This window comes from Pleurodeles waltl, chromosome 1_1 (genome assembly GCF_031143425.1).
Source record: "Pleurodeles waltl isolate 20211129_DDA chromosome 1_1, aPleWal1.hap1.20221129, whole genome shotgun sequence".
Lineage (NCBI taxonomy): Eukaryota > Metazoa > Chordata > Amphibia > Caudata > Salamandridae > Pleurodeles > Pleurodeles waltl.
Window position 1 is genome coordinate 865,765,548 of NC_090436.1, and position 72,089 is coordinate 865,837,636.

Below are 72,089 nucleotides of genomic sequence, written 5' to 3' on the forward strand. Positions count from 1 at the left end.
TTTGTGCCCAGAGTGCTTCATCCTGCCAAGGACTGAGGTAGTGGATGCCTTACTCCACTGGTTCTGGAGGGGGCTTTGTGCCCAGAGTGCTTCATCCTGCCAAGGACTGAGGTAGTGGATGTGATTCTCCACTGGTTCTGGAGGGGGCTTTGTGCCCAGAGTGCTTCATCCTGGCAAGGACTGAGGTAGTGGATGTGACACTCCACTGACAGTGGGGCAACATGGAAGCTGTCCAGGCCCCTGGAACTGATCACCACCCTCGTACGAATGACCACTGGGGATAGCAGCCATGTCTGCAGTGGTGCCACTGGCACAGGATGTGGTGTGGCCGCTGGCGGTGCTGGTGGCGGGCTCAGTAGCGGCGGTGCTAGTGGCGGTCATTAGGCAGCGGTGCAGGTGGCGGTCATTAGGCAGCGGTGCAGGTGGCGGCCTCACTGAGCTTGCTGCTGGCGGTGTGGTCCTGAGCGGCGGTGCTGGTGGGGGACTCACTGAGCTTGCTGCTGGCGGCGGTGTCCTGAGCGGCAGTGCTGGTGGCGGCCTCACCGAGCTTGCTGCTGGCGGCGGTGTCCTGAACGGCAGTGCTGGTGGCGGCCTGACTGAGCTTGCTGCTGGCGGCGGTGTCCTGAGCAGCGGTGCTGGTGGGGGGCTCACAGAGCTTGCTGCTGGTGGCGGTGTCCTGAGCGGCAGTGCTGGTGGCGGCCTCACTGAGCCTGCTGCTGCTGAAGGGCACAGTGTCTGCGGTGCAGGTGAAGGGCACAGTATCCTGGGTGCTGGCGGCGGTGCCAGAGGCGGCGGTGCATGTGGCGGTGCCGGTGGCGGTCTTGTCCGCCGTGCAGGTTGGTGGCGACTTGCCTTTCTTTCTCTGGCCCTTCCCCACCTTGGATAGTGGTGCAGCTGTCTTGTCACTCCCAACTGTTGTCCTGGCTGAGCCCTTGGTGGCAGGTGTTTTGGCCTTCTCCCTCCAGGATGTGGGAAACTTCTTTTGTTTTGGAGGTGGGGGAATGTCCTTGGCCTCGCTCCTTGGGACACTGGCTGCCCTGCTGCTTGGCGCACTCCAGAAGCCGGTTACTGCTGGCACCACTGTTCCCGGTGATGTGGTGGCTGAGGTGCTGGGTTGGGACCTGGAAAGGCGGGCCCTAGGGGATGGAAGGGGTGGGGGGGGTGAAGGGAAGAGGTCAAGGTTTGACAGGAAAAGTTTTTTAGACACACTGGGACGGGTAGATGGAGGGGGTTTGGGAGTGGAGGAAGAGGTAGTGGTTGTAGGAGGTGTTCATTTACTGACTTTGGGTGAAGGTGCATGGGCTGGAGGCTGTCGTGGGGTGGATGGCTGTTGGGTGGGTGTGTGACTGCGTTTGTGTAGTTTGGGAGAAGGGCTCACAGACACACTGGGAGAGGACACAGGGGATGTGTGAATGGTAGTGGGGGTGGTGAGTGCACATGAGCGGTGTGTGGTGATGGGCATGCTGGTGATGGAGGTAGTGGCTGAAGATGTAGTGCATGCAGGTGTGAGTGGAGACGTGACAGGGAGGGAGGAGGGAGACATGGAGGAGGCGGACACAGTGGAGGCAGTGGATGTTGGTATGTGTTCATGGGTATGATGCTTGTGTGAGTGCCTGTGGGATGTGTGGTGCTTATGTTTGCCAGAGCTACTCTTGTGTGTTGAGGTGTGTGCATGCTGGTCTGATGGTGTGCTTGGGATAGGCTGAGGTACTGGGGATTGGGTCTGGGTGGAGGAAGTTGGAGGGGGGAGGTTGGACACAGGGACAATGGCTGCCATCAGTGCTGAGGCCAGAGTCTGAAATGTTCACTGTTGGGCTGCCTGGCCAGAATGAATGCCCTCCAGGTATGCATTTGTCTGTTGCAACTGCCTCTCTACACCCTGGATGGCATTCAGAATGGTAGACTGCCCAACAGTGAGGGATCTGAGGAGGTCAATGGCCTCCTCACTGAGGGCAGCAGGGCTGACTGGGGCAGGGCCTGAGGTGCCTGGTGCAAAGGAGATGCCCACCCTGCTGGGTGAGCGGCCACGGGGCACACGCTGAGGGGCTGCTGGGAGGGTGGTGCTGGTAGGGGGGTGGCGGCTGTACCTGTAGATGCGGTGGGCACAGAGGGGCCCACCACCACAAGTGAGCTCCCATCAGAGGAGGAGTCGGTGTCGCTGGTCTCGGCTCCTGTCCCCGCCGTGGAGCTCCCCTTGCCCTCCGTCCCACTGGTGAATTCTGAGTCCGTAGTCTCGCCCTCCGTGGCCACGTGGGATGCAGCTCCCTCCTGCTCCGGTGGCACAGCTCCTCCGCCTGATGATGCTAATGCACACAAGAACAGGGAGAGAACAAAGAGGGGGGGAAAGAAAGTAGAAAGACATGTTCAGTGCATGCAATACCGCTACCGTTGGCGGACACTACAGACACAGCAGCCCTCTGCCTTACGCCATGCACTTTGAGTTCCCTAATTGATCACAGGGACATGGGGTACAAGTCCTATGCCCGATTGCTACACACATGGAAGTCACAGGAGCCTGACTACGCATAGATGGCTCTTACCACTGGTGGCGATGGGGTGCCACTGAGCCTGCCTCACAAAGGGTCCTTGCCTACAAGGCTCGCTCCAGCCCAGGGGAACCCACAGCCCACCTCCCCCACTCAGACACCTCCAATGCGCGCTGAATCAGATGGATGTGAGTGTACTCACCCCCTTGTGGATGCTGTGATGCCCTCAAGCGCCCATCCAACTCCAGATACGCCACCACCAGGATCCGGAACATCAGGGGGGTCATGGTGCGACGGGCACCCCTCCCACGTTGGGAGGCCATCCCCAGCTGGGCCTCCGCCGTTTTCTTGCTCCAGCGGCGAATGTCCTCCCATCTTTTACGGCAGTGGGTGCGCCGTCTGTGGTGGACCGCCAGGGCCCGGACGTCCTTGGCAATGGCACGCCAAATATCCTTCTTCTGGTGGGTGCTGACCTACAGGAATAGTACAGGGGAAAAGGTACAACATTAACCGTCTGGGCCGTCACAGTCATTGGCCCACGTTCCCACCCTTGCCCTCACGGACATACACTCACCGTCATATCATGCACGCTTCATTCCCCCCCCATCTCCCATCCACACCACTCCAAACAGGCATTGCCCATGCAGCATGCTCACGGTGTACTCACCTGTTTGTCTGGAGGACCGTAGAGTAGCGTGTACTGGGGGAGGACCCCATCCACTAGTTTCTCCAACTCCTCTGATGTGAAGGCAGGGGCCCTTTCCCCAGACACTTGAGCCATTGTCGCTTCCAGACCGAGGTCACAGCAGCACTTGCAGTGTAGGTCCTCTCCTATCGAAGATCAGGTATCAAGTGAGTGAACAGACAGAAAATGGCAGTCACGTCTGCGGCGGTGCATATAGTCACCGCCGGCGTACATCGTCATTGGCTCTTCAGACCCATAGGGTCCAATGTTAACCAATGCAGGATTGCGCCGCAGTCTTCGACCGCCTACCGCGATGGTGTACAACGCCAGCGCAGTTACCTCATATCCCCTTGTCCCACATTACAGGTTAGGCAGCTGCCATTTCATGGGGCCACGTGGCATTAATTTTACATGCGTCACACATATCTAGGCCTTGCATACACACTAAGACAGGCACATAGCGGATTGACAAATGTGTGCAATTAAGATGTTTATTTCGTACCTCAGTGTTGGCTGACCCTCTGCTCGCTGTTCTCATCCATAGAGCATGTCCGCTGGGGCAGGTGAGGAGATGGCGGCATCCTCCGTTGTACAGACCGCTGGTGGACATGTCGACAATGGAAGAGCGTCATGTAATTGTCACCTACAGACTTGATCGTGCCACAAACCAGGAACTGTGTGCCCAGTTGGAGCCAGACCTGATGTCAGCTATCCGCCATCCCACAGGAATACCCCCTCTAGTGCAGGTCCTGTCAGTACTCCATTTCCTGGCAAGTGGGTCTTTTCAAACAACAGTGTCTGTTGCATCAGGGATGTCCCAGCCAATGTTCTCTAACGTGTTGTCCAGAGTGTTGTCTGCCCTGCTGAAACACATGCGCAGCTACATCGTGTTCCCTCAGGTGGAGGATTTGCCTACAGTGAAAGGTGACTTCTGTGCCCTGGGACATATGCCCAACATCATAGGTGCCATTGATGGGACACATGTGGCCTTGGTCGCCCCCCCCCGCAGGAGTGAACAGGTGTACAGAAACCGGAAGACTTACCATTCTATGAATGTGCAGATAGTGTGTTTGGTCGACCAGTACATCTCCCATGTGAACACCAAGTTTCCTGGCTCAGTGCATGACGCTTACATTCTGAGGAATAGCAGCATCCCTTATGTGATGGGGAAACTCCAGAGGCACCGTGTGTGGCTATTAGGTGAGTACACGGACCCTATACAGTGTGAATAGTTGTCTGGGTCTGGGGTTGTCCCTAAGGCAGAGGTCTTCAAACTGGGGGGTGGGCCCCCTTAGGGGGGCCTCAAGTGATCCCAGGGGGGGCCCCAAACTCTGGCCAAAATAAATATTATACAGATAACAGGCCTTTGTTTTAAGCAGAAACATGTTATTGCAGTTTTAAAAGGGTAACAGTATTTGACTGCAATGTTTAAATAGGTTTAGACATATTTAAACATTGCCATGTTTATAAAATAATTGTGAAAAATTCTGAGGGGGGCCCAATGATTTTTATTTTTCAACTGGGGGGGCGCGGCATTAAAAAGTTTGGAGACCTCTGCCCTAAGGGTTAGTGTGTGTCTAACAGGTGTCCCTCGATATTTGCAGGTGACTCTGGTTACCCCAACCTCTCATGGCTACTGACCCCAGTGAGGAATGCCAGGGCAAGGGCAGAGAAACGTTACAATGAGGAACATGGGCGGACAAGAAGGATTATCGAGAGGACCTTTGGCCTCCTGAAGGCCAGGTTTCGGACAACAGAACAGCAATAATACAACAATACTTCCAGTGACACACAGGTAAGACACTATAACTTCACTTTACACTTTGACAGTTTTGTGTTTGACATTGTTCATGGCAGGCAGATTCTCCCAATTCTATGGCCACTTATTGTACTCTTTGGCATCTCTATTTTCAGATATCTGTGCCCCACTCTGGCTTCTAGTGTGTTGACTGCAGCCTACTACAGGTCATTCCTATGTATACATTCATGTACAGTTGTATTGCAGTGTTTAAAGCTTGCTAAACAAATACATAGTTCAATCATTTGCCAGACTCCATACTTGTATGTTTTTAACTGGTGTTTATTTAAGTGCCAATAAGTTGAGGGGTATGTGCAGTGGGCTGGAATGATGGTGGAGGAAAGTCCAGGATGGAGTCCAGTTTATTTGTATCACAGATGCATTGTCCAAGGGGGCATAGTAAGTGGAGCAATGGCAGTTCAAGGTGGACATGGTGACAGAGTGGGAGACAAAGGTGACAATCAGGAGAGTCCTATTTCCTGGTGGGGGTCTTGGTAATGTTCTCTGGCTTCTGCCTGGATCGCAGGGACCATTTGCGGGGTGGTTCTCCTTCTGCAGGGGGAGGGGTGCTGGTGGCCTGTGGGTCCTGTGGTGGGGCCTCCTGTCCACTAGCGACAGCGGAGGTGGAGGGCTGTTCATCAGTGTGGCTAGTGCCAGGGACTCGGGTGGTGTGCCACTGCCTCCCTCATGGTGTTGGCCATGTCTGCCAGCACCCCTGCAGTGCTGGCAAGGGTGGTGTTGATGTCCTACAGGTCCCCCCTGATCCTCCGGTGCTGTCCCTCCTGCAGCCGCTGGGTCTCCTGCAACTTCTCCAGTATCTGGCCCATCGTCTCCTGGGAATGGTGGTATGCTCCCAGGATCCCTGCAAGTGCCTCTTGGAGAGTCGGTTTCCTGGGCCTGTCCTCCCCCTGTTGCACAGCAGTCCTCCCAGCTTCCCTGTTGTTCTGTGCCTCTATCCCCTGAACCGTGTGCCCACTGCCACTGACCCCAGGTCCCTGATTGTCCTGTGTTTGTGGGGTGTCCTGGGGTCCCTGTATTGGTGGACACAGTGCTGATTGATGTGTCCTGGAGACAGAGGTATTGGCCCGCAGGGTGGGTGCTGTGCTGGTGTTTCCTGAGGGGTGGGGGCTCTGTGGTGGTAAGGGACTGTGGCTAGGTAACCGACTGTCCAGAGGTCCCTGATGGGCCAGGTTGGTCATCCAGATCCAGGCATCCAGAGCTGCTGTCATCACTGTGGGCCTCTTCTGTGGGGGGCTGGATGTTGCTGGCACCTCCTCTCCAGTGACGCTGGGTGGTGGACCTGTGGGGGTGTAAATGCAGTGTTAGTGTTTCTGTGTGTGACATCTTGTGCATGAGTGTGTTGCCATCTATGGTTGTGATTGCCCTGGCAGCTTTGACTTCTGTGAGTAGTCATTTGGTGGGCTAGGTGATTGTCTCTAGTGTGCATGCTTTAGTGATGGGTGTCCATGCAGGTCTGTGATGGGGGTTCGTGCATTGGTGTTACGTGCAGAGCTTGGTATTGGGATGGGTCGGTTGTGATGGTGGGGTGTATGTGAGGTGGTGGAGTGATGGGGGTGAGGGTAGGGTTGGAGATATGTGAATGCAGGCAGGTAGGGGGGGGGGGTTAGTAATAAAGATTTGACTTAACAGAGTCCAGGCCTCCTGCTACTCCTGCCAGGCCCTCAGGATGCATTATTGCCAAGACTTACTCCTCCCATTTTGTTAGTTGTGGGGGAGGAGGTGGGGGTCCACTACCAGTCCTCTGTTCAGCTATTTGGTGTCTTGCTACCACGGAATGCACCTTCCCCCGTAGGTCGTTCCACCTCTTCCTGATGTCATCCCTTGTTCTTGGGTGCTGTCCCACGGCGTTGTCAACGATTCTCCGCCATAGCTCCATCTTCCTAGCGATGGATGTCTGCTGCACCTGTGATCCGAATAGCTGTGGCTCTACCCGGATGATTTCCTCCACCATGACCCTTAGCTCCTCCTCTGAGAACCTGGGGTGTCTCTCTGGTGCCATGGATGTAGTGTGAGTGGTGTGTGTGAGGGTGTGTGGGGTGATGTGTTGGGGTGTGTGCTGTAAGGTGTGTGGATGGTGTATGGGTGATGGTGTTATGTGGCTCTGGTTCTGTGGGTGCTCTTGGTCTAGCTCTCACAGTAGGCAATTTCTTTAGTCATAAAGGGTTGTAGGTAGTGTGTGTTTTATAGTGGTGTGGGTGTGGTGTGTATGTGTGTCAGGTGTGTGTAGTTTGAATTGTCCAATGTAGTGTTGTTTTGTTTGAGTAAGTGTATTTTTAGCGCAGCGTATGTACCGCCAATGGTTTAGCGCCACTGAATGTCCACTGCGGTGATTCGTGGGTCATAATGCTGTGGGTGTAGTTCTGTTGGCGTAACGGTGTGGGTTTTGGTATCGCCAGTTTATCACTGACCTTTTGGGCTGGCGGACCTTTGTGTGTGGCTGCATAGTGACAGATTGCTATGTGTGTGTCATACTATGGGTAGCAGTAATCTGCCGCGCCAGCAGTATGTTGCCAGCAGTCAGCATGGCGGTAAGCGGGACTTACCGCCAATGTCATAATGAGGGCCTAAGTTCCATGGGTGAGCACTGAGGAACTGCTCTTGTCACAAATGGGGGAAAACCGAGTCCCCAGCCAGTCTGTTAAAGCAGTACCCCGAAAGTTCACCTCTGCATTCAAGGGTGCAACTCCACCAGTCACATGTGATGATGTAGTCCATCCACCAATTGTGGGGGAAATCTTAGGGAGGCCATGGCCCTCATCGTCTGAGCTTTGAAAGGGGTCTCTCTGCATTTGCTGCCGATGCTCGCCTCTGATGCCAGTAAGGGAGGGGGGAGGTCCTGGAGCACTGTCATGACCCTCAATGCCGCAATCTTGTCAGTGTCCATCTGGGACTGGTCAGGGGTTGCTACCGCTCGTTCCCAGGGTCTCCCTTGTCTTCTGCTCTGGTGGCCGCACTGGCCCCTAGACTGTTCCGACCCCTCACAGGAACCACTGGTTTGCAAGAGTCCCTCCATGTCTTGTCTCTACCCAGTCTCATGCCTCTTTCAGGTTCCATGGAGAAGACTGATGTGCTGGGAAGAGCAGAATATACTTCAGGCCCATCTCTGAGAGTTTCCTTTTCACACCCTGGATTGACTCCTGGTGCCTTTGCTGGTCTGGTAATATGAACACTCTGCAGTTGTCCGCTGCGTAATGACCTCACGGCGGGTGATGTCCCTGCCCTGGAAGTACAGATGCCTAGCCACCACCGGATGTGGCGGGGACCCTGGTGGTGAAGTCCTTGATGGTACTGGATTTGCTTTCTCTAGAGACATAAAGGAAGATAGGTCGTGAGGGACGACCTCGTTCTGCAGCCTGCTCTCCAGGTAAGCAACCATGTCCCAGCACTCTCTGGGAGGCCCACCACTCAGATGTTGTTGCAGTGAGCCCTGCCTACCATATCCTCTGCTGTGTCCTCCAGAACGTTTGGGCTTGTTGCTGTAGGTCCTCCATCTGAGGTTGTAAGTGCCAGAGGGAAGTTTCTGCCTGTGTTATTCTCTCTTTGCCTCTATAGGTGTTCACAGAGCAGGCCCACCTCTTTTGCTAGCACTTTGATTTTTGCCTCCATAGACGCATATAAGGAGTACACAGCTGCCAGTATTTGAACTAATCTGTCTCAGTTGAGTGGTATTACGTGTGCCATTGACCTGCCATCATTGCCTCACTCCTGTTATGCCCCTCTGCAGTCCCCAAACAGGGCCCCACCACTATGGAGGCCTCCAAGTGTTTGAGTCTCCCCATCTTGCGTTGCCAGGGGTGGCAATGTGAAGGTGAGGGGGCCCGGTAGTGCAACATCTCCTCTCCTGGTCTCCCATTCGCAGTGTTGCAGCATGAACAGTGGGACGTCCCCTGCAAGACCACTCATCGTCCCTGTACCATAGGCGCACGGGCAGCCCACGTACCCTTGTTGATTAGGCAGCATGAGCAGCCGCCTGCTGTTCACAGGGGAAATGGGGGTGCGGTATCCTCACAGCACAGTCCCCTCCTACAGCACCTGAATCTCTGAATGCCCTGAGGTTTGCAGGCACGGTAAAGATCCAGGCCGCAGTCCGTGGCCCCCAGTCCTCTTCCTGCTTAGTCGAAAATCACCATCCTCACGCTGCTCCAGTGGGTGGGGGGTGCATATCCAACTCTCCATGGTTCAATAAGAAGAGGGATGGAGGGGGGTGAGGATGGCTGGCACAGGCCCTTTCTGCATGTCCAATGAAAGCCACCAAGTCCTGTGGACACAGCTCACCCTGACATTATCCCCCAGCCTAGTGGACAGGGAGGTAATTCCCAATACTTCTTGGCAGGCCGTGCTCCTCAAGCCCAGGCCCGCTCTTCAGCCTGCGGCAATGGGCCCCACAGTCTGCTCCTCTTCGAAGCAGTCCCCAGCAGCCCAAAGGGCCAATTGACCCATCCCTCACCGCGGCAGAGTGGCCAGTCTTTGGCTGTGGCACTCCACTGGTCCTTCAGCATGCTTGGAGGGTGCACCCGTCCGTGACAGCCCCTTCGGTCAGAGTCAGACAACGCTGGTTTTGCCTCAGTCAGCCGGCAAACAACACAGGGCATCTTTGCCTTTGGACCTCTGTTATGGCGTGGATTGGAAACCAGCAGGGAGCAGATGAGGGAAGATTAGAGCCTCAGTTCTGCAGAGCTCAGCAAACTCCAACTGTCCTCTTCCTCGTCATGACCACACCCTGACTCTTTTGAGTTTACCGTCACTCAAATAATACGAGATGGCATGCTATCTGTAATAAAGGATGCTGGTCTAGTTGTCTCAGGGCAAGTTGTTGCAGTCAACCTGGAAGGCCTGTTTGTGTTCCGGGGTCCACGCTGAATAAATAAAAGGGGCCAAGAGCTGAGGCTCTTCGTTTTTTCCCGCCACCCGAATACGAGTGTCCACTGCGTGTATGGACTCCAGTGAGGTGTCGCACATTACACTGGCGACGAGCGGGCTCTGATCCAGTGCACAGGCAGCAGTGACGCCGGATGCATCCAGCAGGTGACCGCGTGTCCGAGGAGCCGATTGGGGCTGGAGGCAAGCCCAGTCAGCACGGCCAGGTGAACGCGGAGGCGTGCCGGCAGGAAAAGAAGGAGTGACCCAAGCTGGGAACAGCTTGAAGGACCAGCTCCCACCCAACGCGTGGGGAAAAGGCAGAAAAAAAACATATATATAAAAATAGTGCAAAGCCCCTGGAGCATGGAAAAAAAGCGACACCACCACTGACCGCCAGGAGAGACTGCTGGGCTGACACAGAAGAAGTAAGTGCATAGGTCCCTGACTATACAACATAGCCACATCCACGGCCCAAGGGATGCACCACCAGGAAGTGTGCAATGCAGACAGTCACGAGTGGAGCCCAACTCAAGGGGGAGAAAAGGAAGAGCGTGGCCATAGAAGACAGGGCAAGTGAGGTATCCGCAATAAAAGACCACAGAGCAGTTGCGTGCAGTGCCATGGCAAACCACCCGGCGCCAGCGAATCACCCACCACCACAGCATTCCATGGTCGGCGCACTCCTGCCATTAAGCGAGTTGGCAGACCCAGCCACAGCATCACCCAGATGGAAAGGATGGTTTGGTCGTCTAGAAAACTATTTAGTGGCCACCCGCGAGTGAGATGGTGCTGTCAAAAGGTCCCTACTCCTTCACTTTTTCAACACCTCCCGAACACCGGCAATTTTGATGACTACGACGCAGCAGTTTTCAACGTACTTAGGTTAGAGGAGGTATAAAAGATTGAGTTTTGCCATATCATCAGCTGCTGAGGTGTTTCAGGACGCCCTCCGTCAAACTTTATCTAGGCTGCCTGGTGTCAGGAATGTAAGCGACTACATCCTGATCTACTCTACTACTGCTGAAGAGCACCACCGCCACTTACAAGCCACCCTCAAGTTGCTATCCGAACATCGGCTCACCCTCCACCAGAAGAATGGTCTTTTTTCCCAAACTTCTTTGACTTCTTTGGGTATGTGTTCAACCAGGCCTTCCAGGTTGACCGCAACCACTTGCCCATAAACAATTAGACCAGCATCCTTTATTACATTTCTCCCCAACTGGGTTCAAACATTAACAAATGACAACGAACATACAAAATCCCTGACTGGGAGGAGGATTGGGTTGAAAGTTGTACCTGTGCGACTGGGAGTGGCATCCATCCTGGTGAGCCACAGGGCTGGCGGTCACTTGAGACTGGGGATGGGACTGGTCACTTACCACCGACAGGTCACCGGGGTCCAAAGCCCTCGCTCACGGGCCACTACAGGTAGTCGTCATCGACCAACAAGCCTTCGGCGGGTTCCTCAAACATGGCCTTACGAAACCAGGAGACATTCTGAGTCACTTTCTCACCTCCCTTCTCCACCGTCACCATGGTGCCAGCCACCCCAGTGACAGTCCACACACGTGGTTCGTAGGGCAGGCGGAACTTCCAGCCTGGTTTCCTGTCTCTGACGACCACTGGATCACCAACCCTGACAACCTGCCAGGCAGTGCGCCGTGTTCGACTAGCTCGATCATTCACCTCTGTCCTCTTGAACTGCCCCAATGCAGGTGGTAGGGCACCGGCTGCCAATCAGGGTGAGTTGGGATAGAGTCTTGCTGTGGACCAGCCAACATCAGCGACCAGGGAGCCTCGTTCATGGTACAGTGAGGGGTTCCCCTGTGCTCCCACAGGAACCAATGAAGGCTGACCTCTGGGTCTGTTGCCTCCAACTTGGCAATTCGAAACACTTTGTTAAGAGTGTGCATAAAGTGCTCCCCTTTACCATTGGCCTGCGGCTATTGTGGCATGATCCTCCAATGGCGGATGCCCAGACCCCTCAGTAGCGCTTGAAATTCAACACCATGAAACGGGGGCCTGTTGTCAGTCTTTACTTCTGCTAGACCAAACATGGCAAATACCTTGTCATGGGCAGGGCCCACTTTGGCAAAAGCTGTAGAGTCGACTACCTTGACCAGAGGATACTTCGAGTACCTGTCAACGTTGACCAGGGTTATCCTTCCGTACCTGAAACTCACAAAATCAAAGCTGACCTTAGACCAAGGGGCGAGGCAAGGTTCTTCAGTGATGACAGGTGCTGACATTTCAGAGATGGTGGTTAACTGACAGGCTGGGCTTTGTCCCACACACTCATCCACTCCAGCCTCAAGACCAGGAAACAATACCTTCTCCCTCATTCGCACCTTCATCTTTGCAGTCTCTTGATGTCCTCCATGTGCCAGCAGAATTACTTGCTGTTGCAATTGAGCAAGGATTATCAACCGGTGTTGTCGCAGAATGAGCCCTTCGGGAGTCAAACTGAGTTTGCGTGTCACCCTCCACAATTTAATAATCGGGTCATGATCTGCCCTAGTCCAGTTATTATTGACTATGAGAAACTCATGCCAGGATCCGTTCTCAAAGGCTTGTTTTACTTGCAACAGAATGCCATCTTCAACCATAACCTCCTCAATTTATTTCAGGTTCATCGTCTTGGGACAACTGCTGTGGGGCAGCGCATGTACCTGCGCTTCGGTTGTCTCCTCATCTGATTCATTGACTGGGGCCGGTTCCCCTGGGTGATGTGATAAAAACTCAGTAGGGTTCCTGGCACCGGGTCAATAGACAAGTTCCAAACAATACTGCTGAAGTTGGATGGCCCACCGCTCAATCTGGGGAGAGGGGGTAAATGGGGTGCCATTTCCTTTAACAGTGGAACGAGAGGCTGGTGATCAGTTACCACCCTGAACGGTCTGCCTTGTAGATACAGATGGAAATGGCCACACACCCATGTGATGGCCAGGGCCTCCTACTCAATTTGTGAGTAGCGTTGCTCCTTAGGGGTCAAAGCCTGGCTGGCATATGCAAGGGGAGCCCACTTGCTGGGCTTGGTTTCCTGCGTCAACACTGCGCCAATTCCCACCTGATTTTCATCCACCACCAGTTCCGTCTTCTTGGTAGGGACGAGGTAGGCCATTGTGGTCTTGAACAAAAGCGCCTCCTTGAGTGCTTTAAACGCCTGTTCTTCTAGGCTTCCCCCACCCAGGGCTCCTCGGCTTTTGTGAGGGTTCAGAGAGGCTCAGAGATGGTTGCTAGCTGTGGAATGAAACGCCCGCAGTATGTCGCCATTCCCAGAAACCTCCGTACAGCTGTTACCGTTCGAGGGGCGGGGCCTGCTTGATTGCGTTGGACTTCCGTGGGTCCAGTGGACGGAACAAGTTGTGGGGGAATATTAGCAAACCTCAAAATCCCGTCATAACTGCTAAAAGGAATACACCTTCTGTACTGAGAAAATTGGGCAAGGGTGAAAGTAGGAAATAATGGAAGAGTGTCTGCCAGAATTCAGATGGACAGAGGTGTTAAGCAGGGATGTGTTCTGGCTCCAATGCTCTTCAACCGTTATTTGGCAGATCTGTACACAACTAAACACCACTAGTTCCCATCCCCCCAAATTGAACAACCACCCTCTAACAGCATTACTATATGCAGATTACATCATCCTTCTGAATCTCTCAGGTACAGGACTCCAAACACCTTCAATCAATATTGCACAGCTAATGAGCTGGTGGTAAACATGGAGAAAACCAAGGTAATCATCTTTGGCAAACGGATAATTAAGAAAAATAAATGGTTCTGTGGGAATCAATCTATGGAAAGCAGAAGCTATAAACACCTTTGCGTCTGGCTACAGGAGCGCTTGTCGCACCACCTGCACCTAAACACCCTGAAAGCTAGGTTGGTGTGTCTACTTGCATCAGTCCTGTCTCTGGCTTCACAACTACAGTTGACAACTACAACTACAACAACAACTGTAGTTCACAACTACAAAGCCCAATCTGGTGTCCACTCCTAACAGTGATCAAAGCAAAATTTCTGCCAGCCCTAACATACGGTTCAGACATATTTCCAGGTAAACTTGACTTCATGAACATTGCTCAAAGCAAAGTCTTTCACCTTCTATTCCGCCTTCCACACAGCTCCTCGCCAGCACAGATTAGGCTGGAATTCGGATTACAAGACCAAGCATTAGCACAAGACGGGTCATTGCTCAAATGTGCCTCCATGTTAAGACAGGCCCAACCAAACACACTAAAGGCACTGATTTGGGAAGAAATCAACACAAACCAGGCGGAAGTCTCAAATCCATGGCCAAAGAGAATCGATTCAGCCATAAAGTGTCTGCAGGCACAGGAGCTATGGCTTTACCCCATAAACATTTCTAGCAAACACTAAACAAACAAATCAAGATGCTCTCCTGGAGCAAGAACAAAGATAAGTTTGGAAATCGATCACACTCTTGGATGACAATTAACACATTTAAGGCTCCAACAGCACAGCCTTACATGGCAGAAATATTAAAAACGTCACTAAAAATAAAGGTGCTACATGCCAGACTCGGACTACTACCTTCACTGGAGGCCACAGCAAAATGGGTTAGACCCACAAACAGCAGAAGATGCAGACTTTGCGCACATCACTGGTAAGACTTCATACGTGCTCTACTACCCTGGAGAAAGCTGTATCTGAAAAACATCTTCAATGACAATGGTATCAGAACATGCTGGCAGGCTATCCTGTTTAGTCTGAAATGATTCACTCCGCAACACATGTCCTGTTTTGCAAAATGTATTTTAAAACAGAACACTCCTTAAAACATGCCACAAAAAAACAAGATGATAAAACAAGCCCTCAGCTGGCATAGGAAATGAACACTGCAAGCTACGGGCTTATGAGCAATGGGCTGCTGCATTTCCACCAACTGCGCTCTGCATACCCCACCTGTGGACTGGAATACTGATATTTTATTAGTCAAAATTATTATTATTATTTTTTTTAAATAAAAACACTTTCTGATGTTTTTCACCTAGAGCCCCGTTGACTAGGTCTAATTTACCAGTCAGTAACTCAGTGTTGATCCAGTTTGCGTAACTATACATCTCAAGAAAATCAACACATGAATAGGGCTTATCTGGCCTAAGAACCACAAAGAAAGCAAGAATGTATTGTTTTATGGTGTTTAAACTTCAAAGAAAGATCAACTAGCGGGACCTTTAATGAATACAAGAGCGCAATTAGTACTGCAACATTGAATGAGGAAATTAGATTTTCCATGATCCACAAGGCATCTCACGCAGTTTGTGAACTAAGCACACAGCAGGAAGTGGAGAACCTCACAGGTTCTTAATCTTCAAAACGGCGAGCTCGCGCCAGTGAGGCATTGTAAGTGGAGCAAAGCATTTGTTGGTGTGATAGGGGCATGGCACCCTTACAGTGGTAAGCGGTCTATGAGATGTTCTACCAGAAACAAAGTAAGAGATTAGGGGTCCATTGCAATGATGAACTCTCAATGTCTACCTAATAACTTTATTACTGACTGTGACTATAGGGGCGTGTCCTCTGGCCTGTCCTTAGGAGGGGCAGCACTGTATACCAGTTGGAATAAGCATGCCTCAGTCCCCACATCATGGCATGCTGCACATTTTAAGTGTTCGCGGAGAATAACTAGCTATGCTCGCCATGTGCATCTATACTGTTGCATGTCAAATTTGAAGTTGGTATGCAGTGTTCTTGTCTGTTAATCACGTGTTAAAAGGCTTGTGCCATGTTTTGTGTGCAAATACACCAATTATTCATTGATCTAATTTCCTCTTGATAAAAAGGCATTAACATATGCTTCTACAGCAGTCGTTTTCGTGTTTTGCTATAAGTTGTTTGACCTGTATTGTCTTAAAAAAAAAACTAACTGGAATGAGAAGGGAATCAGGACAGTGATGAACAGACAGGGGGGTACTGACATTTTGATGCATCGTCAGGGGTAGTATGTGCTATATAAATACAATGACAACCAGTCCTCATGAAAGCCACGCACCCTGAGAGGCCATTAATAGTGGTATGAAACATGGCAACATAGTACAGAGTGCAAGGACATTATATCCCTTTTAGAACATCTGTCAGTGATAATATTAAAAGTGCTCCCTGGGACATGGTCGAGCATATCCTGGTTTATAGGGTCCAGGAAAAGACCAGATAACTAAGCATGTCACCAATAGTGTGTGGGAGGGTAACAAGAACCCTTTGGAGAATAAAAATTGAGGTCATTGAGAAAACCATCCAGGGGTAAGAGTACAGAATACTTATTATTTATGTATGACTTCGGAGTTACAGAGGAGGCAGGAGTGCTAGACATTGAGAGACAAGGGATTAGCATGTGGTGGCAGGTAATCGTGGGACGCGCTAATTATAAAAAAATAAATTAAGAAAAAAGAGAGGCTAAAAATGATACATGCCCCATGACCACAACAATATAACCTCATACTGTGTTCAGCAGTTTTTCATTCTTTTATAAGGTGCCCTTCCACACAATATTTGTTATTCATTTTTTACGCAACATTTTCATCCTATGCTCAACCCAAGGCTGTACACAATATTTGCTGGGCATCGCCGGTCCAAAGAGTACATTGTCTAACCTACACAGAAAAATGTGGGGTCAACCTGGAAGGCCTGTTCCTTGAAAAAGTATTTCAAGAACATTCAGGACTGCATGGGCCCACTAGAGGTAGATCTGTTTGCTTTTTGATTAATGTTAGACCTGGCATTTTTGGCGTGTTTCCTCTGGCTTTTTGCCTTCGGACCTCCTGTTTTTATGGTATGCTGGATTCGGTTTTTGCTGGTTTATTGTCTCTGCACACTTTACCACTGCTGATCATTGCTAAAGTGCAAGCGCTCCCTAGGTAAATTGTATTGGTAATTGGCTTATCCAGGATTGGCATATTTGTTTTTACTTGTAAGTCCCTAGTAAAGTGCACTGTGTGCGCCCAGGGCCTGTAAATCAAATACTACTACAGCTGCTGCCTTAGAGTTTACTTACCCAGTCAAAACGGTCTAGCGTCTTCCATACAAATTGTACCATATGCTAGATTAGACATGCACCTACTCCAACAAGTAAATACACATGGTGGGTCCACAGGAAGCTCATGTGCAGATGAGACCGGAATGCTGCAAAGCTAGAACAGCAATAGCATGTTGGTATGCAGGCTTTTCTGAAAAAACGGCTCTAGAGGGCACATTTACTAGAGATGCATCGCTCACATGAGGCTCACAGCTTAGTGACGTGACTGAGAGACAGCTACCACATGCCCCAGGAAGGCAGACCAACTATTGAGTTCATGGCAATCAGCCACAAGTCTTCAACTTCCTATTCCATGGTAAAAATAGGAATATAGGAAACCCAGACCTGCCCCGCAAAGCACCACCCCCCCCTCCCTTATTAGTATCTGTAGGACAGTAGCCTCTTTCTAGCTACCCCCACACCCCACTTTTGGCCGGTTTGTGAGTATATGTCAGAGTGTTTTTACTGTCTCACTGCTAGCCAGGACCCCAGTGCTCAGTGTGTTTGATATGGGTCACTGGGATCCTGCTAGTCAGGACCTCCATGCTCATAGTTTGTGGCCTATATTTGTTCCCTGTGTGGTGCCAAATTGTATCATTGAGGCTCTGCTAACCAGAACCTCAGTGTTTATGCTCGCTCTGCTTTTAAAATCGTCACTGCAGGCTAGTGACCATTTTGACCAATTCTGATTGGCACACTGGAACACCCTTATAATTCCCTAGTATATGATACCTAGGTAATCCCTATGGGCTGCAGCATTTTTTTTTGCCACCCATAGGGAGCTCAGACAATTCTTACACAGGACTGCCACTGCAGCCCGAGTGAAATAACGTCCACGTTATTTCACAGCCATTTTACACTGCACTTGAGTAACTTATAAGTCACCTATATCTAACCCTCACTTAGTGAAGGTTAGGTGCAAAGTTACTAAGTGTGAGGGCACCCTGGCACTAGCCAAGGTGCCCCCACATTGTTCAGGGCAATTTCCCCAGACTTTGTGAGCGCGGGGACCCCATTACACCTGTGAACCACATTTAGGTCAATACCTATATGTAGCTTCACAAGGTTAACTCTGAACATGGCGATGTAACATGTCTAAGATCATGGATCCCCCTCCGAAGCCAAACCTGGTATTGGGGTGCCAATCCCATGCATCCCCTGGGCTCCAGCATGGACACCAGGGACTGCCAAACTAGCTCTCAGGGGTTTTCTCTGCAGCTACTGCCAACCTATAGACCGGTTTCTTGAAGGCAGAACAAAGGATTTCCTCTGGAAATAGGTATTAAGGGCCTGAGAGGAGTAGCCTCTCCTGGCCTCTGGAAATGCTTTGAAGGGCACGAACATCCTCCAGCACGCTATGGGACATCTTCTGACCAAAGGAGAAGTTCGTGGCACCTTCTGTTGTTGCAGAATCTTTCAGCTTCTTCCACCTGGAGGCAGCCCTTTTGCACCTTCATACGGGGTTAAGTGGGCTCCTGCCCCCGACTGTACACTTGGACTTGGTCCCCTTCCTTTTCAGGTCCTCAAGGTCAGGAATCAGTCTTCAGTGCTTTGCAGTCAGTTGTTGCCTTTGCAGAATCCCCTCTTGACTGTCTTTCGGGGTTGTAGGGTAACTTTACATTTACTTTCCAGGGTCTTGGGGTTTGGTATCTTGGACACCCTTAGTGTTTTTACACTCCCAGCAACCCTTTACACACTACACTAGGCCTGGGGTCCATTCGTGGTTCACATTCCACTTTGAGTATATGGTTTGTGTTGCCCCTAGGCCCATTGCATTCTATTGTGTTCTACAGTATTTGCACTACTTTGCTAACTGTTTAATTACCTGATTTTGGTTTGTGTGTATAGTTTGTGTATTTTACTTACCTCATAAGAGTAGATCGTCAGATATTTTTGGCATATTGACAAAAATAAAGTACCTTTATTTTTAGTAACAGAGTATTGTTTTGATGATATAGTGCTATATGATGTAAGTGGTATAACAGGAGCTTTGCATGTCTCCTAGTTTAGCCTAAGCTGCTCTGCTATAGCTACCTCCATCAGCCTAAATCGATAGAGCACCTCAAATCTACTAATAAGGGGTAACTGGACCTGGCACAAGGTGGAAGTACCACAAGGTACCCACTATAAGCCAGGAGAGCCTCCTACTGTCTCTGGTCACTAAGCAACTTATCTTGTGGAAGAACACCATCCAGTGGTTGGCAACATTATATCAGATCTGTTAAGCAGTACACATCAAATCAAAACGTGATAACTCAACCACCAAGTCCCAAAAGAGGGTACCTAAACTCATTTGGGAATTAAGGCATCACTCTTCACCTCCAGGTGGTGAATACATGGTGCATGAACTAATCAGATATCTGCGGACGTATTTCCACTCAGTGAGAACAAAGCCTTCACAGCCCTCACCCTAACGGCATTAACTCAGGTGCCTGTATACTCCGAACACATCCCCACCACTGGGTGGTTGAAAGTGAAGTCTGTGCACATGGGCCTTGCGGACTAAGGGAGGACTAACATGGACCCAAACCTCCTGAATGACGGGGGCACGTGAATCTACGTAACTGCACACAGCAAACTGATGCTTACGTGGTACCGCTTTCCTTCCCCTCGACATGCATCAAGAACCAAGTTTTTAACTGCCTTACACTAGGTAGCTATCTTTTGCTAGCGACCTGCTGCAGCTATGCAGCAGTAACTATCAATTTGACACATAGTAGCAAAAGATTTGTAAATCCAACGGTGGATTATGCAGAAGCAAAACCCTATTCCACAGGCACAGATTGGTGGGGAAAAGCAGTGTCCACAGTTATAAACATGGTTAGGGGACCATTGTGCCACAGCTGAAGGACACCACCTCAAAAATCTGCCAGTCAGAAGCATACAGGAAACTCCACAAAGTGTGCATTCAACAACTCCATGTCAATCGAGACATTATCATTGGCCAGGTTAATTTTAGTAACTAATTTTATGATCTTAATATAGGTCATAAAGACAACACAAACCTTACATTAAAATTAATTTTATTTGTGAGAATAGCAAACAAGCGTTTTATTTTAAAATATAAACAGCCACAAGAGGAAAGCACACTAATTTCAGTGCTGCTCATTCCACAGTCCATTCTTCTTGTAGCCTCAACTGCGGCATGTACACAGTTAGCCAGTGTACCCAAAACGCAAACAATTAATGAGGAAGACGTGCACAAACTACATAAGAATATAAACACCAAGAATACATTCTCACCTCCCCCTCAGTGGCTCCTTACACACCCACTTACAAGGGTGGAACTTGCCACTAGGTAAACTAGGCTCTAGAACCATGAGATGCTTTCTACTTGCAGTGCTGACAATTGTTTCTAATCCTCACAAAACCAGCAATTTACAAGTTGCAACAAGACACAGAAGGTTCTCGAAGTTTATTTTTTTAAAAAATAATAAAATGTTTACAAAACATCACATTCTGCACATTGCTCATGGCAGGACATACTAACTTTTCAAAAAGATGCAGTGTACACCAGTCTTCACAATAGTTACATTTTAACAGGACAATTTACAACCAAAATAAAAACTCTTTCAGACACATCCCTTCCACCTCCAGGTAAGAATTAAGTGTTGGGTTAGCTGGAAAGATGCTGCTGCACCTCAAACGCAGATGACCTAATGAAGCAGAGGAATGATGGCTTTACCAGAAGCGCAGAAGAAAAAAAGGTGCAGGATTCCTTCCTTCTTCACTAGTCTTATAGAAAAGTTGCCAAAAAATACTGCTTCACACTAAAATAAATTGTACATTTTAACCCTTGAGCATGTGCCTCAATTGTTTAGAAGTCAAAACCCGTAAGAATAGTCTTCGGAATACTGCTTCACACTATAAAAAAAAAGGAAAAAGGATAAAGTTGTATCAGTAAGCAAGATATACACCAAAGTTAAAAGCAGAAGTTGAGCCACAGTAAAGCTGTGGCTTCAAGGAACTGATCTGGTTAACAGCAGAAGAAGCAAGCAAAGTTGTTAATAAAGCAGGAAAAGTGCTTGTTGTGAAATGCTGCAATTAACACCAATCAAAACCAACCCATTTGAGCTGGTCCTGTAGAGGCATGGCCTGTGCCATATGGCAGACTGCGATTTGTTGTCAATTTAGTTATCTAAAAACAACAAAATCACTAGTCTTCCACACAGAACTAGGCCAAGATCCAATGAATCTTCTATTTTTTTCTACAGGCTCAAGTAAATTTATACAAGTTGATTTTGCAGCAGTTCCAAAGAAAAGTTCCATTCCAGGGAGGTTAGCAGGTACGTTTTAGTAGGAAATGTATAGAGAAGTTAAAACGAGCAAAACAAGTGTTAGCGCAAGTACGCGGAGAATAGCTCTATGATTAACTGCGTTTACCTGTTCTGCAGCAAGTACTGTGCATTCTGAATTTGGTCCTGTGTGCCAATTATGGTAATTATCCGATCTTCTGATCCTTCCAACGGTTCGTCTATTTTGATGGAAGCTCCCGATTCATGCCTTATTTGCTTTATTCTTTGCCCGCCTTTGCCAATGATCGAGCCAGCTAACTGAAAGAGTAAAGGCAAGCGACAAACATTGTAAGATCCATATACAACGGTTCGAACACCCTCCCGTTATAGACTGTGGACAACTGGAGCAATCCATGACAATTGGTAATTCACATATCTGGAGTTGGCGGAATTAGAGTAACGCTTAGCTGCACTAATCTCGAAATGAGTTTTGTTACACGGATCCAGTTCAACCCGGAAAAAAGTTGCAGCGTTTGCGCAAAGTCGAGCAAAAGAGACTACAGCATATTAATAGCCATATTACCGGGAACGATGGACACAAACTGAAGCGTGCCTATTTGCAGAGTGCGCCTACTGCAAATAGGCACGCAAGCAGACGTTGATAGGTCCGAATAAGTGCGATGCGGTTTGCGTTTACACTGTGCCCTGTACAGATCTTGCTGAATCATGTCCACGCGTACTGCGAAAACGCATCCCGCAGACTAGTCATCAAGTCCTACTCTACCATCCCTCCAGATACACCTACCTAACCACAAAAAGCAGGTCATGCTCCAATAACCTGTACAGATCCCGTACATGAACCCATTCTGTTAAGAGTTGACTGCAAGGAGGCCAATTTGTGTGCACATTTGTATATAGACATGACGGTAAAAACGCAAAACTTAGTCATGGGAAAAATAAAAAAAAAATAAAAAAAAATAAAAAAAAATAAATAAAAAAAAAAAAACTTACGTCTTTAGGAATGGTTACTTGTGTGGTGATGACAGGCCCACCAATATCGCCATAAGAACCACGCCCTCCTACATGAGAAAATTATACAAGATGAGCCTCTAAAAGTTATTTATAACACCACATCATTCTTCCAAAATCAAACCGCAAAGTAACCTACCATATCCAGATGCTCCCTGAAGACACCAGCCACAATTTGTATTGAGGGGGAAGGGAAAAAAAAATTAGTTTGATGAAAACGAGAAAAAAAACGCTATATTTTTAACAAGCAGCAGTTATTTACTAAGAATAAAACCCTGATTTAATAGATACAATTAAGCATAACCTTCCACCGCGGCTATACAAATCACCGTTAAAGCTTATCATGTACCCCTTTACGATTAAGTCGTTAACAGGGCACACGCACAAGTCAGAAAGAGATACCTACCAAACGCTTAAATTGGCCAAATTATAAGATATAGATTACTAGAGAATCCTTGTGAACAACTATTTTAAAAGCATCCTCATATACACTCTTCTCCCGTAAGAGGGCAGATTTATTTTCAATATTTTCTTCTTCTTCATTATTTCGGGCCCAAAATAAGCCATACTTTAATAACAACGTACCTCGAAATTATCTGACCGTGTTTTGCTACTACCCACCACCTGCAGACCGAGTAGATACAATAAAAGAACCAAGAATTGAACCTCACCATTGCGTCATATTCACCAGGTCGCCCAGCGTCATAATATGTTTGGGAAGACTAGAATCAAAAGTAGAAATTTCAAAGTCAGGTCATAGAAAACCCTACGAGAAACCACAGGTTCTCACGAGGAGCATAGCAACATATGCGGGAAATATTTGCTAGTGATGACTTTCTTGTTATTCCCCATACAGACAAAACCACCCACTCCCAACCACAATTATCTAAACCCTTGCTTCTAATCTCTGGAGAACCACTACGGTATTACGCGACAGTACAACCCACATATACACCTCCCCCTCTACTCTTTACGTTCAGACGACATCACAAGTATGTAGGTCAAATTGCGTGGCGATCATCTTTGTTCGGGCTAAGTAAAGGGACATTCCGTGCTGTGCCACGACATCATGGTTACAAGCTGACATTAATTTAGAGTTGATTACACTAATTACGCATAGTGGTATGCGGTGCCTACTAATAACTATTTGTAAGTTGCTATCCCCTGAAAATTTGGGGTAACTCAGGAAGAGCTAAAAAGGGTAAGCATGCAAGGAAGACTGGCTACAACAGGTAGAAATGCCAGGGAGATATGGTAAAACAGAAATCAAAATAAGCTGTGAAAAAAGACAAGTTTGGAAAGAAAACTGGGATGGTCAAGGAATGATCCACTAGTAAGTCAAGAATTAAGGGCGAAGAAAGGAAACAATATAGGTTAGGAAGTTTAGACTATATAAGGTTTTTTGAAATGTCATGAACTGGTCAATAGTTTAATGTCAAGAGTAAAATACGCACACTTCGTGTTGGAGGTGATCATTAAGGCTATGTGGAGCTTAACTTTAGGAAAGTTCTAATGGGGAGTCAATACGGCATGGCAGATGACATCCGCACATTGTCATTCATGGGAAAAAGCGTACAAATTCTCGTTTAAAGAGTTTGTGAAAACCTGTAGAAAGTGGGGATGGGAATTGGGGGGGGGGGGGGGGGGGGGTGTTATGTGGGATGTTAAAGAGGGTCATCTTATTGGCTTAGTACTCCCACCACACCGGGAAAAATGTTTTACTTACCATTGCATCGTATTCGCCAGGGCGTCCTCTTCTGTCACTAAAGGAAAAAAATAGATATATCATGCCATCTGAACAGCCACTACCACCACATAGCCAAGTGACTATAGACTAATTGACAACTTACCCTCCTCTGGGAGGTGGTGGTGGTGGTAGAGGGAGATTGCGAGCTCTGCTACCACCCCTACCCCCACGGCCAGGAGGTAATGGAAGAGGCCCCCTGCGAGGACTCATGTCGTCATAATCTCGCCTCGACTGCTGCATGGGACGCCCACCCCGGCCAGGGGGCATGCGGTCGAACCCGCCTCTTCCTTGCATAGGAAATCCCATTGGACGCCCCCTTCGGTCATCAAACATCATTGTGAAGCCGCCGTAGTCATAGGTTTCGTCATAGAAATTTGGATCATATGGCTGAGCACGTCCTTTGATTGGAGACTGGAATCAAAGCCAGATGACAAACCAAAAAAAATAATTGAAGAGATCAACAAGACATGCACCTGAAGGAAATAAGTTTGAGATATTGCGAAGACGTTTAGAATCTAACATCGAGGCAATATTGTAAGCACTATTTTTTCAAGCCGTTTTTCTCTACCGTTATCAGAATCAACGGCATACGCCCCATGGGAGTCGAGCAAAGTTTCGCAGTGCCTGTCTCAGCAGTCGCAACACCCTCCTGCTACAGTAGATGCACACTAGTGTTCCGAACAAGGATAAAAACTACATAGCACGCTTCCGATGTGTTATTGGAACTCACCATCTAGGGATGTGCTCCCAACACCCTCATCCATTCTAAAGTTAGTATGTATAGCTACGGATTACGCACCTACATTTAGAAAGCCATTAGATGGGATAGACAATTACCTCAGATACAAGATCAAGGATAACTTTGATGCATTCAACAACTCGGTCAGGTTTTCCACCGATTAGAACGACGCGATCAGTTGAGTGAGGGCAGCACTCCTGGAAGAGCTTAATGGTAGTCTGGGTGTTCTAAAAAAGAAAACGTTCGCTCAAGTTAGTAGACTTAGCACAAAAGTTAACACGTTTCTAAAGACATTGCTAAGCTAACCAAACAGTATCTACCGTAGCAGACTGTTGCATTCGAAGTATTATAATATGCAAACAATATACAAAACACAACTGCGAACAATACACCATAGGCCTAACGTCCACGGCACTAGTGCCAAGACAATGAGAGACCAATGAAAAGGTATGGTGAAAGAAGAGCCCAGTACCTCTCTGAGCTCCTTGATTTTCGCACCCTTCACACCAATAATTCCACCTGCGAGACTCTGGTGAATCAATAGCCTTAGTTCACAATCAAAGTCGCTTCCTTTGTAGTGTTGGTACTGCAGATTAAATAGAGACTATTAGAAAGTTAGTTGGTAAACAAAAGTGAGAACTCCAGAGCAATACACAGTTCATTTCATATGTAAACACAATATAAACACTAACGAAACGCCCACCAAAGGTAAAACTGTTGTAATACACCCAGACATTATGGTCAGGTTATACAAATACGTTATTTAAAACTTACCTCTTCCAAGGTGGGGATGATTTTCTTCAGTATTTCTCCAATTGTTTCTATATCCGCGCTGATGCTCAATATGCTGAAAACGGCAAGCACCATAAGCAGAACAGAGAAAAAGTAAGTTTGCAGCAAATGGCGTTTCACTTGTCGCAACCATTAATTTATCGCCCAACCCCGAAGTCTAGAACATGCATTATTAACGCCTATACACTACAAGTACGGATTTGTGGAAGGGCTCAGATTAAGTGGGCAATACATTTGCGCGGAGAACTAAAAGCGATGATTTATTTCCACCTTTACTTAACGAGGATTCCCCACCGTAATACCAATGGCACACCTGACAAATTATAGGTAAGTGGAATATGCAAGTGGCGGAACAGAACATATCTTGAGCAAGGAAATGGAGATCAGTTAGAAAGTAGGAAACTAAATGGGCTCTTCGAGAACAGAAATAAATGCAGGACACGAGACGAACAAAACATGAGAAGTGAAAGTGAACCAGACTTAGAATTCGCCAGAAAGATGTTGGGAGGGAGCAAGGTGGGCCCACAAAGACAGAGCAAGAAAATATATAAATAATCTAATGTATGATCCAGCAAAATGCAACACTTTAAACTGTGCTCCTTCCATTGAAATTAGCGGATTTTAGCTGGGAAACTTACGTAATAAAAGTTCAGTGACAATATATAGACTTATGGGAAAAAAGACAAAATCGATAAAACAGTAACATTTTCATAAGGGGTTACTACTTAATAATAAAGGCAGGTAATAATAAAACACATTTCTCTTGCTAATCAGGCAGTGAGGCATAAACTGTGGGACATACCGCTCGGGGCCACTGCTGTCTGGGACTGAAACACTGGCATTGTACTGCATTGGTCATTGGCGGTCGAGGATGTTGGCATTGGGTATGGGTATTCAGAAGTTGTCAGGTATAGTGCCCGTTAAGCAACAAGCACATATTTGGGCAAAGCCAACCAGGGTTCACATGGGCGTTCAGGGGTGGATGGGCCAACGTCATGATGGGCAACGCAGGGACAGGTCGATCCAGTACATGGGTAACGGAGATATATGGCCAAAAAAACAAGGAGAGGGAAAAGGGGGAAAAGCAACACATTTTAATGTAATACAAACTATACTCATTAACGAAACAAGTTGTACTATAGGTAACCGTATACTGGATAATGCTTTAACATTTGTGGACCTTAGTTACAGATTCTAATTAAAATATTGGCATTCAAAGCAGGCAGGTTTACCAGGATTGGGAAAATTAAATTGACCAATATGGACGCGAACCGTCTTATAATCAATACCAAATACTGATTAATAAACCAGGATTTTATTAGTATTGAAATTGGAACACTGCCTACAATGAGTGATTTAGCTCAATTGCACCGAGAAAATACCACTATCACTTCATAAGATGTAAATGTGAGGGCAAAAGCCAGCGACAACAAAACAATTGGTCAGATGACCTCCCACATGGACAGCGCAGTGCTTACGCTCCAGCGAGGTCAGCAACCATCAGGCCTAAGTCAATTAAAGACTGGTTGCAGGTTAAGCAGCTGAGGATAATGGTAAATCCGAGACCGAGAACAGTCGAATACGCAGACTGCTGCACACGGCTGCTCGGAACAGAAAAGGCTAGTTATAAAGGCTGGTGGGTTTAAGTAACCTCACGACAGCTACCTTTACTACCGTAAAATAATAATGCTTTGTGTTACAAAAGCACGTTTACGCGAGCCGATTAGAAATAGCGATAACGGATCTTCCATGTGAGCGGTATTAAAAATACTTGATCTCACTTGTGTTAAAGGATATCTGCTATGCTGGAAAACTACATTCATGCAACTCGATTGTATACTAACTAACCACGTTTCCAATAGTAGATACGTCCTAACAACGCAATTACTAAATACTCACGTCTGTCCGTAGTGCTTTGATGTTTTTGCCACCTTTCCCAATTACTGCTCCCGCATTCTAAATAAAATAATGAAAAAGAAAATAAGTTTACCACGAAAACCCAGACTATGCGTTTAATAAAATAAGCCAAACCAAATGACATTTCTATCGGTAAAATATAGTTAAATGTACCTTGCTTTGGAGCAGAATGCGCAATTCTACCATCTCATCCGTGTTTCGGGATCTTTTGAATGCCTGTTCTTCCTCCATGTCTTCTGCTGGGCGCTTTCCTATAATATATTGAAGTGTTCTCGTTAATGGTAGCTACTTTTTATTAATCGTCTACTAGTTAAAAATAAGGACCAGCAGTAATATTATATTGTAACGTAAACTGCATTACCGTTGGTCTCTGTGTTGGAAAATTCAACCTCTTGTTCAGTCTCCATTTTCTTGAGCACGTTCAGAATATAAACGTTGCCTGTTGGGAGAAAAACGTACGTTATTGGGATTGGCAGGCCTAAAGAAAACGCACATGCTCTTTACCAAAATCAACGCCACTGCCCGGGCAGAAATGCAACGTCGTGACAAAGGACGCATATCGCAGCAATACAGAGTCGGTCTCTTATAAGAGACCTCGGACTTACTAAACAGAAGACCCTACTACAATCTTTTACGCCCGTTTTATCTGTCACATGGCGCCATTTTGTCTGCGTGCAGGCGGCAATAATGGCGGCTTCAGTAACCCCGGCAATCAATAAGCATCAATACGAGCCGCGTGTTAAGACCTTACGCAGCGATATTTGGTGTACCCAGCACGGGCATCGTCACAAATGCCAATTACGCGAGCAAGTTAATTAAATCAATAAACTCAGGTTCAAGGTTGGTATCGGCTGCGGTCAGCTTCCCTCTCACTGCAGTCTTCACACTAAAGTAACATGGCCCCCGACGCCATCTTGTGTTACACGCACAACACTCGCGCAATCTGCCCGGCAACACAGGCCTCGAACCGAACAGCAAAAACACTATACGATTAACGCCTGAAACTCGCGAACGCTATACCCCTGCCATTATTCAAGTCTCCAGAAAAATAGTAAACATGAACAGCTTTATCCACACCATCTAAATAGATGAGAATCAATCAAGATTACATAAAACAAAGCGAAACCCATATCTGCCTCACCCTGCAAAGTATCAATGATATAGTATCTCGCCCATTCTCCTAGACATGGACGAAGTCTGCCACAAACACCATTAAAGAAAAGAGCCAAATAAGCTCTTCGTGCTCTCGCGAAGTCGATTTAGAACAATTGAAACTAAAACTACTTCCTCTCTTTCCTCGCCGATTTACAATGTAAAGTACAACTACTTTCTCTCTTTCCTCGTCGAAATAATTCCAAAGAAAACGTTATCGTCCTCTTACCTCACGCACTAGCTTCGGCCCACACGCTCTCAATACGGACTGAAGTAGAGAGGAAATGCTGCTGCACTCTACTGTAATATCTACTCAGAGAGCAACCGACGCTGCCGCCGCTGCGAGCTGATTGGCTGCTGAATCACCCCCTTACTCAGTGTGCGCCGGTCTATTGGCTAGCTCGGGTACTCGTCAACTTTTGGGCGTTTCTCTTTGGTCCCTCCCTTTTTTTCCCAGCCTCTTCCTGTGACCGCCTGTTGTCCCTGCTTTGCGAGTTATACAGTAACTAGGCGGTCTACTTCGTTTATCTGTTTCAGTACCATAGAAGACTCCAACGATATTATAAAATGCCTGATAGGAAGCAAAATGTAATTGCACCGAGTTTAAGAATCAACTGAGCAGGGTGTGTGTTTAAACTATGTCTCGGAAGCGATCATGGGAATTAAATTGACGGTGCACGAGGGTGTCGGTTTCTTTGTTGTTTCCTTTCAGTAGGGAAGAAACGGGTAGTCATGACGCTTTCAGTTGCCATGCCCCAGGATACACGTGACGCTTTGCAAAAAGGGCTTCTGGCTGTTTGGTTTATATTGTACAAGTGTTGGAACACGAATTTTCCTTTTACTGTAATGGTAAGGACTTGCAGAGATGCATTAAAAGAATCCACTTCTCGTCGGGGCTCTGGGGGCGTTTCTGGCATTGGGCTTGTAGTGGGGAATATGGCGACTGGTAAATCTCGCGATGTGAGAGTGGACACAGACGGATCTGGCGGGCGGTCTTTTTTTATTTCCCCTCAGCTCAACGATAGTTTGTCGGCGCCGCGTTACCTTGGAGTAGGAGCTGACGTCTTCTCAACTGCCAGTAACGTGCGTATGCTGCGCGCTCGCACCAGTTGCTCTTTGTTGCTTTCAGCATTCGCAAATATTATTTAACAGCCATGTTGGGTGAAACGGAGGTTAAATTGAAACTTCTAATTGAATCAATGTAGTTGAGACAGCTTCTTGATTGCACTAAGAATGGTTGGCCTAGAAAGACCATTAATGACGCCATAATCTGTCACAGAAGAAACCTACAACAGTTTTTAGCTTCTTAAAAAATGTAGTCAAGATTCCGTTCTTTGCTGAGACACACACACACTCTTGTTCCGTTTAGCTAAACTTACTACGTTCCGTGAACACCTCACTCATTGCGTTTGTCGTGACCACGTTCCCTGATTTTAGTAATAATTAGATGCATCCTCGAGAAACCACTATTCTTCCAAGGTACACTCTGCTATTAAAACATTTTCCGGGGCCACGCTACAGTTCTTTTTTTAAGGAATGTCTCAGGAGTGCCCTAAAAACCCGCATGCTATTGCAAAAAAGAAACAATGCCCTTTCGACGCCATGTACTGAATGGAGAATATCCGTGTCTGTTTTTTTTTGTTGCTACCTGTATTTGTGTGAGTAGCGACAAAGGTTAGCTTTCTAACCACCTTGTGTTATGGGAAACATTTTTTTTCCTGTAGTATCCGTTTAACTATTGTTCCGTAAGCGTTTTTAGCCTGATATAGTGTGTGTTTTCTTGATCAGAGCTTTTTGCCACCAATTCCTGTCTATAATTGACTGTCAGTGGGGTTGCTTACCCTCTCTAAGATGGCGCTTTGGATCACAGACCTGGAAAGTGCCCCTCAAAACATGTCTGCCAAGGAAAACGCAGCGCTTGGACTGACTTAGTTCAATCCTACTCTCGTAGGGATGCTTCAGGAAAAAGAAAAAAAAACAGCAATTTGTCCATGTTTTAAGTTTCTAGAAGGGTCTGGACATTATATTCAAGTAGAAATGTATGATTTTTAGTTACTCTTGGCCAAATATCAGCCAAGGATCATTTAGACAGCTTAAAGAACACTTCAAAGTGATTTCTAATTGGATCTGCTCTTTTATTTATGTACTGATAAGGGAACCGTTTATGTGATTTCTTTAATTGTTTTTACCACCTTGGTCATGAAATACTGGTCTTGCCAGTAAAAAGAATGGTCAAGTGGCAATCCTACATACACAGGAATACTTGGGAGAGACTTCTATAGAAAATGTGAACTGGCAAAGACAGTAGATCTAGCCCGAAAGACCTATTGGTTTTGCTAATGGTTTTAATTGTACAGCACAACACCCCTCCATACTTCGCTGCATGGCTAAAGATTTTTTTTTTTTTTTTTTAATCAGCTGACCGCATCCTTATGTGAGCTTGTGCACCATCCGTGCGCATGCTGACAGCATGACAGTAGTTTTTTTTCTTCAACGGATCCCAGTTGGATGGGTAACTTAAAGAAGCAATAGCATGTAACACTGCAGCACTAGCTAATAGTACCTATGTTGATTAAATATAAAAGTATAATATGGCAGATTTTATTAGTAGCTGTGCAAACAGCCAGCTTTGTCCATGTGATAACATGAAGTGTCCTGGCGTCAGCCTTTTGCAAAAATTAGATTTTTGCTTCTTGCTTATAGTTTCACCAAAGCGTACCCTAAACTTTCAGAATAGTGGCATAGAGTGGAGGAAAGTGTGGCAAAGAGTGAAGTGTCGTTAAGTGGTTTAGAGTCGTGTCGTAGAGTGGAGGAGTGGATTGGGTTTGTAGAGTGTTGTGGAGTGGATAAGAATTTCGTAGAGTGGAGTAAAGTGGCACAGATTGGAATGTGCGCCATAAAGGGGAGTAGGGTGTTGCACAGTAGAGTGTCATGGAGTGTTGCAGACTGGAATGTCCGAGTGACGTGGTATGGAGTATTTTGCAGAGTGGAATAGTGTGTCATGGAGTGTTAAAGTGGTGTAGAGCAGGATGGAGTGGAGTTGTGTAAAGTGAAGTACTCATGGTGTGGTAGCGCATTGCCATCACAGAAACACATTTCCGTTGAATTTACCATTATGGTTGCACAGACACATATTTTTACTAATAAAACTATACCTTGCACAAATAATAGTGTGTGAAAATTGGCATCATCTAGTGCATGGGTACTCACAAACTTTTTCTCGGTGGCCAAAATTGCAGTATGGTTTGCGGCCAAGGGCCGCACTGAAGTGACAGCGGGGGGGCGGGGCTTAGAGGGGGAACAACCACCCCACCCCCTTTTTCAAAACAATGCCCCTACCCCAGTAACACACACAGCGCGCACACATACAGCGCTATCTGCTCTCACCCCTACACCAGTAACACACACAGCGCGCACACATACAGCGCCATCTGCTCTCACCCCTACCCCAGTAACACACACAGCGCGCACACACACAGCGCCATCTGCTCTCACCCCTACCCCAGTAACACACACAGCGTCATCTGCTCTCACCCCTACCCCAGTAACACACACTGCGCCATCTGCACACAGCGCCATCTGCTCCCACCCCTACCCCAGTAACACACACAGCGCCATCTGCTCTCACCCCTACCCCAGTAACACACACTGCGCCATCTGCACACAGCGCCATCTGCTCCCACCCCACCCCAGTAACACACACAGCGCCATCTGCACACAGCGCCATCTGCTCTCACCCCTACCCCAGTAACACACACAGCGCCATCTGCTCCCACCCCTACCCCAGTAACACACACACTGCACCATCTGCACACAGCGCCATCTGCTCCCACCCCTACCCCAGTAACACACACAGCGCCATCTGCTCTCACCCCTACCCCAGTAACACACACTGCGCCATCTGCACACAGCGCCATCTACTCCCACCCCTACCCCAGTAACACACACAGCGCCATCTGCACACAACGCCATCTGCTCTCACCCCTACCCCAGTAACACACACTGCGCCATCTGCACACAGCGCCATCTGCTCCCACCCCTACCCCAGTAACACACACAGCGCCATCTGCACACAGTGCCATCTGCTCTCACCCCTACCCCAGTAACACACACTGCGCCATCTGCACACAGCGCCATCTGCTCCCACCCCTACCCCAGTAACACACACAGCGCCATCTGCACACAGCGCCATCTGCTCTCACCCCTACCCCAGTAACACACACAGCGCCATCTGCTCTCACCCCTACCCCAGTAACACACACTGCGCCATCTGCACACAGCGCCATCTGCTCCCACCCCTACCCCAGTAACACACACAGCGCCATCTGCACACAGCGCCATCTGCTCTCACCCCTACCCCAGTAACACACACAGCGCGCACACACACAGCGCCATCTGCACTCACCCCTACCCCAGTAACACACACACACAGCGCAATCTGCTCTCACGCCTACCCCAGTAACACACACTACATTAAAAACAAATAAATAAATAACCAAAGAGCCTTACCTGACTCAAAGCACTGTAAAGATGCCACAAATGTGGAACAGCAGGCAGGCGGGCAGCAGACGTGGAGCCAGTGACAGGAAGCAGACGACCAAAGCCCCATAAAAGTTAGCTGCAAGCGCTGACTTTTATGGGGCTTTGGCTTCCAGGATCGTCAGGGCAACGCCATAAACAATGGCCGCCGTATGTAAACATAGAGGCGGCCCTCTTCTATGTTTACATACTGCTGCCATTATGATGTGGCGTTTGGTGTGCGTCTCGCGGGCCGCCAAGCGAGGTCCGTGGGGCTGCTGGCGGCCCGCGGGCCGTACTTTGAGTACCGTTGATCTAGTGTATTGATTTGTTTTGATCGTATTTAATTATTTTCCACCTTACTTCATAATTACAAAAAAAAAGTATTTTGTTTGTGTTTTCCTGATTCTGGTAGATCTGAAATATTTGCACAGTTCATTATCTGGCATTTAAATGTGTGCTAGAATAAATAACATCCTACTGCATTTTATATCACACACCCATATGTACCTAGTAAAATCATCACATAATTCTTTCACTTTGAAGTCAGGGAAATAAAACACCAGCCTATCTCAGATGGAGTCTAACATTTGACCTCTGTCTTTGAATGCTCAGCAAATACAACAAGATAGAAACAAAATGTAAAAAACAGTTTTATTGCTCATTCATTCTGAACTCTATCATGGTTACTTTGTGGTGCTTCAGCAACCCCCAACTCTCTACTTCCAGTGCCTATGGTTGTTCAATTGAGGAAGAGGATTGTTCGTTATTGTATTAGTAAACAGCACTGTCCAAAATAAACAAGCTGGTAGACAGAACATTGCTCCCCGCAGGCATGTGAGATTGATGAACTGGTAGCAGCAGAGGTAAGTAGAATTAGTCAAGCAGAAAGATAGGAGGCAGGAAAGCTTTTCAAAGAAATACAGCACCTTTCCTGCTCCCTTAACTAACATACAAAGGACACAACTGAAAAACATGTGCTCTCATGGAGTGCCTTGTGAAAAAGAAAAAAAGTTCCTGGAAAGCAAGCACTTGTGAAACAATATAAGGAGCCAGTCAGAGAGGTGGTAAACTAGCTATGCTCTAAGGGGGGAACAAAGACATGCTCTACAGCCTAAAACAAATGAGGCTAGCAAATAGAAAGTTAAGCATATGTGTGTTACAAAACGGAGTTAATGGTAAGCCCTAGGCAGAATGTATTCCAATGGAAGTTTTTCAACGCGCTTCTAGAACCTCTTTGCAACCAGAGACTTTAACCTAAAAAGTACCCAAAAGGGGAACTGGAGTTTCATGAAAGTAACTATTCCTTATTGAACTGGCTGGCTTCATAGGTACTGAGCAAGAGGGCGGCCAACTAGCATTCTCAGCCAGTGGCGCCAGGCAGCTTTACGAGTGGGGGGGGGGGGGGGGGGGGGGGTGGGCAGGAAGCACACACTCATTCTTTCACACACACGCACATTCATTAACAACACTCATAACAAGCACCAAACATTCGTTTAAAAAAGATCTCCCCCCCCCTCCATTCAGCCTTGTAGGTCCCAGGAGGGGTTGGGACTGCTGCCTTCCCTCATTGGCTGACCTTAGGTCACCCAATGAGAGGAGGCAGCAGTCCCAGCCTTGTCACAGAGTGGGATGGGGTCAGTGAGATTGCTGATCCCACCCCACTCTGTGACGAGGTGTCATTGATTGACACTCGCCCTGGGTGCTTCAGGGCTTAAATCTGAAGCACCCAGGTGGAAGTCAATGGGTGACGCTTTCCTCGTCACCCAGTGGAGGGCCTCGAGGCACCTTTGCTGAGCCGAGGAGGTCATGCCAAAGGAGCTGTGACCTCCTCAGCCCAGCAAAGTTCAGCTCATGCAGCCAGGAGTCTGCGCAAATCGCGCGTCTGCTCCTGGCTGCCTGATCTGAACATGAAGAGTGTCTGTCAGACTGACCCTTGTTCAGCCTGACAGACACACTTCATGGGGGGGGCAAAAGTGTGGGGGGGGGTGGCCCCTCCACCCTAAAGGGCGGGCCCCGCCTGCTCAGCCAAGGAGCAGTTTCTTGTTTATCTGTGTAGCTGTAGTTAAAAAACGTGCATCCGCGTGACATTGGTTAGGAGGGATGTTACAGAGACCTTCCATTACAGCTCAGTATAAGTCCAATTCATTACGGCCCGTTATATTTCTTTGCTCAAAAATAAGTCTCAGATATGGTTTCAGGCAGCTTCTGCTGCCCGTGTTGCTCAAATACCATAAATATGAATGCAGGATACAATGTAAATGTGCCTACAAGTAAATTGTTAATGTCACCAATGCCGCTTGCATGTTTTTGTAGACCAATATAATTATTTTGAGCTATGCTCAAATACATTTAAATTATATTTTTCATCCAAGGTGCTGCTAAATTCTTTTGACACGGCGAAATAAACTGCACCCGATTATATACATGTATTCTTTTACGACTTCTGTGTCTTTTGTTTTGCATTTTTTATTTTGCTTTGAAAATTTCCCCAGTCTTGTAATCGACAGGCCTTGCCGCTGGTTGAGGGCGGTTTGGTCTAGCAGACCTAATTGAAATGCAAACAAGGGCCTTCTTGGGTGGGGACATGAGCTGCCCAAACACATTCTCGTAAGCAGTTAACACCATCGTTGAGCACTGTTAAAGCCATTGTCAGTCGTTTTCAGTATATCTTGCCACCGCATGACCCTTTTTCAAAGGGTAGCGGCACGCATACTGATTTTTCCATAGTGCTTTACTTAAAGCAGGAAAGGGAACTCCAAAGGTGAGTTCGTTTATTTGTTTCTATGTGTTTAGTGTGAAAGAAGCAACTGTTTAAAAGAAGATAACTGCTTGAAAGGCGAACATTACGTACAAGGTGCAGATTTAATTATATTTTCAATGCGGTGTAAAGCGACTTGCGCCTCTATGGTGTTTTTGTTTCCATCTTTTTTTATTTGCTTTCGAATTGGAAGCATATTAAAACAAAAGTTTAAAAAAAAAAAAAACCTCGACATCCGGATTACTTCTCATTAAAAGTTACCTCAAACGGTCAGCTGTATACTTCTCAGTGGAGGGTTTTAAATGCTGTGCAAGTAAAACGCTTGTTAGACGTGAGTGATGGATTTGTTAAAGCTAACTTTTAGTTACCAAACCAGCCTCCTTTAGACAACTCAATTTCAAACCATCGTTTTAGAGTTTAGCTAATTCTAACGATTTTTGTTGGACTGCCGTAATAGCCCATGCCAGACTTAACTTTATTTTGCCTGCAACTTTCCTCTTCGCAGCCTTGTGTGTCTCCAATCCTCTTTCTCGAACCCGATCTATCATGTTTTTCTGTCTCATTCCCCTTCCATACCTTTCGAAGTGATTGTGGGAAGTGATCTCATTAAACTTAACAGAGGCGAATAGGTGTTTTTTTGTGGGGGTGGGATGGGGTGGGGGGGGTGAAGAAAAGCCATGGGTAGGTGAACTAGATAACGCTTATGGGCAAGCGAGAATGATTTGTGGGCTGGTGACGTTATACATAGGCTGATGGGTGCTTCGAGAGTTATGCTTTTCTAAGGCCCAGACGCCTACTCCTCCCTCCCCCACACAGTGATTGGACTGGTGCAGATGCAGTTGGTACTGTTAGTTTGCAAAAAAAAAAAGACCGTTTTTTTTTTATTATTATTTTTTTTTTTTAAGGTTCTTCTGCATTGGGACATGATTTTTGTGTGCTGAAACCGCAGTGTTAAGGTTATACCAATGTAGAACAGCAAAGAAAGAAAACGCTCACCCATCCACAACCCGAACATCATAGATAGGACCAGAAGGCAACACTACTTTAAACACAAACTACTTATAGCGGGTGTAGCATTTAAAATGCTTTTGGAAGAACACGGGGCCAGCACAGTGATAGAAACCCAAAGCGGTTGCTGTTCTAGCGACAGGTAGCCAGTGCACATGCCTGAAATAGAGAATGGGAATACAAGGCATTCCCGTTGCCTAAGTGAGAGAAGAGAATGGCCTGAACAACATTTCTCCGAAAAAGCTTGGGTGGAATAGAGATAATTTCCCTAAGAGTTTTTAGGGGGTGGGGGGGGGAAACAAGAGGCTGCTAATTTGTTGACCTGGGGTGCAAGTGAAATAGTGGATTGAAAGGTGACCTTAGGATTGCAAACCCTACTAACTGGGTTTGGGAAGGACAGAGAAGCAGGCCACCATTCAGCAGACCTAGTGGGTGGGCAACTCTCCATAAACAGAAATTCCATTTTGCCATATTTCAGTGTCAGAGAGTTGGACCTCGTCCAATGGCAATAGACTGACATACACTCTTGGAAGTGAGCCATATCCAAAGCCCCTTTTTCTACCAATCAAATGTTAATTTGAATTTATATGCTATAGGAAAATAAGAAGTCAGACGGTTGGCTAAGAGGTGCAGTGTGGGTTTAAAATGTAGAACCCAAGGAAGAACCTTGTGGCAGAAATCAAAAGATGGCGCAGAGAAGTGGCAAAGAGATTTTCTATGGAGCAGTCAGGTAGGAAATAAAAATTAAAAAAAGCTAGGCTCTAGAATCTGACCCAGGTTTGACCGAGGCAGTCAATCAATTTGGATCATCTTCTTACCAAAGCACTTTCTGGCGTGTGTGTTTTTTTTTTTTTTGTTTGTATTATTCACATAGGGCTTAATACCCCTTGTGAAGACATGAACTGCGCCACTTTGCAGCAGGTTGCAGTGCACCTTTTAGAATGCATGGTTGCCAGGAGTGCCGACATGGGTAGTTTGACAATGTGGTTTAGATGCAACGCGTCAAACACTGCTGCACATAAACGTAGAGTGTAGCACAAAGGATGGGGGCGTTCAGTCACACATGCAGGAACCAATCATTTGGGAGACAGCATCAAACGTTAATGGGCATTGCTATGGATCAGTTTATGGAGTCCACCAGCACAACTGAAAAGACCCAAGCTGTTAGTACCACTGCTAAACCACCAAGGGGCGATATGGGAACCAACTTGAGGGCAGGAACTGTTAAGCCTATATGGAGTACTACAAAAAGTCAAACCAGGCAATGCATGTCCCAGTTCTTTAGAAGGACTCTTAATACACCAAGAGTGCACTATATGGAGTCCACCCTCGGACGATCAAGGAACCAACTGTGCTGCAGGCACCATTGTTATAGTGTAGGTGACCCAGATCTGGGACTAATACTAGTAGCCTCTACAATAGCCCTAATAAAGTTGTTACTTTTACAGATGGCTTGGGTAAAGTATTTTTCTGTGGTTCGCGCTAGCTCGCAAACAGGCTAACTCTTAGCCAGATATTACCTACGTAGCCAGAAGGGCTTCAGAGGATAAACAGAATACCCTCTTGAGTGACAGGAAGTTTGCTCAGAGTTTTGTAATGCTGTGAATTAACTTATTGATATATATTGAGAATGATCTTTGCAAGAGGCCAAAGGCAAATCAGTAAAAATCATAGGAAAGCAGTTTTAAGGGTGTCGGATGAAATCCTCACCAAGTACAAATCGAGACTAAGTGCAAAACCACATTATTTCTTTGGGGCCCCATATTGAGCCCTCCATTCAGGAGACAGTTCACTGAGGTGGACTAGTTCTCATGCAGAGCTGCCAGCGCTTTGCAAAGTTTAAGGTAAAATTAGACTTCTCGCCCAATGGCCAGAGATCGAAAATCCTAATGTACCAACAGAACTGGTTCGCCTTCAGTTTCACTTTGAGGACAAGGAACCCAGTGGTTCTTTACCATTGCATCAGTGTAGTCCAAGCAACAACTGCGGCTGATAGTGATATCCCAAATTTCCCCCAGTGTAGCCTAGCTACAAAACCTTTGGTCCTTTTAGTGTTTAGCTTAGTTGATGGTCACACTTGTAAAGAGAAGCTATCTCCTTTCCTTACTCCATGCACAAACCTCAGAGAACATAAGAAGGATGGAAAGAAACTTTTACACATGAAAATGGTATAACTGATTTCTGTCAGATTGGTCATGGTTTATGCTTGATGGTTCTTTGCAGTTGACAGGGAAACAACAATGTATCATTCTGGATTTCTTCCACTTAAGTTATTCCTTTCCTCTCAAGCAGTTAATGATAGTCACTCTAGCTCAGATATTTACTGCATATTTCTGATTTTTTTTGTAACTTGTATTATTTTATTTAATCAGCTAACTCATGCGATTTAGGATAGGGAACACTGATATATACTATTACTGTTGCTTCTTAAATAACCATCAGCTGAATATTTAACAAAGTGATGGCAACTATTGTAGCTCATATGTGAGGTCTGAGACTCCAGATTTAAAAACTCACCTCAATGACTGGTTCAGTCGAACCCTTTTCCTTTAGTATTCTTGTAAACACTGCTCTCTGGATCTGGGACACTACAAATATTGGCTACAGACAGTAAATCTGGGGAGGAAAACATTATCCACATAACCTTTCTCTGCCCCGGTCTGCTGAACAAGAGGATGAGACTGTTAAGTGCACTTTTTAACCAGCACGGAATTAGCTTGTGCAGTCAATCTGTGATCACATGCTTAAGGCAATGAACACCCCTTTGAACTGTAATTTTACCAAATTTTTAAAGCTTGCAGCAAAAAATTGGAAGGCTATGCAGCTTTGAACCTTCTAATGTTTTTTGCTAAATCCTAATTTTAAATGTGGATTGCTATTATCACAATGTCTTGACTTTTTTAACATTGTTTTGGTACCTTTTTTGGGTCGATCCTGCGTAGCATGCGCAGCGAGACGCTGTAGTAGTTGGAAAAGGGCTCGGAGCCCCGTCCATGTCACGTCAGTGTCTTTCATTGGTTCGTGGACTTGCCTTTTAAAATCTGCTTGCTTTCATTAATGGAAGGCATGCATACGTCATGCCTTTTCCGGTGGTTAGCCCTCCTCGAGCGCAGTGACCAAGTACTAAAAACACACAAGGCTCGCTGTTTTCCGTCCAGTTTGTGGACTACTTTTTCTCTTATTTCGCAGCGTGCTCTCACTTGTTTAGCAGCGCGATCACGCTTGTTTTTTTCCCATTTAATGAGGCAAGAAAAGTCCGGTTGGGAGTTTACAACTGCTAATAGCTCTAACTCTGAGAAATGCGAGACCTGTTGCATTGCAAATGCTTGTTATGAAAAGTAGCTTTACCAAGTTAAAAAAAAACACGCTAATGTATGTTATGGTTTAGAATAACTATGCTTAACAAAAATCATTCATTCATGCGTATTCTCAAACTTATATTTATTGATATTGTAAGCAGACATACTGTCGGAGGGAGTCTCTTGGTACTTTAAAATGATGCATCTTACCAGCCGTGTGATTTGTGCAAAGGGGTTAGGTGGAAAAAAGTCAAGTTTGCGCTGATATCCTTCATCCAAATAGAGTTCAGTGCAGAGTTAGAAATGGAGTTCTTTGCATAGTTAATTAAAACCAAAGCCAATTTTTAAACTCATCACATTATTGGGCTAATAGATACTCACACAATCACAGTTAGTGATTAAAACATATATTTACAAAAATAGTGTGGATTAAAAACGTATTGATTGAACACTGTCCCAGTAATTTGACACCGCCTGGTAATCCTAACACAAAAAATGTATCTTAAAAATAGACCAAGTGCTGAGTCTTAAAACCAGGACCTCACTTGGAACCATGAGAGTTACAGCACAACCTGATTAGCTAATCCTAAAGCGCAGACAATATCAGACTAGCAGGGGGCGTTGTTTCTTAATTCCTCAATCCAGAGTGCTATGCACCACTAAGTAGAGATCGACCCTACTTCTAGACATTGGTGTTTCACCACCCGCCCGGTTTCCTATAACATACCAAATGGCATCCCATCAATATAAACCTGTTAGCATGTAGCAGGCCAGCCGCAATCCATCCTAGTCTTATGCCCCCATCTCGCTAATGTTCAACAGTTTTTTTTGAAGGTCTGCACCATAAACTTGGTCCCCCGGCATGCAAGTGAGAATTTAGGAGCCATTTAACTAACTAATAACAGCTGGCCTACCTGAGCGTATGCCCAGGTAATTGAAAATGAGTTTCGAGTATACTCTCATTTGTGCTGCCAACACCGGGCATGCACAAAAGACATGGGCAAGGTCCCCTCCGAGATGGCGCCGCACGGTGCGGGAGATCATCCCTACAGTGTCTCCTCAGCCTCCGATTCCACAGGCTTCTCCGGCACTGACTGTGATTGAAATCTCTGAGACCCCGGAGAGCCCTATGGCTCAGTTTTGTCCTGGTTCTACTCATGACCAGGAGTCTGGTGTGCAAGTATCTGAGTCGGTTCAGACACCTCAGGAGGAGCAAAGTGTAGGAAAGTACCATTTTGCCTGGCATGCTACCCCCATTTTTACATGTATGTAAGTTTGTTTTTGCCTGTCTCACTGGGATCCTGCTAGCCAGGACCCCAGTGCTCATAGTTTGTGGCCTGAATGTGTGTACCAGGATAGTGACTAACTGTGTCACTAAGGCTCTGGTAACCAGAACCCCAGTGCTTATGCTCTCTCTGCCTTTAAATTTGTCACTATAGGCTAGTGACCACTTTTACCAATTTCAATTGGCACACTGGAACACCCTTATAATTCCCTAGTATATGGTACCTAGGTACCCAGGGTATTGGGGTTCCAGGAGATCCCTATGGGCTGCAGCATTTCTTTTGCTGCCCATAGGGAGCTCAGACAAATCTTTACACAGGACTGCCACTGCAACCTGGGTGAAATAACACACACGTTATTTCACAGCCATTTTCACTGCACTTAAGTAACATATAAGTCACCTATATGTCTAACCTTCACTTGTTGAAGGTTAGGTGCAAAGTTACTAAGTGTGAGGGCACCCTTGCACTAGCAAAGGTGCCCCCACATAGTTCAGGGCCATTTCCCTGGACTTTGTGAGTGCGGGGACACCATTACACGCGTGCACTACATATAGGTCAATACCTATATGTAGTTTCACAATGGTAACTCTGAATATGGCCATGTAACATGTCTAAGATCATGGAATTGCCCCCCCCCCATGCCAAATCTGGCATTGGGGTGCCAATCCCATGTATCCCTGGGGCTCCACTATGGGCCCTGGGTATTGCCAAACCAGCTCTCTGGGGTTTTCTCTGCAGCTACCGCTGCTGCCACCCCACAGACAGGGTTCTGCCCTCCTGGGGTCTGGGCAGCCCAGTCCCAGGAAGGCAGAATAAAGCATTTCCCATGAGAGCAGGGTGTTACACTCGCTCTCTGTGGAAAAATGTGTTAAAGGCTGGGGAGGGGTATCGTCTCCCAGCCTCTGGAAATGTTTTGAAGGGCACAGATGGTGCCCTCCTTGCAAAAGCCAGTCTACACAGGTATAGGGAACCTCCAGTCCCTGCTCTGGCACGAAACTGGACAAAGGAAAGGGGAGTGACCACCCCAGGGGTGGTGCCCAGAGCTCCTCCAGTGTGTCCCAGACCTCTGCCGTCTTGGATCCAGAGGTGTGAGGGCACTCTGGAGGTTTCTGAGTGGCCAGTGCCATCAGGTGACGTCAGAGACCCCTCCTGATAGGTGCTTACCTGACTAGGTGGCCAATCCTCCTCTGAGGGCTATTTAGGGTCTCTCCAGTGGGCTTTTCCTCAGATAACGACTTGCAAGAATTCACCAAAGTTCCTCTGCACCTCTCTCTTTGACTTCTGCCAGGGATCGACCGCTGACTGTTCCAGGACGCCTGCAAAACTGCAACAAAGTAGCAAGAAGACTATCAGCGACATTGTAGCGCCTAATCCTGCCAGCTTTCTCAACTGTTTCTTGGTTTTCCATGCTTTGGAGGCTGCCTGCCTTCATCCTGCACTGGAAGCCACGAAGAAAACTCCAGTGGGTTGACGGAATCTTCCCGCTACTTCAGCAGGCACCAAACTTCAGCATCCCATGTACTCTGGGACCACTCTCATCCTGACGAGCGTGGCCCCTGGAACACAGGAGGTGGACCCAAGTGACCCAGACTGTCCAGTGGTCCAACTGTCCAAATTTGGAGGAGGTAAGTCCTCCCCTTCCCCGTCCTTCTGCACGAAGAAATTCCTAGCACCTTTCGTTGCTGCAGAATCTTCAGCTTCTTCCATTGGGAGGCAGCCATTATGCACCTTCATCCGGGGTTTAGTGGGCTCCTGTCCCGTCCCCTCCCCCCCCACCCTGACACTTTTGCGACTCTTGGACTTGGTCCCCTTCCTTTGCAGGTCCTCGGATCCAGGAATCCATCTTCAGTGCTTTGCAGTCAGTTGTGGTCTTTGCAGAATCTCCTATCACAACTTTAGTGTGTTTCTGAGGCAGTAGGGTAACTTTACTCCTACTTTTCAGGGTCTTGGGGTGGGGTATCTTCGACACCCTTAGTGTTTTCTTACACTCCCAGTGACCCTCTACACACTACACTAGGCCTGCAGTCCCTAAGTGGTTCCCATTCCACTTCTTAGTATATGGTTTATGTTGCCCCTAGGCATATTGCATCCTATTGTATTCTACAGTGTTTGCACTACTTTTCTAACTATTTACCTACCTGATTTTCGTTTGTGTGTGTGTGTGTATATATTGTGTATTTTACTTACCTCCTAAGGGAGTATATCCTCTGAGATTTTTGTGGCACATTGTCACTAATATAAAGTACCTTTATTTTTAGTAACTCTGAGTATTGTGTTTCTTATGATATAGTACCTATATGATATAAGTGGTATAGTAGGAGCTTTGTATGTCTCCTAGTTCAGCCTTGGATGCTCTGCTATAGCTACCTCTATCAGCCTAAGCTGCTAGAACACTACTAATCTACTAATAAGGGATAACTGGACCTGGCACAAGGTGTAAGTACCCACTAAGCCAGGCCAGCCTCCTTCACAAAGGGTTCCTGCCTTCCTGGCTCTGGGAGCGGATCCTTCAGCATTCCTCAATGCTATGTTTAGCATATTTAACAGACCTATGGCCCCTTCTGGTGCACATGCTGGTCCCACGGGTCCATTGGCATTCACGCTGGGGTCATCGGCGCCGTACAAGATAGCCTCCGTTTGTACACTTTTTTCTAGGTGAAGGGGCTGGTTCGGAGTTGATTCCGGCACCGGATGGATCCCGATCGACCCCTAGTGTCTCATCTCCCTCTCCTCCGCCGGATCGTCCTTCTACTTTGAAACCGGCGTTGTCGACGTCTGATAATTCTGTTGATGCCACGTTTGGAGTCCAGGCTGAGGTCGAGAAGGAGAGCCTTGAGACTCTTGGAGGAGCAAGAGTATCAACAACAGCTGTTGGAGGAAAGGAAAATTCCTGAGCCTTTTGGAGAATTTCAGGGCCTTGACTCTGCTAGTGGTCTGGATACATCCCCTGAGTGGGATTTCTCATCCCATGGAGGAGAACGTACAGTGTAGGCAGCTTCTTACCACAGTGTGATGAGAAAGGCTGCTGAGTATTTTTGGAACTACCGTTACCGACATCGGAGAAGAAAACAAAGATTTTAACTGAGGTGTTGGATCCATCGGCTACGTCCTCTGAGCCTCTCCTCCCTTTTAATGATGTCCTTATTGAGCCCTTTTTAAAACTTTGGAGGAAGCCTGTCACGACTCCAGCGGTTTCCAGTACTGTGGCTTGTAGATAAAGAGTTGCTGCAGGAGATCTGCAGTTTCTGTCACAACATCCAACGCCTGAGAGCTTGGTGGTGCAAGCCTTTTGTTCTGCACGATCTGCTCCTGTTTCATTCCCTGCGACTCTGTCTGAAAGGGAGTCTAAGAGTATGGAGCAGACTGCTAAGAAGTGCTTCTCCTCAGGCAGTATGGCCTTTAAGTCTCTCAATGCAACATGTGTGGTGGGGTGGTATATCCATGCCCTGATGGACTAGGCAAGAGCTGTTGTGCCAAGATTGCCGCAGGATGTGCAGGGGCATTTTGATGACCTGCTGGACAGTCAAGCAGCAGCAAAGCAGATAGTTTGGTCTGGCTTGGACACTGCAGACTTGGTTGCCAGGGCTATGGTCACTTCTGTAGCAACCAGGCGGCATGCGTGGCTCAGAGGGTCTGGTTTCTCCACTGATGTTCAGGCTACGCTGATGGACCTTCGTTTTGATGACGAGTAGTTTTTTGGGACCAAAGCCGTCTCAGCTTTGGAGCGATTTAAAGAAAGCAGGGCACCTGCTAAAATCTTTGGGAGTCCAAGCTTCATCGTCTGCACCCTTTAGGTCTTTTCGAAGATTCAGGGGTTTTGACCGTGGGTCCTCTTTTCGTGGAAGGCCACAATCCAACGTTCAGCTGCCTGCCAACCCTCTCTACAGATCCAATAGGGGACGTGGGAGGGTTAGAATGCGAGGAGCAACTCAGCAGCCTTATGCTTCATCCTCTTTCTCTTAGGGAGCCCATCAAGGAAAGCAGCCCTAGTTTTATCCCCATATTCCAGCATGTTTTACCCATAGGGGGAAGGCGGTTTCATTTTCCCCACGAGTGGGGGTTAATCACATTGGACTCTTGGGTGCTGAATATAGTGGGGAAAAGTTATGCCGTTCCTTTTTGGGAGCTTCCCCATCCCTCCCTGTCATTCGTTTTGCATGGAAGATTATCTCCTGTTGCTTCAGCTGGAGGTGCAAGGCCTTTTGTTAAAAGGTGCAGTGGAGCTGGTTCCAGAGCAGCAAAAGGGTCAGGGATGTTCTTCAAGGTATTTCCTGATTCCCAAGAAGGATGGTCGATTGAGGCCTATCCTGGATCTGCAGATTTTGAATTGGTTCCTCCATCAGGGAGAAGTTAAAAATGCTGACCCTAGCTCAGGTGCTTCTTGCGTTGAACAAGGAAGACTGGATGGTGTTTATCGATTTGCAGGATGCTTATTTTCATATACCTATTCTGAAGTCACACAGGAGGTATCTCCGGTTTGGGGGTAGGGTCGCAACACTAGCAGATTGCGGTCCTTCCTTTTGGTCTTCTTCCGCACATCAAAGCTTCACGAAGGTGGTGGCAGTGGTTGCAGCTGAACTCAGAAGGGAGGCAATATCTGTATTCCCTTACCTGGATGATTGGCTGATCAAAGCTGGGTCCCCAGGGCTCGTGCTGCATCACTTGCAAGTGACCACCCGGTTTGTGTTCAACCTGGGTTTGCAGTAAATGTGCCCAAATCTCACCTGGCGCCCTCTCAGCACCTCCTGTTCATAGGGGCAGTACTGGACACAACATTTAATCGGGCCTACCCTCCTCAGAGGATTCAGGACATTCAGGCGTTGATTCCAGGCGTTGATTTAGAATGGAGCGGCTGTTCTAATCCTCTGCTTGGTCTGTTCGCTTCCTGCATTCTGTTGGTCACTCATGCATGTTGGCACATGAGTGCTCTCTGGTGGTGCCTCAGCAAGCAGTGGTTTCAATACAAAGGGGATCTCGAGGAGTCAATAACTATCTCCAGGGACACTGCAGTGGATCTACAATGGGGGGCTGTGGACAGCAACCTTTCCCAAGGAAGGTTGTTTTGTCTACCACCTATGGTGGCCATGGTCATAACGGATGCTTCCACTCTAGGGTGGGGAGCTCATCTGGGGGACCTGGAGATCAAAGGTCATTGGTCTCCAGTGGAACAGATGTTTCACATCAATCTGTTAAAATTATGGGCAATATGTCTGGCTCTCAAGGCCGGCCATCCTCCTGTCACTTCGCGGTCAGTCAGTTCAAGTCTTGACAGACAGCATTACCGCAGTGTGGTACATCAACAAGCAAACCATCTGGCTGGAGTTCTCAATGTACGTGGCCAATTTAAATACTGCTTTTGCAAGCTCACTCCATGTTAGTGCAATTATGCACCAAACAGCCTCTTAAATAGCCCCAAGCACACTCCAAACTATACCAAAGTACAGTTTAAAAGATACTATGTGCTGGGCTAGCTCAAAACATATTGTGGCATAATTCGACCAAGACTTGGCACATATGGAACATCAAGCAGCAGCCTATCCACAAAAGTGGTCAGAGTGATAGCAGCATTGGTTTGCGATGGCAGCCACATCACGCTGTCAACCATCATACGGTAGCCTGGTCACATTTCGCCCTCAGACAGCTCACTAAGACTAAATAAACTTTCAGACACAAGCCAAGTTACACCAGGAAAAGTCATAAAGTACCCTGGATAGACAGAGAATCATCATATACCAGTCTTATAAAACCATGAATCAACATTCAGCAGCTTGAACAGACAGTTTACCATTTCACAGTGGTGTTGACACACAGTGATCCTTGAGACAGCATGCTAGACACAGTAAACTCCTGGACGTCACCCTTGTCACTCAACCAACCATATGAGAGTAGACTGGCAATGCAATTGACCAAATGCCATCGGGGATCACCAGGCAAAATAAAGCTGGTGGCATGGGGAGCCATGCAAAACCAACATGAACATAATGAGGGAGAGCTCATTATTGTGCAGTTCAGGAAAGGTAGATTCAAAGCCTTCTTCATGTTTAACCTTATTAAAAAAAAATATATGTACTTTTGCATCCATTGCCGAATACATCAACATTGCATAAACTTTACATAAACTGTTGAAACAGTGGTTCCGCATTTCCTAGAGCAAATTGGTTTGCAGAGTTTTCTGCATCATCGTAAACAAAAGTACTTAGATCCCTGGTTCCTCACCCAGCAAGCAGTCATATTTAAAAAGGCTGAGACTGGAACAACAAAATAAAGATCAAGTCACACCTCTTTTAAAGCTGACAGAGCTAACTTAACTAAAGCACTGGTCTTCAGTTTAATATTCTAAGCCAATTGTTTGCTATGGAGACATGAACACACTATTGTAGCACCTGTAAAGAATAACCAAACGTGCAAGTAGATCAAGGCATAGTTTGAAGGGGAGGAGAGCCCTGGGAGTTGGAACCAGGAGGAAAAAGAGAGAGATGATGGTCAACATATTATACAGACACAATGGCATGTATAAGTGTGTAAGCCAATGCATAGGAAATGTTACTTGAGACCAGGGCCACTGGAATTATTCAATTGTCCAGCCGCCGCGATTTTGGCATAATTATAGATTTGCTGCATTTGTCACATAACCCATCATATGCTGCATATTTGGCAGATTTTAGCTCAAATGATTCAAACGTTATTAAAAACTCAGCAACACATGTCTCCATGCAGTAGAAGACCCCTTGCATATGTTGAATGGTCATCTTTCTGTACCTTATTGCTATATTTGAGTGTTAAACTGGCTCTAATGAGGTGAAACATATGCCCAGACAGTGTTAACAAGTTTAAAACTGACAAATAATTAATCAGTGCTATTACAAAACATGCTACATTATACCACATAATTTGCCTTTTCTTGCTTTATAATTTACTCAACCCTGCCTCATAATTTGGCCCTCCCTGGACACACAATTCTAGTGGCTCTGCTTAGGACAATGAGGACTACAAAGTGTGGGAGTCTTATGTCATCCATACTGGTAGGTATTATATGTTATAACTGCTTAGTCTGGAGAAGTGCAGACTCGGAATTTAAAATAGAACATAGTGGTTGGGGTTGTGTTTACTAATAAGTAATAAATAATATCCAAAGGAACACTATTTATCAACCTTAGAATGATGAAAGATTAGAGAAAAACAGTTAGGCTGTAAACCTGTGCCTTGCAGTTTCCATGCTGCTATTTGATTTTGGTTTATAGCTCACTGCCATATTATAATTGCATTTTATAAATGCAATTAGCGAAAGGGTCCCTGTGACAAAAACAGTAACCCACTGTGTCTACTTAAAAAAAAAAAAAATATATATCTTTTATCTGCATGTTACATGTTGTGCTTCGCTGGAGGCACACTATCCTGCTGCGATACTTTAAGATGAGTCAAAACTCAGCCAAGACAAAACTCAGACCTCTCAGGTACACTGATCATCCGAGTTAACCCAACGTTTTTAAGTCTGTGCGTTTAACTCTGTAAAAAGTGCCAAAATGCAACCCCCACCTCCCCTGAGCGTGGCCCCTGGTGAGGTGACACCAGCCTCTGAAGAAAAGCCGAATGCCATGCCCTAGGCTGGGACAGGAGGAGGCCCAGCAAACGTGACCGCACAGAGAGCCCCGTAATCATTCTTTATGTGATAATCGCTGGCAAACAGAATGATAATTGGCCAATAGCAGTCTCTGCCAGGTCAGGGAGGGGTTTCTGCAAGCCTCTACAGTGAGTTACAGAACTCCGAGGCTTCTTGCAGGGGGCAGCGCAGCTCGCTACAGTGTGCAGAATTACGGACAAAAGGCGTCCTTGAAAGAGATCATCACATAACAGATGGCCCAGGAAATTTATGGACGGCTGGTCACCCTACCCTAAAGTGAGGACAAGAAGCAGATCGATACAATGAGCTATACAGACCTTTCGTGATCGTTTTTCTAAGACATGTTGCTCTCAGTAATTTTGGGCAGAGCATTGAAGAGCCAAATAAAGCATGTAGGTTCTTTAGCGCCAGAAAAGAGCAGACTATTGCCTTGATATTATAGCCTACACCACCAGAGTGCATATCCTTCTTCCCCCTACCCCACCACTTATAACTTCACAAATATTTTAGAATCTCCCCACTAAATAGATTATATGCACTACACCAAAACACTTCACTTTCCCTGAAATACCATCTACACTGTTCACTTGATTATGGTCAGACCCTCGGACCTTACCCTGAGGTGCAATTATTTGTTTGGGAATTGATTTCATTTTTGGACAATTCCCCCTACCTTGGGATTCCCGGGTCATCCTCATTCATTTGTATGTATACGCACACTTTCACTATCTATTCACTTGCACACGGTGTGATTACTAATGAGCACTGCATTTTGTGTTAAAACTAATTAATGTGTCTGTGAATAATACACTGCTATTTGTATTTCACCTATTACAGGTTGGCAGCACTAGATCTGTTCTAAGTTATATTGATCGTGTTCTGGCCTAAGTTGATGACGAGGTATTTCATGTAATTATGTTAAATAAGCCCACAGTGAACCAATATAGCAATATGTGTGATAATCACCTAAGGTTCCTCGTTGGCTTCTTGGCTTGCCCTTGCCTGTAAACATTCACAACCAACTTTGCATCGAAAACATATATCTGTTGCTTTACCCACACCATCACCATATACACTTCACGCATCTAAATCACTGTATTCTACGTCACCAGCACCCTACACCATGTACAGTCCACTACAATTTACACTACGCACCTTCTATACTCTACACATGACTTGCCCCTGTAAGACCATCTACAGGACAAAACCACCATGTTCTTCACCTCTGTTTCACAGCAAGACAGCATATTTTATTATGTATTGTATGTTTTTAGAGTATGTTTTATAGATCGAACCATGTCCATGTAAAATGAGGATAGCAGTTGGAAATCAGAAAGTCAACCTGTTATAGTATATACTAATACAAGTATTCTCGGGTAATGAAAGTTAACAATGTTAGGATAAAATGTAACTCTTCTGTATTTTGTGTTTCATTTCAGAAATTTCATACAAATATATGCCTTATGTTATTTAAAAGAAAATGAATGGATCTAGTGTCACTGCAAGAGTAAAAGCCTGGCTTTCATCCACATGGCACGTTAAAGTTCCTGACCACTGGGTTGATGCATGCGTGAACTGGATCCAACAAGAACATAGTGGTGTTAGCTTGCCTCCAGCACAGATTAACAAACTGGTATATGAGCAGTGGCTTCTCACGGACCTGAGGGACCTGGAATATCCTGTGTTACCAGATAGCATTTCAGAGGCCCTGAAATTTGAACTAAATGGATTTTATTCTATCCAGATGGATTCTCTTGTAGATGTAAGTCAACCTGCCTATTCACAACTTCAAAAGCTAAGAGGAAGAAATAACCAAAATGAGCAAGTATCAGACGCTACCCAAGTATCACAGAAACCATGGGAAGCAAGGCCTACTCGAATGTTAATGCTTCTGTTAACTGATGGGGTACAACAAATTCAAGGCATGGAATATCAGCCTGTCCGCGTTCTTCACAGTAACATGCCTCCAGGTACTAAAATGTGTTTGCAGGGGAACATTACTTGTCGTCTTGGTGTACTTTTGCTGAAACCAGAAAATGTGAAAATACTTGGAGGCGAAGTGGAGGCACTGTTTGAGGAAAATAATCAGGAAAGGGTCTTAGCTGGACTAATTGGAGAGCCTGGTTTGCCCACTCCAAATAGAGTAAACAACCAACAAGCTCTCCCAACAGCTGCTGACGAAATAGGGCCGGCTCTTGGACCTTCAGATGAAGAGCTGCTTGCTAGTCTTGATGATGATGTGGAATTCCTAGTGAACAACGAAACTGCTTCGGATAGTGGCTATGGTAGCAGAAGCAACATCACTAGCTACAGTCCAGCACAGTCACACTCTGTAACTAATGGACGTTGCAATCAACAGCCAGACCCAAGGGTTGTTTCATCAAATGCAAGTGAAGACCTGGGCAAGGATAATGATCCCGATGATTACTTCCTTGATGACGATTTAAATGAAGTCTTGGATGATGGAAATCATTTGGATGATGACCTTCTCTTAGAAGAAGAGATCCAGCGAGAATGTGCTGAAGCAGGGAAGACTCATGCTCAGCTCATGAATGACAACAAAGACATATCAACTGTAAGGTTCACAGAGTTGTCCTTATCTTCATCTTTAGCTAATCGTTTCACTGAACGGATTGGTCAGAATGACACTCATGAGGATTTTGATCAGTCACCTTTTACATACATTTCACTGTTACTTGCTAACAATACTGAAACACTAAAAACTGTACAAATCAAAGGATTTATTGTAACTCTAATAGGAAATCTCACAAACACTAGTGGTGTGTGGTGTATAAAAGCAACAATCTCTGATGGAACTGCTTACCTGAATGTAGATTTCAGTGATGGTGTTCTAGCTAAGTTGATTGGGTTTTCGGTTCTAGAAATGAAGCAGCTAAAGAAGGATGCAAAGCATCATGAAAAACTTGCTGCAGGCCTGCAGAAATGCCAAAGGGAACTCACGGATCTATGTGGTATAATGACCATTGAATTTAATCCATCTACAGCAAAAGCAACTGTAATAAATCTTCAAGATGTAAATCAGGATGTTTTGGAGATGCTGAAGAAACGTTTAAATAAGTGAGGAATGATAGCAAAAATTATCTTTGTTAAATGTACTGGTAACATGACTAGGTTTGGGTTCCCAGTACGTTTTGTGAGTCTGTGTGATTGACATTTTAGTATCTTAAAAGCAAACAGTAAAGTGGAAAATCTGTTTTATTTTGAATGTTTTAATATGAATAAAGGCAAATAAAGATTTCCTATAAAGTAATGTTAACATAAATGTTTTCCATGTTGGTATTTATAAAATGTGGATCCTTGCTCTCTTGCAAGAAGTGCTACCTATACAAAATGTATATAATTGAGTGAAACAAATTTTGATCACACACAGGGTAGGGAAGTTCTCTTCATTTTTGGGGAAAAGTTCATAACGAATGGAGAATGTGGTGTTTCTTCAAGAGTTATTTCCTGATGCTTTCTGAAGTGCTGGGGAGAGCGGGAGCATGTGTCTTAAGAACAGGAGGTGAATGTTGCTTAATGACTACCACTCTGCCCAGCTAAGAAATATAGAGGGATTTCCATCTGTGTAGGTAAGTTTTGATGGTATTTAGTAGGCTGGGAAAGTTGGCCGCATAGAGGTGTCTTATCATGTGAGGTGATGTTTACTCACAGATATTCTTTTTTTGTTGCTTGAGGCCAACGGAAAGTGGTCGGGATTGAACTGGTGTGTTTGGTTGCTGGGTCAAGACCGATTCCGAGCATCTCAGACTTCTCATAGTTTACTTCGAAGCTCGATACTCTGAGGTAGGTCTCAATAATTTGCAGTATTTTAGGGATGAAACTGGTCAGATCAGCCATCATCAAGAACACGATATTGGCAAATAGGTTAATGTTATGTTCTTCCCCTCCAAATGGCATTCCCAAGGGGTTCTACTGCTAGCGAGAACAACAGAGTGGAAAGCGGGTATCTCTGACGTGGATCCCTGTGTAGTAGTATCTCACCCTATTTCTCCCAGTTAACTTCAATTCACACAATTGGGCTTTTCTATCCCACAACTAGCCACCTGCACATTCAGGTGCCCAATCCTATTGCTGCCAGCATTTTACTCAATCAAACACTTTTTTGGTGTCGTACTTCGGATCAGCTCGGGGATCGTCCTGCTGTTAGTCTCCTCTATAAGGAATACCTGTCTAATGTTGCTGGGGGAGGAATCCCACCTACGAAGTATGGCATGTGAGGTAGCGGCCTGTTTTCCAGTAGTTTCACGAATATTTCGATGTCCGTGTTCAATAAGTCCATCGGCCTATAAATCTTGCATTGGTCAGTGGGTTTGCCTGATGTATGTATGAGTGTAATATTTGCTACTGCCATCGACGGGGTAACAATAGAGAATTGTAAAAAAGGACTTAAAGAGTGTAACTAATTGTGAAAGCAGTTTTGACTTGAAGTGTTTGTAAAAGTGGTTCATTAGACGGTCTGGGTACTTATCAGGGTGGAAGTCCTGGATTGCTTTGGTGATCTCTTCCACTGTGATATTTTCATCAAGTTTGTGCTGTTGGCTGTTGTCACCACATTGTATGCTCAGGAAGTTCCTGCTGAGAGTCCAAGGAGTGGGAGGATTCTCAGCCTGCATACTCTGCCATCACCTGCTCTTTCCAGCCAATCATGCTTCAATGACAACATGCACCATTTTACCTGCGTCCTGTTTGTCAAGCTGTCTTCTGCTTCTCCCATTTGTCCTTGGCATTTGATTGGCGTTGGCCCTTGAATGGCCTCAGGATTTCTTTTGTTCCTCTGGGATGCAGATAGCATATGATTTGTAGTCCATCTGGAACCACAAGGCAATTGGGAATTACCATCTATATCGTATTTCGCACCTCTGATGCTCAGCTGTCACTAGTGCAAGCGCTCCTAAGTTGTTCAGGATAGTTTGAGAGAGATCCTGATAGAGGTCAATGTGATCTTGTAATGTTAGTTGATCGGCTTTACTTGCTTCACATAATATTCCATCTTTCACTTGTGTGGATGCAAGCTTTATGTTAATACCTCGCAGGTGCTCCCCTGCTAATGACCTGGGGGGCCCTACTCTATGGGCTATTGGTATCTCCTAGGTGTATCCTTGAGTATGTAGTTGAACGGTTTCCTAAAGAACCGGGTCACGTCATTCTCCTCATCAGCTTTGCGTATATTGCAAACATATGTTGTTGTGGTACGCTCTAACCTCCAGTTGAGTGCACTTCTCCCAAAATAATTTATTGTTCTCTTCCGCTTTAACTCATGAAGCTTGTAGGTTCTCTAGTTCTTGGCACATGGCAGCAATATTAGTCTCATTAGTGGCTACTCGATCTCCAGGCTATGCAGCTCCTTTGTCAGGCCGGCAACCAGGTCTGATTTTTTTAAAGCCTGCATCTGAGTGGTCACCATATTAGATATTTTCTCATGGAGATCACGGGGGCATGCTTGCAGATCTTCTGGCTTATAGCTGTTGCCACAGCTGGTCCTGTCTCAGTATAGTAGGTGTAGTTTGAGGTTTGCAGGGGCTTGTTTGTTGGTCTTGAGGTCCCTTTACTACAGCATTCGCCAAGCTCATGTTGCTGTTCACCCCTTTGCTCATATGAGGCACCCTCAGATGGTATAAAGGTTTAGCAAGGACCATGGTCCTCAGCATGTCTATAAGCCGGCCGGTGTGCTGAGGCTGCTGATCGATGCAGTTGCCACTTGTGCTTTTACCAAGGCAGGCCAGTCTCTTTTCCAGTGCTTTCCACAGGGGAGCACTTCATCAGCACTGCAGCTATTCTATTTCGGGGGGGGGCCCTCACAACGCCAGGATCCGATGCGTGACATCTCTGGGAGTTGTACACAGCTCACTGGAAGGGCCGCAAGTGCTTCTACACTCTTTAAGAAAGGCCTGATCGCAGAGGTCATCAGTCTGACACTGGGCTTGTCTGTCTGTAGGCCAAACCCGCCCCCCCCCACATTCTACTTTTTAAAGTAAATATTCCTATTTAGGTGAATGATTACTAGTCTTCCATTGTCTACCTTATCCGTACTGTTTTTATTTAAACTGAAGTATGTGCTTTACATTTCTCAAATATATGGATCATTGGTCATATTTTGTATTTGGGTCGTCACTATCATTATATAAATCTAGGCAGTGCTGAATACTGTCAACTACCAAGAAGTATTTCACAGTCCTGTAGTCTGAGAGAGCATGAATTTACATGGGCCGTTCTTTATACATGCCTAGTCTCACCATTTTCCCACCATCTTTAAGTGCTGATTTGGCAATTCAGTGCAAGGAAAAATGAGGTAACATTGCTTGCCTTGTAGATGTTATAATGGGGGGTGCCATGAGCCTCCCTGATATCTTTTGCATGTGGTTTTTTTTCCCCATTGTACAGTTTAAGAGGATACCAAACAAAGATATATCATAGAGCTGCTGTTTCAAGGCAATTTAAAATTGTGGACTAGTGTGCATGAGTGAAAATGATGGGGCATATAGGAACCCAGACTCAACTGGCTCGTTTTCCCATCTGCCGAGAAAGAGATGAATTATGTTGTATAAACCAATTCTTCCTGCCTCTGGGTTGGTTACCGTTGAGTAATGTGGCCCGTAGTTTTCCCTTGCTCTTCTGTTTACAAGCAGCATTTTTCTGTTTCCATAAATATATCTGTGGCATGGTGGTTGTCCAACTTTTAGAATTTCAAGAAGAGCCAATGATGCGAAACATATGTTGTTTTAAACTGTACACTTTCATCTTAGTTGTGGTAGTCAGCTGGGCCTGTGCACCAGGGTGGCAACAAGCCCAGGATGTAGCAGCCATTTACACTTTCTTCCCTCTGCTTTTAAAGGAAAGTGCTGGGAAAACTACAGGCCTTATTTTTCCCCACATGACCATCAAGTTCCTCTCTGTTAAATATCCTTCTTATGTTAGTCATTTGTATAGTATGCATGTCAGGAAAATATAAAAAAGATACAGGATTGCAGTTGGCAAGTTGGAATATTGTAGTTGGTCGTGTCTCATTACGATACAAGTTAGTAACAGCTGCTCCAGTACAAAAAACTGAGAATTACAAATAGGTGTTCCATAAAGAAACTTCTGTTCTCTCTCCTAAACATTCAATTGTTCTAAAATCTTTTAACCAGAATTCTAAGTAAGGAATGAGGATTGGTTAAATGAAATCTTAGAGAAACTTGGAAATGCCATACTGAAGACTCCGCTAGAAGTCTTCCAGCAAAGGAAATACGTATTTAGCATGAAGGTTCACACTTGCAAGAATAAAGGGAGCAGAGATGTCTGTACCCCTTGAAGTCTAAATAGAATCTCCCTTAACTTTCAAGAGCATTAGCATTACTTAAAACAAACAGAACTTTCACCATCAATCGTACCTCCGTCCTCCCTACCAGGAACCAATCCTCTTTTCAGTGGTGTGCATTTGCAACATCACCTGAATTTGTTATCCCACAGAACTCTGGCCGTTCCTGATACACAATGAATAGGTGACTTCAGCTGCTCATTAGGTCTTCACGTCTCTTGCCAAGATTCAAATATATGATTATACATGCATACATATAACTTTTAAAATAAATGCAGTACACAAATAAAAGAATGCATGTTTCTTCTGCAAATACAACTTAAAGTGTAAATATGAAATGTGAATTATAAATACATGTAAGATTTTTAAATGAACATTAGTTTGCACATTTATAAAGCTTCAGTTTTTCAGAGGTTACATTTCATTAATGCATTTAAATGTTCACACACATTAATATTATTTAAGGCACTCAGTAAATATGTCAAATGTAAATGCACATTTGTGCATTATGACATGTAAAGGATGGAGTCTATATTGCGCTGCTCCAGCCCCCTTTCTGATGGTGATGTTAGTTCTCACAATAGCACATATGAATCCATATTGGGTGAGACCAAGTCAATGCCTTGAAGTTTTCAACAATGTTTGTCTAGTATTTTCAGGTGTTTCATGTCATCATAAAATCTGCAATGATTCTCCTACATTTCCATATCTCTTCTAGTTCTTTTCAATCCTTTGAATGTTACTTTTCTTTCTTTGCCGTTACATATTTATCTCCCTTGAAGATAATAAACATACCGCACAGATGGAAATCACACTAAGAGGTCTCCACCTAGAACCCACCATTCCACTTACTAGATTTCCAAACTGTCTGCCATCCCAGAGAGCCTATCTCCAATTGCTGTCCAAACACCTGTGGCTTCTAATTCCTGTAAATCTTCTTTCAAGTTAGTAATGTTCTTAATGTATTTCTTCAAGTCCTCACTCTTGTCAGGGATATAGGTGCAGCATTGCTGAACCATTAACATTTTGCAGACTCCATCCTCTTTCGTGAGAAGAATGTTTGGCACAAGATGATTCTGCAAAACTATGGATCTCAGAGCCATCATCTCAGTATCTACAGCCAATAAGGAACTTGCTGTACTTGTGAACAGTTATCCATTATGCTGGACAATTTTCTAATCTTGAGATTATTTAAGATTACGCCTACAGATGGAATCACGGCACCAAAAATGTCTCCACAGTTTCACCAGCACGAACACCTCATTTAGTTCTAGTTTTCATTTCCCATACAGGATTATTCAAATGTCCCACATGATAGTTCTTTGAAAAACGACACCTAAATAACATGTACCATACCATCCTTTGGGCAGTTTGAAATATGCATGATCCTCACAAACAAAATAAACTTCTGGAATAATAGGATCTTATACTCTGAAGAACAGAAGCCAAATATCTCCATATTCGAAAATATGGTCACAATCACTTCTACCCAGGAACTTAGTGTTAAGGGAAGATTTATTCCTACCCGCACATAATTTCCCTTTGTGTTGCTAATCTAGAAGTAATGCAGGCATAACTCCTAAATCTAGTTGTTTCGCTTTTTCCTCATCCCACTGTCATTCCATCCTCTTTTTCTCCTTTCATTAACTGCTGTCTTTCTGCCTTCTATCTAAATTACAATTTTCTTCTCACCCTCAGTTAAAGACATGTCAAATTGTCTGTGAGCATAAGCTGTTTCCAGTGTCATAATTGACTGTTCTATGGAAACTAGAAACTGTCTTCATTGTCTTAGCATGGAAATGCTGATTCAAGTTCTTCAACAAAGTAACTTTGGAAAATACCAAATCATAATTCAAATAAAATTGGAAATCTCCCTTTCTATAAAACAGACTTAACAGAAATCTGCATGTAACACCATATGTATGAGGCTGAGTCCCTCTGACTTGGCACTCTAGCTCTTTTTGATCTCCTGAGTACAGCTTATTCACCATCACTGTCACTCAGGTCAGAATCCTTGGGGAGAGAACTCAACCCTTGTTCTGTAGGCAATCTTAATCTGTCTTGTGCTTGCCTTAACTTCAGCAGTGATCCTGTCTACTTGGTGTGACACAGCGCTAGGCCCTTTGTCAGGTTCCGAGTCCAACTTAGGTAGCGGTTCAGGCCAAGACTCCTCAACTGTTAGCACTTCCACGGCCTGAGGGGGGGTCTTGTTGAGTCTTAATAGTCTATGCATTCTCCTCTTGCTGTCTCTCAGTTGTGTGTTGCACGTCTGGGATAGATACTGTCCCATCATCAAGAGGACAAGCCTTTCTATGAGTGTGGGCTACATGAATCCAGTTGGCAAGACCCCCACACTTAGCCATATTTGTCACTAGGATAAACTGGTACAGTCCACTCCACCTAGGCTGTAGACACATTTTCCCAGTGGGTTTCTTCATTAAGAACAGGCTACCTGACCTAAGGTCATGTCACTTCTCCAAATGTGGAGAAGCAACGACGACTTGAAACTGTCAGGACACAGAATGGGCCACATCAGCTAGTCCCTTGCAGTAGTCAAGAACCATGTCATCCATAATGGTCACAAGTGCATGTGCAGGCAGTCTCACGGCTCTCCTCATGATAATCTCAAGAGGGGACAATCCTGTTTTTCTGCCAGGAGCACTGCTGAGACTCCGCACAAGAGGTAAAGCATCTGGCCACTTCAGAGATGTTGAGGCACACACTTTGGTCAGTCTGGCTTTCAACTTCCTATTCACCTGCTCGACGATGCCAGGAGCCACTGGCCGATAACTGCAGTGTTGTTGCTGCTCCACTTGTAATGCTGCACACAGCATTCTCAGGATCTCATTATTGACACAAGTCCCTCGGTCTGACTCACCGAAGTCAGGAAACCAAACCTAGGTATCAACTCCCCAACAATTTAACTACTGTGAGGCTGTCATTTCTCCTGGTTGAGTAGGCCTCCACCCAATTCAAGAGGATGCACACAATCACCATAACATATCTCAGCCTGTTGCACACAGACATGTCACTGAAGTCCATGTGCATTCTGATTAATGGCCCTCTTGTTCTTCCTATATGGCTCAATGTCACTAGAGATCTTTTTTTCTTCGGTCGCCTGTTGACACAACACACCTGAGACACAATTCTTCAGTCAAATTTAAATGGAGGGTTAAACCAATGTTAATTGAATAACCTGACCATGTGTTCCCTCCCAATATGTGTGGGCCCATGAAAATGCCTGACCACTGGGGATCGACCACTGTCATGTAGCACTGGTCTACAGAAACCCATATATGATCAGCTCTCATCACTCATCCTGCTCTTATCCAACCTTGCTATTCTGCCTCTGACACTATCCTGCAATCTCTTCACCTCCTCCCAGGTATCAGTTCATGACAACAAAAGGATATAGTTGCTCTGACTTTCACATTCATTTACATTTTCACCATTGATTGTTTGTGACCCCTGAGCACAGTATCAGGCAACCTCGTCAGCATAACTGTTGCCTACTGTCACAATCTACACCACTGCAGTAAGGAGAACACTTCACAATTGCAATCTTTACAGGCAGCTGTAGTGCTTCAAGCAATTTCATGACATATTCCTCATTGCGGATCGGGGAACCAGAACATACCTCAACCCATTACAAAAGGGCATCTTGATAAAGTCCATCTGCATCCTGTTGAAGGGACCACCTGATCTCCCTATATGACTCGGTGTAACTGGTGTTCCCTTCCCTACATTCATCTGTTGGTATGTTATTACAACATTGACGCAGCTCTTCTGCAAGCATCCAGAATGTGGGGTTAAACCAGTGTTGCTTAAATCCTCACCATTGCATCTTTTCCTAGGTGTGTAGGGCTATGGGATGTTGTGTCATGGGAGATAACAAGCTGTCTGGCAACACTCCCATCTGCTGAAATCCAAATGTCATTTGCATCCTTTCCTCGTCCTGCTTTGATCCAACCCTGCTGTTCTGCTTCACAAACCTTTTCCTGCAATCTCTTGAGCTCTTTCCATGTGTCAGTTATGGTCATCAACATTGAATAGACAGTGCCCTCTTCAGATTCATCTCCGAATGTCCCATTAGATGTGCAGACCACAAGCGCACAATAGCGTGCAACTTCGTCAGAATACCTGTCGCTGAATGTGACATTCACTTCTGCCTCTGTGAGCTTGACATTTCACAACTGTAATCTCAGCTGGGAGCTGTAAAGCTTCTAACAATTTATTTACATAATTGCCATTTCCTATGGATGATCCTGATGATGTCATAAATCCTCTTTGTGGCTATAACTGTCCAAAATAGTGAATGACACTTTCAGCTATTAAGAGACACAGCAAGATTTAGTAAGAGCTATCAATTCAGTCACTTGTGCAGAGAACACCCCCAAACCCAGGAAGCTTTGAGTACTCCTGAGACTATACAGTCTGCATAAGCAGCTCTCAAGTTTCCCCTCATTGTCTCTTAGACAAGACCCATCCACAAAGAGTATGTAATCAGACTCTACCAGTGGCTCATTTCGTATATCTGGTCTTGGCTTGGTGCACAGTTCATTGACATTGAGACAATCATGCTCAACCTCTGGGAGCAGCATTAAGGTGGCAAGATTCAAGGTAGCCCATCCCCTAAGGGCAACATTTGCAGCCTTAAGTATAATTTGTTCATATTTTTTCAAGCAACTATTTGCAAAGTGCTGAGTGTGAGTCAGTGTCAATATCTCAACTGAATGTGGCACATACTTTCACATTGTTCTATGCTTACGCCAACTGCTGCCACAGCTTTCATACATTTGGGCAGTCCTGCTGCTTCTGGATCAAGAGTAGCAGAGAAGTAGGCCACAAGTGGTCTTTCATTTCCTTGCATGTGTGTAAGCACTAAGAGTGCAGCTCTCTCTCACTGTAGTTAGGAGTAAAAGCTTTATTGTAATCAGGCATTTCTAGTGCCGGGGGATGACAGAGACTTTCTCTCAGCTCTAGGAACGCAATCAAGCAGTTGTTATACTGTGGTATTGGATCAAACACATGCTTGTATGTCGGCCTCTGTAAAGGCCTGGCCACTAGGGAAAAGTTAAGTATCCACTGGTGACAGTAGTCCACCATTCCCGAAAACATTCTGACTCCCTCTGGGTGGTTGGCAGATTCATTTTAAGTATCACCAAGAGCCTTCTTGCTACACCTTCCTCGCTCCATGCTCAATGTGATGTCAGGGATGGAGAACTTCCTTCAGACAATACTGCAACTTACTGAGAAACACTTTGTGCATTGTCAGCTAAGTGGTTCAACAACCACTCTCTGATACTCTGAGTATCCAATGCCACTAGCAGGTCGTCGATCTACTGAACTAGGACAGAATTACAAGGCATGATAAGAGCCGCAAGACTCTTTTTCAGAATCTGATAAAAAAATGTAGGGACTTTCCATATACCCTTGCAGGACTCTGCACCATGCCAAAACCTGGTTCTGAAACCAAAAAGCGAAGATGTACTGCCTGTCCTCATACAAAGAAACAGAGAAAAGTGCCTGACACAAACCAATGACAGTGAACCACTCCGCCTCACATGGCATTTGAAACAAAATAAAAGCTGGATTCAGTACCAAAGGTCAGTAGGGAACAGCAGTACTGTTAATCCTTCTCAGGTCCTGCACTATGCAGTATTTACCTCTAGGCTTCTGCAGCCCATAATGGGTGCATTATATGTACTCCACACTATCTCCTTCAAAAAGCCTCATATGATTGACTCAAACACAGGAGTGATTCCAGCTAATTTTTCAGGGGTCAAATTGTACTGTGGGCTTATTGGATACTCAACATTGGACTTTACTTTTATGCATACAGGCTCAACTTCCTTTATGAGACCAGTTAAAAGTTCCAGACCCCAGGCTTCACCGTATCTCTAAGATCTGGTGCTAAGTCCTTGGATGTAATCACGGGATACAACCCAACTTCCGACCTCTGACTCATCAATTTAAAGCCTACATCCTCATTATGGGTCTGGAACTCAATGCCTTTCGGTGTGCAATTTATCCTGCACAATAGATCACGTCGAATCACACACCACAAACTGGTGATTCTCCTCAATCGACTCTATTTTAACAAGTAATTCTTTTGTTGTGAGGTTTGTCATTTGCTTATTTATGACTCAACTTGGATTCTTTTCCCCAAGTGGGGTAGGTTTGGAACTTCCACTGTTCTAACAGTGGAGCGGTTAGCACCAGTATCAGTCAAAAATGATACGGGTGGCTATTCACCTCACCTACAAATGGACCTCTGGTCTACCTTCAAGACTGCGTCAAGTATGTAATCTTCCTTCCATCAGCAGGCAGCGCCATTGTGACGGATCCTAAACGTAGCCCTCAAAGACACCAAACACCGGAAACTGCTGAAATGAGTTCTGACTGTGGAAGGAATTTTGATTTAAATTTGGGATATCGTTTGAATTAAATCAGGCTCAGTTTGCATTTTGATGCAACATCAGGTCTTATGGAACCTGCATCACTGGAACTGGTGACACATTAGATTTTTGCATTCTGTCTATGATACATTCTATGACTGTATGGGGTTATTTCTCTAGGACTGTGTAAACCCCAAATTCTGAACCTGATTCTCATTCATCACTCTGTTGGGATTTAGAAGACATTCCAGCTTCCAAATAGCTAACTTACTGCAATAATGACAAGGATTTGATCTCTTCAAAGTTGCCACATCAATCTCAGAACTTGTCAAATGGAACACCATGATCTCTGCCTTGTTGCGAGAACCTATTTCCACCTTGCCTCACAGGAGCTCCCTGCTGATATATCCTTTGCATAGAGGCAACATTCTCTACAACACATTGACTCCAACTTCCTCTTTGTGCTGCTTTTATTTATGCAACCATCAACTTCTCCTTCAATCGCTTTGCTTCATTTCCAATTCATCACTGCAATAATTCACATATCTCAGAATCTCATAAACTGACTTATTCTACTAACAGATCAAATGCTGTTGAATCATCAAGCTAATCTCAGGTCTCAATCCTGTGACAAACCGGGACACAAAATTTCCCATGTCTTTAACTTTGAGAGCCTCCATTCCACTGTGCTGCTTAAACTCCAGCAACAATTTCTCATAATAACCAGGTACCAACTCTTTGGGCTCTTGAGTCGTCCTGTCAATCTTAACCCAAACAATGTCTTTAGCTGGTGTCTTCTTTTTTAAAAAGTTTATCACCTGTTGATATTTTTTCATCACCACTTGTGAAGGGGCTTGAATTATCGGATTTCTCAAGAGTTCCTTTTCTGTCCACTCTACAGCAACTTTATATTCTACCCACAAGACACTTGGTACCACGGTGTTGAAGAAAGCATTCAAATCCACCCACAAGACTTGTGAAATCTTCACAAATCGCTCTGCCTATTTATACCATTCTGGTGGTTTTTCTCTCAATCTTGGAAAATTATTAGTGAATGACGCAAGATCACTCCTACTCCAAGACACAAGGACATAACCTCCACCAGCCACTTCTCTCAGTGGAAAATGCAAAGCACCCTTTTATCCATTAAAGACAGAGACAGCTCTCCCTTTGGTTTCCCTTGTTCTGTACCCTTCCATCTGCTTTCCCACTTATCCAACACACACTACTTTTGAACGCTAATATTTAATTCTTTCATTTGCATTTTCATTCCCAATGTTCTCATGCTGCAAATACCATTCTCATCAAAACACACATGATCGCTTTTCTGCAATTACTTGGTTTGGTTTAAATTTAACTCATAAGTTAGAGCCAATTTAGACAATTTATAATGAGCTTGTCCTGCACCTTTAGTAACGTCTTTACATATGAATATAAGTTTGTTCTCTTGATGGGTATCTAATTGGGAAAGATCAATGTTTCCTTGTATCATCTCATCCAATTCTGTCTTTAGTTTCACCACATCGACTGCATTTTTCCTCACTGGGGAGTGAATTGTTTCTCTGCCTAATCCTGAACCTTAACTTTCTCTCGAGGACCTATTGTAGAATCTTTTCAAATAATCTAGTGCTCGGGAATTCATATTCCCTGCTACACAGGTATTGAACTCTATCATTTATCTGGGACTACTGTTGATAACATGCTGAGGTGAATTCCAGATAGTCATTTTAGAATTTTGTGATCTTGGAGCGGACTGTCCTACCGGAGTAAGTCCTGTCTACTTCATGGTTGATGCTGGAGAAGCAGCATAAGGGGTATTCACCTGAGTTGGAAATAAAGGAGTTCCGCGTATTCCTGGGACCACTGGAGTATTAGCTGACAAATCTCCCCCAGTAGGGACTGTCAAAGTATGTGTCATGGCTCCTGGCGACTCTGGTTTATACGAAGGAACTGCAGTACTAATAGTGACCGGAACAGAGATTGATTCTAGGGTATTGGAAATGTGGAGTTAACAGGGACACCCATCTCTGAACTCGCCTCAGTTAGGTTCCGACTCGTACCTACTGGTGCAGTATCCATTCCAGAGTTTAAACTGGCAACTTCACCATTCATTCCTTCAGTTTGGGCCATATTATATGGAGGATATTAGACCTGTCATCCTTAGCGTGCTCCCCGCTAACCTTTTGTCTCTGCTTCCCAGGTTGTTGCTGTGTGGTGGACTCTGTTTTTGCTGTTTTTTTACTACTGCTGACCAGTGCTAAAGTGCAAGTGCTCCCTATGTGAAATTGAATATGTAATTGACTTTTCCATGATTGGCATACTTAATTTACTGGTAAGACCCTATTAAAGTGCACTCGAGGTGCCCAGGGCCTGTAAATCAAATGCTACAAAGTAGGCATGCAGCACTGGTTGTTGTGCCACCCACATCAGTAGCCCTGTGAACATGGCTCAGACCTGCCACTGCAGTGTCTGTGTGTGCAGTTTTAAACTGCCATTTCGACTTGGCAAGTGTACCCACTTGCCAGGCCTAAACCTTCCCTATTTATACATGTAAGGCACCCCTAAGGTTGGTCCTAGGCAGCCCCAGGAGCAGGGTGCAGTATATGTTAAAGGTGGGACATGTACTGATGTGTTTTACATGCCCTAACAGTGAAATACTGCACAATTTGGTTTTCACTGTGCAAGGACTCTCTCTCTCTCATAGGTTAACATAGGGGCTACCCTTAAATATCCTTAAAGTGGAGATTCCCTTTGAGAGCAGATAGATGTAAGGAATGTGGGGTCTCTGAACTCACAATTTAAAAATACATCTTGTAGTGAAGTTGGTTTTTAGATTGTTAGTTAGAAAATGACACTTTGAGAAAGTAGACATTTTCTTGCTTTGGCCTTTCTGTGACTGTGCCTGTTTGTGGATTCCCTGTCTGGGTCAGATTGCCAGTTGGGTTGTTTGTGAATCTCCTCTAGACAGTGACACAAAAGGGAGCTGGGGCGTAGCCTGCAAATCTTGATGAGCCATCTGGCTAGAGTGGTGGGGGGGGAGGGGGGAGTGGGGAGTGGTCACTTACACCTGAATGGGCTGTGCCTGCCCTCACACAATGCAGTCTCCATCCCCCTGATGTGTGTCTGTGGCTGGCCTGGGCAAGGCAGGATCCTGTAAACAACAGAGACGTTTCTTTGAAGTTGGGCAACTTCAAAGGCAGAAAGGAGTATAAGTATTAGACCCAAAACCCCAGACTTTAGATTTCTTCAAGATTTGCTTCTGGAACCAAGAGGAACCTCTGCCAAGGAGTAAAACTGAAGAGCTGAGGAGAAGTGCTGTCCCTGCACCTGCCTGTGACTGTGCTTTGTTGGGCTATCCTTCAGTTGCTGCTTCTGCCTGTGAATGGGGACAAAGTCTGGACTTTGTGATATATTCCTGCTTGAGAAGAATCTCCAAGGGATTGGACTGAGCTTGCCCCCTGTTCTGAAGTCTTAGGGCTATCAAAGACTTCCTCTGCCAGCACCTGGACTCTCTGCTGAGACTCCTGCCGTGCAAGTGGTGCCTAATCTAGTCCCTGGGCCCTTGAAAGGAGAAGCTGGGGGAAAACCAAGAAGATTCAAGGAAACTGACTCTGAACTGATGCTGCTGCCGCATCCTGTGACTCCCCCTGCAACTGAAGCCGTGGTCCTTACTTGAGTGCGATGACCCCGCAGGCTTGACATCGCTGCAGCCTCGCCGAAGTCCGTGCCCCCTTGGAAGTCTCCACACCACGTTGTGACAGCCAGATATCGACTCCGCCGGAAGTGCGCGGATGCAGTGCTTCGCACTAAAGCCGCCTCACCTCCACTGCTCCGTGGCAAGGCCCTGATGCCTCTTTGTGGCGCCTCTGCTCTGCAGCACCAGAACCAACGCTGCCTCGGATCAAGTGATACCGCAATCCCGTCTCCGTGTCCTAGCTTGTTTCCCCATTTTTCACAAAGTACTGTACCTGGGGGTCCATGCAACTCTGTGACCGGCGCCATTGGCATCGGATTGTTGGGAACGACTCTGTCACTATGACGCAATATCACCTAATCGAAGCATTTGTGTTTCTAAGCGCTATTTTGTGTTTAATCTTTGAAAATTCATAACTTAACTTGTGTATGTTGGAGTTTTGTCATTTTGGTCTTGTTTTGTTCAGATAAATATTGGCTATTTTTCTAACCCAACCTAGTGTTCAGTCATTTTGTAGGATTTCAGTGCATTACCGTGTGTGTTGGTACAAATACTTTACACATTGTCTCTGATTTAAGCCTTTCTGCTTGTGTCAAGCTACCAAGTGGGTGAGCGGGGGTTAAGCAGGTGTGTTTCTCCTTTGCACTGACTAGAGTGAGGGTGCTTGCTTGGACAGGGGGCAACCTGACTGCCAACCAAAGACCCAATTTCTAACAGAGGTGGATGTGCTGAAAACAACACATATAGGAGATCATCTCGCTAGAATCAATATCACTGTCTTTGGCTGAGCTCTCTGGGTTTCTTGTCTTTTCCTCCTTTTTCCTTTTCTTTTCTCAAGTTCTTCACTCGTCAATGCAGGGTACATTCTGGTTCCTTCTATCATACCAGTCCTCCACTGCCATCGTTCTGCATCCTGTCTAGCATCAGCACAGCTACACACTGCCTTTTGGACTTTTCCGTGGTATCTTTCCTTTCCCTAACATGAGCTGTGTGCTCTCAAGCATTAAGTGCTGTGAACTGTGGAAGTCTAGGAGGTGTGGAAGCATCAATACACCATCTTTCTCTGTTATTTTATGCCATTTACTCAGCCAAATAAATGTGCGAAGCCCTATATTCATGGCAATATAATGACTTGGTGTGTCTTCGGTGGTGCCTCTTCTCCCTCTCGAACCGGTATTCTCACATCTCCCCTAATCAAATTTCATATATCCTTATATAAAATCATTTTTCAGCAATAATGTCAATCACAAATAGGATATAATTTCAAACGAGGAATAAATTATTTTTGCTCGCAAATTTCATCCGTTAACACCCAGAAACAGAGCAACACTATGACGTTGTCAACCAATAGCAGCTCAGCACCAACTCCAACTCTCCAATCTCAGCGTGGCACACTGTGATGTCTTTCTCACTCCTTGTAGCAGCTCACCCTCCTTTACATTTCTCCGTGAATGTTACAATACAAGCAAAACGGCAATGCCAGGCAAACATTCAACAACCTTGTCTGCGCCATAAAAGCAACATTGCAAAACAAGCACAACAATGCCAAGCAATTTCAACACCTTGTCTGCTTCACAAAAGAATGACTAGTATTCAGTCACACAAGAAACGGCCTGGAGCGACACTTTCCGGACTACTCTGACTCACATTCGAGGGAAACCTCGACCAGCGGGGAATCACCCGGATTAGTGTAGCTTCACCCCTGCACAAAAGGATCTACCATACTAACCACACCTTACTCTCACACAAATGTATTTGTTCCTAGCTCAATTTTGTAGCCGACAGTACTTCCCGACTAACACCACTAAATTTAGCAGACAATTACAACACAGTGTCGTCTACACTGATGACTTACTTCTATCCTGGGATCTTAGGCTACATCGGGCCCAATAACCACTTCAACTTATTTGCATGAAACGCTTCCACATCCATAGAACAACTTAAAACCACTGCATCACAGCACGCAATCCCAGCAAAACACTGCAAGCTATACGATTGCAATGTGCGACACTATTAATACTTACCTCTGCACTGTTACAGCTTAGTTGCAAAATTCTGGAATGCCACCGCTCCTCTAAAAATGAGACATGGGCTTCGGGAATGGGCTTGAACAAGCCTGGGCTCTCACATGGATACGGTAACTCCTTCTGTCTCAATAACGAAACCATCCTCTGCCACCATTTGAGAGCATGCAGGAGTGTGATTTACAATCTCTTATCTGATGGATCTTTTTACGTTGACTGAAATGCTGAGGGAGTTAACAATAATAAATAATTCAAATTTTGTGAAACCCGTTTGGCCACACAAAGAGGACCAGGAGTCAGTGATTAAAGTTGAATAATTTTATTTACAATCCATAATCAGTCCAATATATATGCATGCCATGAAAATATTCAAAAGATAGAGAATTACAGCTGAAGCTGAAATAGTGCAGTTGGTGCAGACTCATTAGCTTTAGATACAAGGCAGTAATAGCCACTGCAATACAGAAACTGGGAATTAAAAATAGGTGTTCAATAAAGAAACTTGTGTTCTTTCTCCTAAACATGAAATGATTCCAAAATTGTCTAACCAGAATTCTAAGTAAGGAATGAGGATTGTTTAAATGAAATCGTAGGGAAACTTAGAAATGCAAAAATGCGTCTGCATGCTTTCTTTGGTAATTTGGACATCTGGAGAGCTGTGGGGATCTTGTAGCTCAGTGTGTGTAGAACCCCCCCAGGATACAGGGAAACACTAAGGGGTTTCTTTTCAGTGGTCCACTGGAATCTCCTTGGAAGCGGCACAGGGATGGAGTGGCATCTGTAATCAAATATAGAAGTAGTTGAGAAATCTCAGTTTAGACGTCCCTTAGACTCAACCCAGATAAGGACTACACATATGTACACTGGGAGCTGGGAATGAACCCAAACACAACATCGTGAAAATTAAAGATACATAGTGTGGTAACAGCAATGGGAAGGCCAAGCCCGAACCTCTGCCTGACATCCCCATTAATCCACAAACTGACCACTTGGTTACTGCTCCTCCACTGCCCTGTAAAATGTTAGGTAGTAGGTGGATGAAAATGCACACACAGTATCCTGCATACTTTGCAGCTAAGCTGGCTAGAGCAGATTGAAGAACGTTTTTGCAATCGGGAGCTTTGAAGACCATCACAAAGCCATTCAGGACTGCAGATGTGGTGACCTTACACCCAATAGTTTGTAGGAGCACATAGCTGTCATTGTTCATTCCAGGAGGGACACACATTTTATTTTATTTTACCCCAGGTTTCAGGGAAATATTATATTGGCTGCAGCACCTTTCCATGATTTCTTCAATTGTTTGGAGTCCTTTTTGTTTCGGAAATAATACTGTTAAAATCCCAGTTAGAACCTAACTACCCTAAATCACGCCAAATCACAGACCACAATTGTCCAGTGGGTGTGGCCAATTTTGTGAATGCTCCTGCCAACTAGAAAATAATTTACTTTACTCATTAGTTTCAAGAGGTGAATCTGTGAATTTTGGTCTCCCTGGGAGATGTGCTATAGGTACTCGCCTATCCCGAGGATAGGTAGAACCTCTACACTTAACACTAGGTATTGAGACCAGTTAGGCTTGCAACCACAATAGTCCTGTTTACTGGACATCACGGCGCTTAGTTTTAGAACCTGTGGTCTTATGTACAAAGTCCTTTTCAGTCTCAGTCCCTGCAACCCCAAATGTGTGTTAAACCTATTTTAAGACTTTTAAGAATTGACTTGAAAAATGGGTTTTGGTATCCATTCTGAATCGCAGGAAGGGGTCATGAAAGCAGCATACCCTTTGAATTGAGAGTTTAAATCGTATGCCTCAACGGGCAAACTACTATCAGTTACAGAACCCGCAAAGGAGGCTATAACTGATTCATAAAGGAAAAAGTGTTCTTTTGGGACACTTTCCCTTCTGTGATTTTTTTCATCCAGCTCCCGATGAGTAACCAGTGGTACTTTACAAAAAAAAATCCTGTTTGGGAATACAAAAACAATGATGGTGGTCTACTGTTCTTGCAGGCCACCGTTCCCGTGTTTGTAGCCAGTCAAAGAGGTTAGAAGTAGTGACGTTCTGTGACTGGAGCTTTTATGATGTAGCCTATTGGTACGCAGCTCGCATTCTAAAATCGGGGATAGGTGGCAAAAACTTGCTGCATAATTTGCAACCACTTTTTGTGGCCTGTCTGTTAGTACCCAGGGTCCCAGTCTTTTCGCGTCTCTTGACTTTGGTTAGGACTTTGTTCGTTTTGCCTGTTAAATTGTCTTGTGTGAAATTATTTCTGAGCTTTTGTATGGATTCTCTGCAGGTTAATTCTACTGAGCTGGCCGTCTGCGAATGTCCAGCCACATCTGTTCAGAAAGGAGCAAATGTTTGTTACTTTGTAGCCTTCCGTCCAGGCATGTTTGCCCCAGGCATGTTTGCCTCTTAGTAAAATACTTGAGACAAACCATTCTCGAAGTTTGCGTATGCCCAACATCTTGGGATAACAGAAACAATAAGGCCCAAAGGGTGTAACGTTCTTAGAGTGCTATATTCCATAAGCATTACATTTGTATATGGGTTCTGCATCATAAATATTCTCACTAAAGTCATACACAGAGAATAGTCTCGCTTGCGTGCTGGGACCCCGGGATACTTTTCCATATTAAGTGTATAATATTCTTCTGACCTTGGAGATGGACACCGCATTGTTGAAAATTAGGGTGACACCTTCAAAAGTCCCCCATAGGCCAGCTTTCACAGCATTTTTCTGTAGAAAACAACAGTATTATAAGTAATATACATTCCACATTACAGCATTTAATGTGGAAATCTGTGTTAAGAGTGAGATCTTTTGTTACAGTGAAGGAGAAAAATAAAGGGAACATGCCTGTCTTGTCAAAAGTAGGCCTGGGCAAAATTGTATTTATGCAGGAGAAATCTAAGTACTTTCAGGCTACTCTTTTGATGCAAAAATTACACGATTATGCCTGATTGTGTAATTATGAGCACTTTGGTATGAATATCTTTCTGTAGGAGCACGGGAACAGTAAACTTAGCAAGTGGCTGCTTCTGTATGTGTTCTTTTGTATTTAGCGCTATTTTCTTAGCCCAAGATGCATCCTCAGGTCTAGTTTGAAAGTGAGGGTGTATTTTGTGCTAAGAAAATAGTGCTAAATGCTAGGTTATGTAATCTCACTGTAATTTTGCGTAATTACTCTACTTGAGATACGCCCACCCCAAGTCAAAAGTGCATCGACTGCACTTTGCTTACATTGTAACTTTAAGAGAGCTGGCAGCTTCCATCACCCAGCATGCTTGGCACTGGCAGCTTGCCTCACTAACTCATTTTTTTTCTAGCCCAGCTGACTGGATCTCACATCCGCAGAGAGATATTCATCCTCATTTTTTCTGATGATTTTTCCTTCAGAAATCTTTTTTTTCAACATTCACTCAACATCCTTTGAAGAGTTAAAGATATTGTCTGTGGTGTTAAACGTATAGGGAATATTCTTCTATATTATGCTTTCACTATTTTTGAAGTGCTCCAAATGTGGGAGAAAAAAGGCAGCTTCTGACCCCCAATGACCGGTGTGCGGTTGGTCTCCTAGCTTCTCATATTGTCAAAGATTGTCATCAGTGTCAAAAAATTGCAAAATGCTCCCTTAAAGAAATAAGAAATTAATCTGAGAGG

General features: G+C 45.4%; 2 protein-coding genes across 5 annotated transcripts; one reads left to right on the forward strand and one right to left on the reverse strand.

Moving 5' to 3' along the window:
- Positions 1 to 19,889: 19,889 nt before the first annotated feature.
- Positions 19,890 to 28,860, reverse strand: HNRNPK (heterogeneous nuclear ribonucleoprotein K). 2 transcript variants are annotated; one of them, XM_069229871.1, is made up of 15 exons: positions 28,724 to 28,860; positions 27,704 to 27,781; positions 27,496 to 27,593; positions 27,325 to 27,381; positions 26,228 to 26,271; positions 25,408 to 25,480; positions 25,106 to 25,219; positions 24,732 to 24,860; positions 23,998 to 24,305; positions 23,874 to 23,910; positions 22,819 to 22,869; positions 22,287 to 22,302; positions 22,130 to 22,197; positions 21,267 to 21,436; positions 19,890 to 20,747 (listed from the first exon to the last, which is right to left on the reverse strand). In XM_069229871.1, the coding sequence occupies exons 2-15, from the start codon at positions 27,747 to 27,749 to the stop codon at positions 20,708 to 20,710; spliced, it is 1,251 nt and encodes a 416-aa protein (XP_069085972.1). In that variant the 5' UTR covers positions 27,750 to 27,781; positions 28,724 to 28,860; the 3' UTR covers positions 19,890 to 20,707. The 2 variants fall into 2 exon arrangements, with proteins under 2 accessions (XP_069085972.1, XP_069085962.1); XM_069229861.1 differs by having other exon boundaries at positions 25,106 to 25,237.
- A 558-nt stretch (positions 28,861 to 29,418) lies between these two features.
- Positions 29,419 to 52,270, forward strand: RMI1 (RecQ mediated genome instability 1). Of its 3 annotated transcripts, none has more exons than XM_069229831.1 (2): positions 29,419 to 29,577; positions 50,427 to 52,270. In XM_069229831.1, exon 2 carries the CDS (start codon positions 50,468 to 50,470, stop codon positions 52,067 to 52,069), a length of 1,602 nt encoding a protein of 533 aa, XP_069085932.1. In that variant the 5' UTR covers positions 29,419 to 29,577; positions 50,427 to 50,467; the 3' UTR covers positions 52,070 to 52,270. The 3 variants fall into 3 exon arrangements, with proteins under 3 accessions (XP_069085932.1, XP_069085941.1, XP_069085950.1); XM_069229840.1 differs by lacking the exon at positions 29,419 to 29,577 and adding an exon at positions 35,673 to 35,776; XM_069229849.1 differs by lacking the exon at positions 29,419 to 29,577 and adding an exon at positions 36,058 to 36,104.
- Positions 52,271 to 72,089: the final 19,819 nt, after the last annotated feature.

What these genes read in the sequence shown, in the direction of transcription:
- HNRNPK (XM_069229861.1), bottom strand. Translation starts at nt 27,749, where the DNA reads ATGGAGACTGAACAAGAGGTTGAATTTTCCAACACAGAGACCAACG. An exon ending in TTCCAACACAGAGACCAACG is followed by an intron (nt 27,594 to 27,703) that starts GTAATGCAGTTT and finishes AATATATTATAG; the next exon opens with GAAAGCGCCCAGCAGAAGAC. An exon ending in AAATCAAGGAGCTCAGAGAG is followed by an intron (nt 24,861 to 25,105) that starts GTACTGGGCTCT and finishes TTTCTTTTTTAG; the next exon opens with AACACCCAGACTACCATTAA.
- RMI1 (XM_069229831.1), top strand. Translation starts at nt 50,468, where the DNA reads ATGAATGGATCTAGTGTCACTGCAAGAGTAAAAGCCTGGCTTTCATCC.